This window comes from Olea europaea, unplaced genomic scaffold (assembly GCF_002742605.1).
Source record: "Olea europaea var. sylvestris unplaced genomic scaffold, O_europaea_v1 scaffold744, whole genome shotgun sequence".
Lineage (NCBI taxonomy): Eukaryota > Viridiplantae > Streptophyta > Magnoliopsida > Lamiales > Oleaceae > Olea > Olea europaea.
The window spans coordinates 192,203-257,824 of NW_019265846.1; the positions used below are offsets into that span (position 1 = coordinate 192,203).

At 31.6% G+C, this 65,622-nt stretch overlaps 5 protein-coding genes across 13 annotated transcripts; 3 read left to right on the plus strand and 2 right to left on the minus strand.

Moving 5' to 3' along the window:
- The first annotated feature begins 27,427 nt into the window (after window positions 1-27,427).
- LOC111391038 (serine/threonine-protein kinase AFC2-like) lies at window positions 27,428-31,477 on the plus strand. Of its 4 annotated transcripts, none has more exons than XM_023016174.1 (11): window positions 27,428-27,621; window positions 28,697-28,886; window positions 29,209-29,235; window positions 29,320-29,473; window positions 29,601-29,649; window positions 29,741-29,855; window positions 30,036-30,127; window positions 30,281-30,437; window positions 30,531-30,595; window positions 30,701-30,798; window positions 30,873-31,477. In XM_023016174.1, the coding sequence occupies exons 1-11, from the start codon at window positions 27,514-27,516 to the stop codon at window positions 31,123-31,125; spliced, it is 1,308 nt and encodes a 435-aa protein (XP_022871942.1). In that variant the 5' UTR covers window positions 27,428-27,513; the 3' UTR covers window positions 31,126-31,477. The 4 variants fall into 4 exon arrangements, with proteins under 4 accessions (XP_022871942.1, XP_022871945.1, XP_022871946.1 ...); XM_023016175.1 differs by lacking the exon at window positions 27,428-27,621 and adding an exon at window positions 28,484-28,531 and having other exon boundaries at window positions 28,628-28,886; window positions 30,873-31,387; XM_023016177.1 differs by lacking the exon at window positions 28,697-28,886 and having other exon boundaries at window positions 27,430-27,621; window positions 30,873-31,387.
- LOC111391036 (serine/threonine-protein kinase AFC2-like) lies at window positions 28,528-41,868 on the plus strand. Of its 6 annotated transcripts, none has more exons than XM_023016169.1 (11): window positions 28,528-28,627; window positions 38,841-39,286; window positions 39,609-39,635; window positions 39,720-39,873; window positions 39,992-40,040; window positions 40,132-40,246; window positions 40,427-40,518; window positions 40,672-40,828; window positions 40,922-40,986; window positions 41,092-41,189; window positions 41,264-41,778. In XM_023016169.1, the coding sequence occupies exons 4-11, from the start codon at window positions 39,767-39,769 to the stop codon at window positions 41,514-41,516; spliced, it is 936 nt and encodes a 311-aa protein (XP_022871937.1). In that variant the 5' UTR covers window positions 28,528-28,627; window positions 38,841-39,286; window positions 39,609-39,635; window positions 39,720-39,766; the 3' UTR covers window positions 41,517-41,778. The 6 variants fall into 6 exon arrangements, with proteins under 6 accessions (XP_022871937.1, XP_022871936.1, XP_022871940.1 ...); XM_023016168.1 differs by lacking the exon at window positions 28,528-28,627 and adding an exon at window positions 37,728-37,920 and having other exon boundaries at window positions 39,097-39,286; window positions 41,264-41,868; XM_023016171.1 differs by lacking the exon at window positions 28,528-28,627 and having other exon boundaries at window positions 37,927-38,926; window positions 39,028-39,286.
- LOC111391040 (serine/threonine receptor-like kinase NFP) lies at window positions 31,906-33,920 on the minus strand. Its single transcript, XM_023016180.1, has 2 exons — window positions 33,202-33,920; window positions 31,906-33,127 (listed from the first exon to the last, which is right to left on the minus strand). The coding sequence occupies exons 1-2, from the start codon at window positions 33,918-33,920 to the stop codon at window positions 31,906-31,908; spliced, it is 1,941 nt and encodes a 646-aa protein (XP_022871948.1).
- Window positions 41,869-42,296: 428 nt separating the features above from the next.
- Window positions 42,297-44,075, minus strand: LOC111391041 (lysM domain receptor-like kinase 4). Its single transcript, XM_023016181.1, has one exon. It carries the CDS (start codon window positions 44,073-44,075, stop codon window positions 42,297-42,299), a length of 1,779 nt encoding a protein of 592 aa, XP_022871949.1.
- A 13,316-nt stretch (window positions 44,076-57,391) lies between these two features.
- On the plus strand, window positions 57,392-59,662 carry LOC111391043 (putative late blight resistance protein homolog R1A-10). Its single transcript, XM_023016182.1, has one exon. The coding sequence runs from the start codon at window positions 57,392-57,394 to the stop codon at window positions 59,660-59,662; it is 2,271 nt and encodes a 756-aa protein (XP_022871950.1).
- Window positions 59,663-65,622: the final 5,960 nt, after the last annotated feature.

Below are 65,622 nucleotides of genomic sequence, written 5' to 3' on the forward strand. Positions count from 1 at the left end.
GCTCCTGTTCAAACAATTCCAAATAAATTCTTACTTTTTCAAGTGGAAACGTCAAAATGACTTTCAAAAGATCTTCCTCGGGGTTTCAAAGATCTTATTCTTTGAGATTTGAAGATAAACCTAGATCTTCTTATCAATCTGCAAGATTTTCAACATCTTCTCTTTCAGGTGTTGATTTTACTCCAAATATTCCAAAACCTCAATATTCTGAAAGGATACAGAAAAAGAAGAAGAATCAGAACAACCTACTTCTCCAACTTTTTCTGACATGTTTTCTACTCAAAATTAAAGACTTGATCATCAAACAAATGTTATTTCTTCTAGGATTGACAGAAGAAATGAATTCAAAACTGATCAAACTTCTATTTTTAAAGTTTTCGAAAAATATTTCGTCAAAATTTTTCAAAAGAAGAACGAAAATCTTATTGGGAAGAATTTGAAGAATTCCCTGAAAATTTAAATTTTTATGAATGAACTTATTTCAAAGTTTTCAATGAAAAACCTACTTTTTCAAAGATTTCTTCAAAATCAAAGAAAGAAAAATCTATTCAGGTTACTAATATTTCACGGAAGACTTGGAAAACTCCTTCTGGTGAGAATATTCAATCTTCTCATCCTCTTTTGTAAGATATTGTAGTTCCACATGGAAATACAGAAGTTCTTGCTTCTTCTTTCAAAAAGGTATCTGAAAAACGACTTGATGAATCTCAAGTTGTTGTTAAAGATATCAAAAATATTGAAACTCAAAATAACTACACTAATGTTGTTCTTCAATCTATTTGTTCTCAGCTTAATAGAATTGAAATAAATTCTGAACCTGAGACATCATCCTCTTCAAACGGTATTAAGCCTATTGAGCCAATTTTAATTAACAGGCATGAGGCTAAACCTAAAAATGGTCTTAAAACTGAGATTAATGTTCTAAAAGGACTTCCTACTCAGTTATCAAAAATATCATCATCTTCTACTTCAAATAACATCAATACTATTAACGATATTGAATTTCAATTTATTAATGATAAAGTTCCTCAAATCAATAAATTTCAAGGCAAAAAGGTTCAATTTTCAAAAGTTCCTCCTTATTATCCAAAAAATACTCCTCCAAATTTACTTTTCGAATAAAAGGCTAAAATGCCTACAACATTTTTTGGTTCAGGTATAACTATCTGGAATATAGATGGTTTGACCGAATATCAATTTTTTTTGAAATTCTTGAAAGTATGGGTGCTTGTTATAAAGCCTATATTTAAGAAGGAATTTCTCCAATTGAGACAACAAACAATATTATTCAAGGATTTTCTGGTCAAATTAATAATTGATGGTTCAATTATATTACTGAACAAGAAAAACTACAAATTGCTCAAACTCTAAAGCCTGATGGTTCAAATGATTGCTTTAATACAATAATTTATTTTATTATTAAACATTTCATTGGATCTCCAACAGACGTTTTAGAAAAAATCTCAAGTATTTTATTAACTTTAAATTGTTCAAGTTTACAAGATTTTCATTGGTATAAAGACATATTTTTATCACGTGTATTTTTACGAAAAGATTGTAATCAAACTTATTGGAAAGAAAGATTGTTATCTGGACTTCCTAAATTATTTTCTGAAAGAGTCAAAAATTCTATAAAAAAAGAACATTCAAAAAATATTCCTTATGATGTTCTTTCATACGGAGAATTGATTTGCTTCATTAACAGAGAAGGATTAGCTCTCTGTTATGAACTCAAGCTTAAATTCAAATTGCAAATAGAAAGATTAGATAGTCGCAGAGAATTTGGATAATTCTTTGAACAATATGGATTTGAGAAAAATTTTCCTCCTTAAAAAACGAAAAGAAAAGAATTTTCAAAAAGAAAAGTTTATTCAAAAGAAAAGTATTTTCAAAAATTTTCTTATTCAAAAAATTATTCCAAAAAGAAATTTCAAAGGAAAAGATTTTCAAGAAAAAGCAATGTTACTTGTTGGAAATGTAAAAAATCTGGGCATTATTCTAACAATTGTCTTCTCAAAGGCAAGATTAATAATCTTCAAATTGATGAAGATATTAAGTTTCAACTTCTCAATCTTATTGATTCAAATTTCAGTTGTGATAATGAGTCAAACTCAGAGTTGGAACATGTTTATCAACATCAAGAAGATTCAGATGCTGAATCTAGTACAAATTTTCAATCCTCTTCAGGTTAAAATAAAGAACTTTATGGTTGTAAAATTATAAATGTTCTTGCTAAAGAAGAAGAACTTATTAAAGAGATTGTTAATCAAATTGATGATCCACAGCTAAAAAATAAGTTTAATTCTCTTCTTTCTTCAAATTTAAAGGCTAAACCTTTCAATATGCAAAATGTTTTAAATCGTTTTGAAACTTCAAAATCCTCTAGTTCTGATTTAAAATCAGAAGTCAATTCCATGAACTCTCAAATTTCTATTCTTGAACGTCAAATGAAAGATGTTAGAATGGAAGTTTCTCTTCTCAAAATTCAAGATAAGAAGTTAAAGTCAAAGACTCCTTCTTATTCATCTCTTCCAGTTCTTCCAGTGAAAAATCAAATCCTCTCATTCCTTCAAATATTCAATCTGAAGAAGAAATTATTAATGTCATTAATCGTGCTAAACTTCAAAAATAGTATTGCAATATGACTATTGTAGTCAACAAAGAATTCAAATTTACTTCTAAAGTCCTTATTGATTCTGGAGCTGATCAAAATTGTAACCGAAAAGAATTGATACCTACAAAATATTTTGAAAAAACTACTGAGTGTCTTTATGGTGCTAGTGATAAGAAACTCAACATTCAATATAAACTTTCAAAAGCTCATGTTTTGTAATTCAAATATTTGTTTCAAAAAAAAATTTTTATCTTGTAAAAGACTTAGATCAAGAAGTAATTCTTAGTACTCTTTTTATTGTTCAAATTTATCCTTTTCAAATTATTTCAAAAGGTTTAACTACAAAAATATTTGATTAAGAAATTTGTTTCAAATTTACAAATCCTTCTTCTTATAAAGATGTTAATTCTTTAAAAGAAGCATCAGTTTCAAAAATTGTCAATAATATTAATTTCAAGAAAAATCATATTCGATTTCTCAAAGAAGAAATTAAATTTCAAAAAATTGAAGAACAATTGCAAAATCCTTCAATTCAAGAAAAAATTTCAAATCTTCAAAAACAAATGGAAAAAGAGATTTGTTCTATTATTCCAAATGGTTTTTGGGATTGTAAGAAACATGTGATATCTCTTCCATACAATTCTGATTTTCATGAATCAAATATTTCTACAAAATCTCATCCTATTCAAATGAACAAAGAATTATTAGATTTTGTATCAAGGAAATCAATGATTTACTTGACAAAGGTTTAATTCATCCGAGCAAATCTCCTTGGAGTTGCTCAACATTATATGTCAATAATTCGACTTAAATTGAACGTGGGGCTCCCCGTTTTGTTATCAATTACAAGCCTCTCAATAATGCTCTTCAATGGATCAGATATTCACTTCCTCAAAAGAAAGATCTTTTGAATAGATTATTCAAAACTGTTATCTTCTCAAAATTTAATATGAAGTCAGGTTTCTAGCAGATTCAAATTAAAGAAAAAGATAAGTACAAAACTGCATTCAATGTTCCTTTCGGTCAACACGAATGGAATGTTATGCTTTTTGGTCTCAAAAATGCTCCTTCTGAATTTCAAAAAATCATGAATGATATTTTCAATCCTTTTTTAAATTTTATCATTGTTTACATTGATGATGTTCTTATATTTCTGAAAGTATAGAACAACATTTCAAACATATCAATACCTTCATGCATGTTATCAAGAAAAATGGTTTAGCAGTTTTTGCTAAAAAGATTGTTTTATGTCAAACAAAGATAAGATTTTTAGGTCATAATATTCAAAATGGTTCAATTATTCCAATTCAGAGAAGTCTAGATTTTATTGAAAATTTTTCTGATGAAACCTTAGACAAATCTTCTCTTCAAAGATTCCTTGGTTGCATCAATTATGTTAGCGATTTTATCAAAGAGATAAGGTTGATTTGTGCTCCTCTTTTCAAAAGACTACAAAAGAGTCCAGACTCATGGTCTCATGAGTGCACATTAGTTGTCCAAAAAATCAAAAAAGCTGTCAAAAATATTCCATGCTTATCAATTCTTGACCCTACAGCTTCAATTATTATCGAAACTGATGTCTCTGATTTAAGCTTTGGAGGAGGTGTTAAAGAAGATTTCAAAAGAGTCAAGTCAAGAACAGTTGGCTAGGTTTCATAGTGATATATGGACTGGCCCTCAAAAGAATTATTCTACTATCAAAAAGGAAATTTTATCAATAGATGTATTTCAAAATGATTTAATCAATAAAGAATTTATTCTCAAAACTGATTGCAAAGTATCAAAAGATGTTTTATAAAAAGATGTGAAAAATCTTGTTTCAAAACAAATCTTTGCTAGATGGCAAGCTATTTTGTCTTGTTTTGATTTCAAATACTATATATACAGGGAAAATAAGACTACTTGGCAGACTTTCTCACGAGAGAATTTATTCAATCTTGAGAGAAAAGTGTGAGAGATGGAATTCTCAAAAGTGGAAGGAAAAAGGAAGAAAATTAATATTCATCTTCTTTCACTTGAAGACTATATTTCAAATTCACACGCATCTTCGTCCTCTCAAAATACTACCCTTGCTTCAAAATTAACCCTTCATCCATATGAAATCAATGTGTCGAACGCTACCAACTTCAAAAAAGCTGTTCAAACAGGAACTGGAAAATTGACAGAGATTAATCCCTCAAACAACTTCAAATATTTTACTAAAAATATTCATTATCCAATTCTTGAAATGGAAAGTTTATAACAAAAATATTCCTCACTTGAAGCTTGTCTTTCAGATATTTTTCCTCCTAACTTCCATTACTTATCAAATAATATAAAAAAAAATCGTGAGTTCTATGATGCTATTCTCACAAAAACAAAATCAGCCATTATTACTCACACACCAAAAGATTCCAAAGATCCAGATTTTTCAAAAATTTCAATTATTAAGGTTTGGTCTTATGAAAACTGGGGACAAAAACCTTGGGAAGAAAAACGCATGAATTTACCTAATGGTAAATTTGAACGTTTTTAACTATCTTGATTATAAGATCGCATGGTTCAATGTTTTCTATATTAGACCAGTGACTTATTCCTGGTTTATTTTGTTCCATCCATCTTGTAATCTTGTTTTTCCAAAATGGTTTCAAACATGGTTCATATACTTTGGTCTTGAAGAAAATATTTTACCCAGTCTAACTCACCAAGGATATGAATACTTCAAAAGTAAGGCAAAACCCTTTTTACAGCCTCAAGAAAATCTTTTGTTCCAATTTGCAAAAAACTTCAAAGTATCTTGGATTTTCTGCTGGGATTTCTTGCTTCTCCAAGCTGAACAAGAATTTGCTATCAAAAATATTGTTAGAATATTCAAGATCAAGTGGTGATCAAAATTCCATGAAACAAATTGCTACCCAAAAGCAGTAAATTCATGGATTCAAGAACAAAAAAAATTGGGTTTACCAAAATTTTTAAAAAAAATAACAAGAAAAGCAAGTTGATTTTCTAACAGAAAAATCTAGATTATTAGCTATGTCATCTCAATGCAAAACTCAAGAAGAATTAACAGCAGTTTCAGAGAAAATTGTTAACTTTGTTGAAGTTTCTTCAAAAAGAACTCAATCAGATGCTGACTCAAACTATTCTCAAAGTACCGACAATGGTGATGATTGCTATGGGATTGACATTGATGATCTCTTAGCCCGTAAAGAACAAAAATCACTACATGGACCCAATTATTTGGATGAATAATCGTCATACAGGGCCCAAAAATCAAAAGATATCATGTTCAAAATGTGCTTACTGCCTAATAAGTTATTTCTACCAGCTTTACCAACTCTCAAGAAATAAAGTTGGAATGACTAATTTAAAGGTGGTTTCAAAATTCAAAAGTTATGGTCTACTTTCTTTAAGAAGGAGACAATGGTTGTCAATCAAAGGAAAAGTAGGATGACTACTTTTCAAATTTTCCAAGTGGATGGTGCATTTTGTCAAAAGGTGCAATAATTCAATATTCCTTTTTCAAGACTGGAGCTCAAGATTTCAAGTATAAAAGCAGAGCAAGTGTTCAAAATCTCCTCAGAGTTTATTGAGTGCATCTCTCATAAGAGTTAATTCAGTATAGCTCTCTAGAGAGATGATTTAGCGAGAGATAAATCACTATCTTTATTTTTCAATCTTTACTTTCAATATTGTAATTCAAAGTTCATTTCAATATTTGTATTTCATTATAACAATAAAATTATCTTCATTTTCAAACATTTGTTCCATTTTCACATCTACTCTTCTATATCCCTGGGTCATTTTGGTATACGTATATGTGTGTGTGTATACACACACACACACACACACACACACACACATATATATATATATATAGACACACACACACACACACATATATATACACATAGTGAAAATTGAACAAATGTTTGAAAATGAAGATGATTTTATTGATTTATGAAAATTGAAATACAAATATTGAAATGAATTTTGAATTACACAATTGAAAGTAAAGTTTGAAAGTAAGATAGTAAAAGAATACAAAGATTTCTCAAACTATTTTGAGAATGATTTATCTCCCAATTAATTCACTCTCTTGAGAGAAATAAACTCTGAGGAGATTTTGAACACTTGATCTACTTTTATAATTGAAATCTTGAATTTCGGACTTGAAATTTTCTTCAATTTGGAGAATGAATCTTGAACAATTGCACCTTTTGAAACTTTTGCACCGTCCATTTTGCGAAAGTAAATCCACCAAAAGAAAAGTCTTCAACAAATCTTTTCTTTGTCACCCATTTAAAAAGTTTGCATCAATTTTAGTCATCTTTTGAAAATTCTTGATCCACCAAAATAATTTCCTAGCTTTATTTCTTAAGAGATGGTAAAGCTAGAAGAAATAATTTATTTGGTGGTAAACACATTTTGAACATAATGTCTTTTGATTTTTGGGCCCTGTAAGAATGTAATCCATCCAAATATTAGGTCAATGTAGTCATTTTTATTTTTCACGAGCTAAGAGATTACCAATGTCAATTTCATAGCAATCACCACCACCGTCTGTACTTTGAGAATAGTTTGAGTCGACATCTGGTTGAGTTCTTTTTGAAGAAACTTCAGCAAGATTGGCAATTTTCTCTAAAACTGCCGACAATTCTTCTGAAGTTTTACATTGAGATAGCATAACTAATAATTAGATTTTTCTATTAGAAAATCAGCTTGCTTTTCTTATTATTTCTTTGAGAATTTTGGTAAACCCAAATTTCTTTGTTCTTAAATCCATGAATAAACTGCTTTGGGGCAACAATTTGTTTCATAGAATTTTTAACCACCACTTTATTTTGAATGTTCGAATGATCTTTTTGACAGCATATTCTTGTTCAGCTTGGAGAAGCAAGAAATCCCTGCAAAAAATCTAAGATACTTTGAAAATTTTTGCAAATTGGAACAAAGTATTTTCTTGAGGCAGCAAAAAGGATTTTACCTCACTTTTGAAATATTCATATCCTTGGCGAGTGAGACTGGGTAAAATATTTTCCTCAATACCAAAGTATATGAATAATGTTTGAAACCATTTTGGAAAAATGAGATTACAAGATTGATAGAACAAAATAAATCAGGAATGAGTAACTGGTCTAATAAAGAAAACATTGAACCATGTAGTCTTGTAATCAAGATAATTGAATAGTTCAAATTTACCCTTAGGTAAATCCATACGTTTTTCTTCCCAAGATTTTTGTCCCCAGTTTTCGTAAGACCAAACCTTAAGAATTAAAATATTTTAAAAATCTGGATTTTCGGAGTCTTTTGGTGTGTGAGTAATAATGGCTGATTTTGTTTTTGTGAGAATAGCCTCATAGAACTCACGATTCTCTTTTATGTTATTTGGTAAATAATGGAAGTTAGGAGGAAAAATATCCAAAAGACAAGCTTCAAGAGAAGAATATTTTTGCCATGAACTTTCCATTTCAAGAATTGGATAATGAATATTTTTGGTAAAGTATCTAAAATTATTTGAGGGGTTAATATCTGGTAATTTTTCAGTACCTGTTTGAACTGCTTTTGTGAAGTTGGTAACTTTTGACTCATTGATTTCAAATGGATGAGGAGTTAATTTTGAAGCAAAGGTAATATTTTGAGAAGAGGAAGAGGCATGTGAATTTGAAATAGAGTCTTCAATTGAAAGAAGAGGAATATTAATTTTCTTCTTCTTTTTTCCTGTCACTTTTGAGAATTCCACTACTCACACTTTTCTGCTCAAGATTGAATAAATTCTCTCGTGAGAAAGTCTGCTAAGTAGTTTGATTTTCCCTGTATATATAGTATTTTGAAATCAAAACAAGACAAAATAGCTTACCATCTAGCAAAGATTTGCTTTGAAATAAGATTTTTCACATCTTTTTGTAAAATATTTTTTGACGCTTTGCAATTAGTTTTGAGAATAAATTTTTATTAATTAAATCATCTTGAAATTTTGAAATGCATAAAACAATTGATAAAATTTCCTTTTTGATAGTGGAATAATTTTTTTGATGGCCAATCCATACACCACTATGGAACATAACCAATTGTTCTTGACTTGGCTTTTTTAAAATCTGCTTTAACACTCCACCAAAATCTAAATCAGAGGCATCGGTTTTAACAATAATTGAAGCAGTAGGGTCAAGAATTGATAAGCATGGAATATTTTTGATAGCTTTTTTTATTTTTTGGACAGCTAAATTTGAAACAATTTTCTTGATAAAATATATTTGTAGTTAATCCTTTTGAAGTTGCTTGAAAATGATAAATTTGAACAATAAAAGGAGTACTAAGAATTACTTCTTAATCCAAATCTTTTACAAGATAAAAAAATATTTTTGAAACAAATATTTGAATTATAAACATGAGCTTTTAAAAGTTTATATTGAATACTGAGTTTCTTACCACTAGCACCATAAAGACGTTCAGTAGTTTTTTCAAAATATTTTGTAGGTATCAATCCTTGTCGGATACAATTTTGATAAGCTTCAGAAGCAATAAGGACTCTAGACTTAAATTTGAATTCTTTGTTGACTACGATAGTCATATTGCAGTACCATTTTTGAAGTTGAACACGATTAATAACATTAATCATTTCTTCTTCAGATTGAATATTTGAAGGAATGAGAGGATTAGATTCTTCACCAGAAGAACTATAAGATGATGAATAAGAAGGCGTCTTTGACTTTAACTTCTTATCTTGAGTTTCGAGAAGAGAAACTTCTATTTTAACATCTTTCATTTGACGTTCAAGAATAGAAATTTGAGATTTCATATAATTGACTTTTGATTTTAAATCAGAACTGGAAGATTTTGAAGTTTCAAAACGATTTAAAACATTTTTCATATTGAAAGGTTCAGATTTTGAATTTGAAGGAAGAAGGGAATTAAACTTATTTTTAAGTTGTGGATCATTAATTTGATCAACAATCTCTTTAATAAGTTCTTATTCTTTAGTAAGAACATTTATAGTTTTACAACCACAAAGTTCTTTGTTTTGACTTGAAGATGATTTTGAATTTGAACTAGATTCAGCATCTGAATCTTCTTGATGTTGATAAATATGTTCTAAATCTGAGTTAGACTCATTATCAGAACTAGAATTTGAATAAATAAGATTGAGAAGTTGAAGCTTAATATCTTCATCAATTTGAAGATTATTAATCTTGTATTTGAGATGACATTTACTAGAATAATGTCCAGATTTTTTACATTTCCAACAAGTAATGTTGCTTTTTCTTGAAAATATTTTCTTTTCAAATTTCTTTTTGGAATAATTTTTTGACTAAGAAGGTTTTTGAAAATTCATTTCTTTTGAATAAACTTTTTTTTTTGAAAAATTTTTTGATTTCCTTTTTGATGGAGGAATAATTTTCTCAAATCCATATTGTTCACAGAATGATCCAAGTTCTTTGTAACTATATAATATTTCTGTTTGCAATTTGGATTTAAGTTTGAGTTCATTACAGAGTGCTAATCCTTCTCTGTTAATGAAACATATTAATTCTCCATAAGAAAGATCATCATATGGAATACTATTTAAATATTCTTTTATGATGGAATTTTTGACTCTTTTAGAAAGTAGTTTTGGAAGTTCAGATAAAAATCTTTTTTTTTTCAATAAGCTTGATTACAATATTTTTGTAAAAATACACGTGTTAAAAACATGTCTTTATACCAGCGAAAATCTTGTAAACTTGAACGACTTAAAGTTAACAAAATATTTGAAACTTTTTCTAAAACATCTGTTGGAGAACTAATAAAATGTTTGACAATATTATAAATTAATATATTGAAACTATCACTTGAACCATCAGGTTTGAGAGCTTGAGCAATTTGATTTTTCTCTTGTTCAGAAATATAATTGAACCACCAATTATTTAATTGACCTGCAAGACCTTGAATATACTTGGGTTAGATATTCATATTCTCTTAACTCTTCGAGATAAGAGACTCCTCAAATTTGAAAATTCATCATTATCCATTCTAGAGTCAAATCTAGAAAGTGGTCCAACTTATTCAAATTGTTATCCAAATATTTCAATAAATCTCAATGATGGAGCTATTCTTAATGCTCTAAATCTTCATATTCAAACCAAAAATCTCAATTTCGATAATCATTCAAATGCTTTTGCTGTAATATACATGATGTATTACAAGTTTATGAATACTCAAATCAGTATTGATGCTTTACGTTCATCTTCTAAAGATGAAAGTCTTTTGGTTGAATGTAATCATTTTCATCCAAATACCACGATTCCCAAGAGAATTCCTTGGAATCTTCAAACTCATGGATTAGAATGAAATTTTGAAAATGTTCAAAATCCTATTCATGCTCCTGTTCAAACAGTTCCAAATCAAATTCTTACTTTTCCTGATGGAAACGTCAAGATGACTTTCAAAGGATCTTCCTCTAGGTATTAAAGATCTTACTCTTCCAGATCTGAAGATAAACCTAGAACTTCTTATAAATCAGCTAGATTTTCAACATCTTTTCTTTCAGGTGTTGATTTTACTCCAAATATTTCAAAACCTTAATATATTAAAAAAGAAGTAGAAAAAGAAAAAGAATCAGATCATCCCGAATCTCCAACATTTTCTGAAATGTTTTCTTAAAATGAAAGACTTGATCATCAAACAAATATTATTTTTTCAAGTATTGATAGAAGAAATAAATTCAAAACTGATCAAACTCCAAAGTCAAAACTTCTCGAAAGATATTTCGTCAAAATTTTTTGAAAGAAGAACGAGAATCTTATTGAGAAGAATTTTATGAATTCCCAAATGATTTAAGTTTTTATGAATGGGCTTATTTCAAAGTTTTCAATGAAAAACCTACTTTTTCAAAGGTTTCTTCAAAATCAAAGAAGAAAAATTCTATTCAAACTTCAAATATTCCACAGAAGACTTGGAAAACTCCTTTTGGTGAGAATATTCAGTCTTCTCATCCTCCTTTGCAAGAGATTGTAACTCCACCTGGAAGTACTGAAGTTCTTGTATCTCCTTTCAAAGGGACATCCGAAGAACGACCCGAGGAATCTCAAGTTGTTGTTAAAGATATCAAAAATATTCAAACTCAAAATAACTACACTAATGTAACTCTTCAATCTGTCTGTTCTCGGCTTAATAAAATTGAAATAAATTCTGAACCTGAGACATCATCCTCTTCAAAAGGTATTAAGCCAATAGAGCTAGTTTTAATTAACAGGCATGAGGCTAAACCTAAAAATGGTCTCAAAACTGAGATTAATGTTCTTAAAGAACTTGCTACTCAGTTATCAAAAATATCATCATCCTCTACTTCAAATAATATCAATACTATTGATGATATTGAATCTTAATTTATTGATGATAAAGTTTCTCAAATCAATAAACTTCAAGGCAAAAAAGTTCAATTTTAAAAAATTCCTCCTTATTATCCAAAAAATACTCCTCCAGATTTACTTTTTGAACAAAAGACCAAAATTCCTACAACATTCTTTGGTACGGGTATAACTATCTAGAATATAGATGGTTTAACCGAATATCAAAATTTCGAAATTCTTAAAAGAATGGGTGCTTGTTATAATGCCTATATTCAAGAAGGTACTTCTCCAGTTGAGGCAACAGGCAATATTGTTCAAGGTCTTGCTGGTCAATTAAATTATTGGTGATTCAATTATATTTTTGAACAAGAGAAAAATCAAATTGCTCAAACTCTCAAACCTGATGGTTCAAGTGATAGTTTCAATTTATTAATTTATAGTATTGTCAAACATTTTATTGGATCTCCAACAGATGTTTTAGAAAAAGTTTCAAATATTTTATTATCTTTAAGTTGTTTAAGTTTACGAGATTTTCGTTGGTATAAAGACATATTTTTAACACGTGTATTTTTACGAAAATATTGTAATCAAGCTTATTGGAAAGAAAGATTTTTATTTGGACTTCCAAAACTATTTTCTGAAAGAGTCAAAAATTCTATCAAAAAAGAATATTCAAACAGTATTCCATATGATGATCTTTCTTATGGAAAATTGATATGTTTCATTAATAGAGAAGGATTAGCACTCTGTAATGAACTCAAACTTAAATCCAAATTGCAAATAGAAAGATTAGATAGTCGCAAAGAACTTAGATCTTCTGTGAACAATATGGATTTGAGAAAATTATTCCTCCATCAAAAAGGAAATCAAAAAATTTTTTAAAACGAAAAGTTTATACAAAAGAAATGAATTTTCAAAAACCTTCTTATTCAAAAAATTATTCCAAAAAGAAATTTCAAAAGAAAAGATTTTCAAGAAAAAGCAATGTTACTTGTTGGAAATGTCAAAAATCTGCACATTATTCTAATAAATGTCCTCTCAAAGGCAATATTAATAATCTTTAAATTGATGAAGATATTGAGCTTCAACTTCTCAATCTTATTGATTCAAATTTTATTTCTAATAATGAGTCTAACTCAGAGTTAGAACATGTTTATCAACATCAAGAAGATTCAGATACTAAATCTAGTCCAAATTCTCAATCCTCTTCAAGTCAAATTAAAGAACTTTGTGGTTGTAAAACTATAAATGTTCTTAGTAAAGAAGAAGAACTTATTAAAGAGATTGTTGATCAAATTAATGACCCACAACTCAAAAATAAGTTTAATTCCCTTCTCCTTCAAATTCAAAATCTGAACCTTTCAATATGAAAAATGTTTTAAATCGTTTTGAAATTTCAAAATCTTCCAGTTCTGATTTAAAATCAGAAGTCAATTATATGAAATCTCAAATTTCTATTATTGAACATCAAATGAAAGATGTTAGAATAGAAGTTTCTCTTCTCAAAACTCAAGATAAGAAGTTAAAGTTAAAGACTCCTTGTTATTCATCCTCTTCTAGTTCTTCTGGTGAAGAATTTAATCCTCTAATTCCTTCAAATATTCAATCTGAATAAAATATAATTAATGTTATTAATCGTGTTCAACTTAAAAAATGGTACTACAATATGACTATTATAGTCAACAAAGAATTCAAATTTACTTCTAAAGTCCTTATTGATTCTGGAGCTGATCAAAATTGTAACCGAAAAGAATTGATACCTACAAAATATTTTGAAAAAACTACGAGCGTCTTTATGGTGCTAGTGGTAAGAAACTCAATATTCAATATAAACTTTCAAGAGCTCATATTTGTAATTCAAATATTTGTTTCAAAAGTATTTTTTATCTTGTAAAAGATTTGGATCAAGAAGTAATTCTTGATGCTCCTTTTATTGTTCAAATTTATCATTTTCAAACTACTTCAAAAGGATTAACTACAAATATATTTTATCAAGAAATTTGTTTCTTCGTATAGAGATGTTAATTCTTTAAAAGAAGTTTCAATTTCAAAAATTGCCAATAATATTAAAGAAAAATCATATTAGATTTCTCAAAGAAGAAATAAAATTTCAAAAAATTGAAGAACAATTACAAAATCCTTCAATTGAAGAGAAAATTTCAAATTTTCTAAAAACAAATGGAAAAAGAGATTTGTTCTACTATTCTAAATGTTATTTGGGATCGTAAGAAACATGTGGTATCTCTTCCATACAATTCTGATTTTCATGAATCAAATATTCCAATAACATCTCGTCCTATTCAAATGAACAAATAATTGTTAGACTTTTACATCAAGGAAATCAATTATTTACTTGACAAAGGTTTAATTCGTCCGAGCAAATCTCCTTGGAATTACTCAGCTTTCTCTGTCAATAATTCGGCTGAAATTAAACGAGGTGTTCCGCATCTTGTTATCAATTATAAGCCTCTCAATTCTATACTTCAATGGATTCGTTATCCACTTCCTCAAAAGAAAGATTTTTTGAATCCGTCAAACAACCTATCTTCTTGAACAGCCTATTTCGTAATAATAGGTGTGGTGGATAGGGCGAATCCCTTCCTTAAATAGATCGATGCTTGTTTGCTTCCTTAATGAATGCAATTCCCTCCAAAATAGACTATCCAAAGCTATTATCTTCTCAAAATTTGATATGAAGTCAGGTTTCTGGCAGATTCAAATTAAAGAATAAGATAAGTACAAAACTAGATTCAATGTTCCTTTCGGTCAATATGAATGGAATGTTATGCTTTTTGGTCTAAAAAATGCTCCTTCTGAATTTCAAAAAATATGAACGATATTTTCAATCCATTTTTAAATTTTATCATTGTTTACATTGATGATGTTCTTTTATTTTCTGACAATATTTCAAACACATATCCAGAAAAATGGTTTAACAGTTTCCGCTAAAAAGATTATTTTGTGTCAAACAAAGATAAGATTTTTAGGTCATAATAGTCAAAATGATTCAATTATTCCAATTCAGAGAAGTATAGATTTTACTGAAAATTTTCTGATGAAATTTTAGACAAATCGTCTCTTCAAATATTCCTTGGTTGTGTCAATTATGTCGGTGACTTTATCAAAGAGATAAGGTTGATTTGTATCCCTCTTTTCAAGAGATTACAAAAAAACTCAGACCTATGGAGTTACGAGTGCACATTAGTTGTCCAAAAAATCAAAAAAGCTGTCAAAAGTATTCCATACTTATCAATTCTTTATCCAAATGCTTCAATTATTGTTCTAAATTTGTCTTCAAAAGAATCTTTTAGTTTTCTTGAGTTTCAAATATTTCAAAATAAAATTTGTAATTACAATAAGATATTTTGTTTTATCTTTATCTCAAAATACTATTTATTAGAAGAAAATCAAACTATTTTGTACAACTTATCTTCTGAAAAGAATATTATGGAAAGAGAGAAGAATATAAGAAATTATTCTGATTCAGAATCTTCTTCAAAATCCTTTGAAAACAAAATCCCCTCAAGATACAGACCTTTCTCAATCAAAGAATCAAATTATTTGAATAAAGGTAAATTTTCTCAATCAGATTCCTATTTAGGAATTGAACCAAAATTCTATGAGTTTAAAACTCATACACAACTTTTCAAATTTCAAAAGAATAATCTTGATGATATTCTTACTACTTCTTTGATAGTAAGTAGTAAGGATATTATAAGATGTCTAAAAAATACTACTGAAATTTTTGATAGTAGTAACAAAATTTTCAGAAAAATTCTCAGAAAGATGAAAATTTTTTTCGAAAGAATTATCTTTTAAACATCTATTCTTATTGAAAAAGAATAGAAGAAATCTTATGAAAAGAGTTTTACAATTTCCTGAAGATATTTATCAAAATATTTTAAACAGAGACCCTACTTGTGCTCAGACATTCAAACAAATTATTTTTAGAATATTCGATAACTTTTATTTCAATGGTTTTGCAACCTGTGAAAATTGTCGCAAACTTCATTTTACCCTCAAATGTATTCAAATTATTAATGTCATTAATGAAGAAATTCGTCAAATGATTGAATGGGGATTTATTTCCTCAATATATGTTAATTCAAAAATTGATATTTCTCTTCTTAATAACTCTCTCAAAAGTGTTATTAATCATCTCTTTGAATTCAAAGTCAAAACTCTCAAAATTGAATTCTCAACCATTCTTTTTGAATGGATTGCCGAAGAAGTCAAATGCAATGATACTCTTTTTATTGAAGAGTATTTTCCAGCCAAACAAATTATAACTATCTGGAGTACTTTGTCAAGTAATCTTCCTATGCCAGATTCCAATATTTCTTCAAAATTTTATGGTCCTGATGAAAAAGAAATTATTATCAAAAATCATGTAAAAGAAATTCTTACAAAAATTAGATCAAAATATATTCTTGTTGCAAATAAAAAGCTTGGAACAAATATTGACAATTCAAGATTGCAATTAATATTTCATGATGAACATTATGTCATTTTTACCGATGAAGAAAAATTGGACTCAAATTCAAGTTCCTTTGGTCAAGAAAATATTTGATGATGAAATATCAATGTCTCAAGATTGCTTTGATGATATTTATCAACGAAATGAAGAATCTTTTCAAGGATCCAGTCTCAATTATGCTGATGAAGAATTATTTAATCTCGATAATATGCTTGAAATTTAGTCTACAACAAAATCAAAGCAAATTTCAAAAGGTGGTGAACAAATTTCAAAAGATAACTAAAGTTGACGCCAACTTTTTCAAGTGGGAGACAAAGAAAAGTGTGTTAAAGACTTTTCTTTTGGTTGATTAACTTTTACAAATGGACGGTGTAAAAGTTTCAAAAAGTGCAATTATTCAATATTCCTTCTCCAAATTGAAGAAAATTTCAAGTCATGTATACATACATATATATATGTGTGTGTGTGTGTGTATGTACCTATATACATATATACGTATATACATTAGCCTTTCCAAAAGACCCCAGTGAATTCTTAATTGGAATTTGAGGATCCTTTTGGAATAATGTATATACGTATAAATGTATATAAGTACATATATAGGTACGTATATACACACACACACACACACAAATATACTTTAAAAATATATTTTATACCAAGAAATAAAGAATTAATAATTTTTAACAAGCCATCTTCTAAGATAGATAGTACAGACAAAATTTTAGAATTTACTGAAAAGATTCAAATAATAGGAGAATACCCTATAAAACTAGGGGATGGCAGTGGGACGGGTTCGACGCCCCGCCCCGCACCCCGCCCCGTTTTAAACGGGGCGGGGCGGGGCGGGGGTCTGCCCCGTTTCTTGCCCCGTATAAATTTTTTTTAATAAAGTTAATGTCTAAAATAAACATTCGAAAGTCGAAACAAACACTGTCCAAAAAAAAAAGAACAATTGCAATTAAAATTACATTGTCATTGTACTAAAATTCATTTTTTGATTCAAAATTTGTCATTTTTCAGACTTCATGACTTCTTTCATCAACAGAGGTAGAGATCACACAAGATGGATCCTGAAAAACAAAAGAATATTGTAATCAATATCATTATAATAATTACGATTAAAATTTACATTATCTAATAAAGAAAATTACCTCTTCATCAACATCCTCATCATTCATCTTGGAGCAAGATCCAAAATATACAGACGGCGCAGAATTCACTATTAATAAAGTAAAATAATTAGTAATAAGAAAATAAATCTTTTAGAGGCTGGAGGCGGACTGGCGGAGAGCTACTCTGGATGGAGAAATGAGAAGAATGTTACGTTAGGTTAGGGTTGCAAAACTTGTAATTAGGATTTTTTTTTTTTTAAACTTGACGGGGCGGGTTCGGAGCGGGGGAAGACCGCCCCACCTCGCCCCGTGACCCGAGACGGGGCAGCACTCCCCGCCCCGCCTCATCAACCCATCGGGGCGGGTTTTTTTCTCCCCGTTCGAGGCGGGGACTCAGCGGGGCGGGGCGGGGCGGGGCGGGGAAAACTGCCATCCCTATATAAAACATTGGGATAAAAATAAAATAGAAGCTAAATTAGAAATAATAAATGAAAACATAAAAATTATAACAGCAGAAATAAAGCGTACGAATCAAGATATAGAAGATTTTGACATACAGATTAAAAATTATTAGATTTAAAAGTAATAAGATTGTCTAGCAGTCAACACAGATCAGCAGCATTTATTGTTAGAAATCATAGTGAAATAAAAAGAGGAAAAGTAAGAATGGTTATAAATTATAAAAGATTAAACGATAATAATGTAGAAGATGAATATAAGATACCAGATAAGGATATGCTAATAAATAAAATACAAAATAATAAGATATTTTCTAAATTTGATTGTAAATCTGGATTTTGACAAATAAAAATGGCAAAAGAATTTATTTCTTGGACAGCTTTTACTACTACATTAGGACACTTTGAATGATTAATTATGTCTTTTGGATTAAAAAATGCACCCTCTATTTTTCAAAAAAAGATGGATAGTATTTTTAATTCTCTTCCATTTATTTGTGTATATATAGATGATATTCTAGTACATAGTAAAAACTATAAAGAACATATGAAATATTTAGAGATAACCTTGAATAAATTTATAGAAAATGGTTTAATTATAAGTAAAAAGAATATGGAAATAAATAAACAAAAAATTGAATTTGTAGGAAAACTTTTAGGAGAGGGAAAGATTCACTTACAACTACATATGGTACAGACAATTTTACAATTTTCAGACAAAATTGAAGAAACCAAGAAATTACAAGTTTTTTTTAGGAATATTAAATTATTTTAGACATTTTATTAAAGATTTAGGAAGGAAAGTATGACCACTGTATAATAAATTATCTATTAAAGGACAAAAATATTTTAATCAATCAGATATAAAATTAGTTAAAAAGATAAAAGCGGAAGTTAAAAATTTACCACCATTAGAATTACCATTAGATAGTGAATATAAAATAATAAAAACAGATGGATGTGAATTAGGATGGGGAGGAATTTTATATTCCAAACCAAATAAATATAATGATAAAAAAGAAGAAAAAATTTGTAGATATGCTAGCGAAAAATATAAGATAAAGGGAAAATATTTAACTAGTTTAGATTATAAAATAATGGCCATCATACATAGTATAGAAAGCTTTAAATTATTTTTAAACACCGAATTTACAATTAGGACAGATTATGAAGCTATAATAAAATTTATTAAAAAGACAAATTTTGATAAGATAAGGCATAAAAGATGGTTAAAATTATATGAGATATTAAGTAGCTATAAAATTAATATAGAACATATTGGCGGAAAAAATAATATTTTAGCAGATAATTTAAGTAGGGAAGTTATTAATTTTTTAACTCATTATCTTCATGGTGCAGATAGATCAAAGGATACTGAACTTTGGGAATGTCACTCTGAGAGTGGCCCTTCAAGGATCTAATCTTCGATTTAGAGGAAATAATTTAAAAAGACTACCAGAAAGGGAGCGTTGTCTACTGGATAATCTCTGGATGGCACGTGACTCTAAATAAAAATTATACAACATTAATGCTCTAACTAACCATTTTAGACAGATTCATAATCAAGTAGAAAGCAAAAAATTTAGTTTCTTTGCAGTAATTAAAGGTAGAAAGCATGAAATATATAATTATTGGCCAGAAGTACTACAACAAGTAGAAATATTTCCCGATCCCCTTTTCAAAGGATTTTATACGCTTGAAGAAACTTTAAATTTTTGTAGAGAAATGATAAGATTTAATTTTCATATCTCCGAAAGAATTAGATAGACCATGCAAACCCCCTCTCAAGCTTCATCATCATCTTCATCAATACAACTTTGTGATAGTTGTGAAACTATGATCAAAGTTGTTAGAAATTTAAATCTTAGAAAGCATTCTTTAGAAGAAAGACTACAACTCCTTGAAGATCAAATTTCTCCATCCCAACAAACTATTAGTAAATATCAAAATGAGATTCTTAAATTGCATAATAGATTAGACAGACTTAGTTCTTCTAAAAATACACTTGAAAAACCAATTTCTAAAGACATCGCCTCTACAAGTAGAAAATATTCTGATAAAATAGAAAGACTTATTGAACTAATAGATTCTATAGTTGCAGGATAGAAATTCTTTTTATACGAATTAGAACAGAAAATTGGTGATTGCGCCAGTATTGTTCGAAGTTCTATAAAGAATTTCGTTGTACAGGAAAGGTTTTGCTCAAATTTTAAGTTACTATCATAATGAAAATAGATACTTCCTTAGACATGGTCTCAAATACGATGCAGCCCAAAATTTAGCCTTCCTTAAACACAATTATCCAACAATTTCCTTTGATTATACAATCTTTGAAGAAGAAGACCTCTTTTACCCAACTTTACAGTTTGGTATGATGGACACTATATTATACATATTAAATAGATCTTTCCTATTTTTTTCACCAAAACTTAAATAGATTTTTGATCAGTTAAAAGACCATCCTTTAATGGTTCAATTCATTTCCATACCCCCTCGGTAAATAATGGCATTGTAATTCCAGTTTATCATCGTATTTTAATTTATGAAGGAGCCAAAAGATTTAGACCCTCTTCAAGGATGAATATTAAAAAAAAATTAGACAAATTAATTATGAAAGAAGAATATCAGAAACCGCAACCATGATGGAAGTTCAAAATAATGATTTTAGATTAGTAGCACAATGGAATAATGGAAATATTTTCTGCCAAGAGCACCTTGCCATGAGAACTAAAGCAGAAAAAATTCTAGTACCAAATATTGAACAAAAAAATTTATATCTGATGGCGTTTCAAAGACTAATAGAGAATTTACAGAAATCCTATCGAAATAGAAGAGGAAGCCTATATATCTGATGGCAATGATAATGAGATGGATCCAGAACTAGAAGAAGCTATAGCAGAAATGATGGACATATAAAGACGAGATATAAAGATGGAGAAATAATTAGAAAAATAAGGAAGTCAAAATGAAGAGGCGTAAAGATGAAGCTTTAAACATATTTCAAAGATTCTCTGCAAAGTTGACTCTCATATTTCAAGAAAAGTCAAGTATGAAGACAAAAGTTATCAGAAGCATCTTTTCAAATAATTCATTCTTTAATTACTCACATGGAGAATTACACATTATTTATTTTTCTTTGATTTTTGATCGCGCAAATGTAAAGTTTGTACATTATTCTTCAATTATTGATAGCACACTTACAGTACCAACAGAATCGATGTGATGTACCAGCATTTATAAATACACACATCTTTCACGAAAGAAAACACACCGAAAAAACACATTATCACTTGTACTCAAAAATATCTCCACCATCTTTGTAAATTCAAAGACATCCTTATAAATTCAAAGACTCCGTAATTAAAGTAAGTTCTTTTCATATCTTCTCTTGTTTATAATTTTCGTTTACTTTAATTAATTTTCGGGCAAGGCCTAAAAGGGAAAACACCGAGTAAGCAATTAGTTTATTCACAAATAATATTTTATTTCTATTTCAGGAATATAATTTTAATGCTCTTAGCCTCTTTATTTTGGATTCCATGGTTAAAAGATAAAGTAATCCTCTGAGTTAAGTTCGCTAATTTGTGTCCCAATAGTGAGAGTTTGTTTAAACTTTTTTAAACATGATGAAAATCTTTTTGACTACAGTCTTATGCCTTCTTTAAAAGGTCAAGAAAAAAGCTAAGAGAAAGTTAAAAAAAAAAGTATGAAGAAATTAATTTGCTGAATGGTACAGTACTCAAAGGTCATTACAAACATACCGTTTTAAAGTTTTAATATTTTATGCCTTTAAATTACATTGCCTTGCTTACTTGTTCATTGGAAAGTTCTAACGAATATATTAATACTTGTTTAGAAAATAGAGAGATGGGAAGATTACTCGTTGTAGGAAGTCATATTTTATCTGCTCTTGATATAAATAGAGGTGACCCCTCTTTACAGATCAAGAAGTAAATCACTCAGCTCTCTATCTCTCAGTGTAAGAGTTTCTTGATAGAAGATTCTAAAGATTGTAAGAAAGACAACAACGAGCAAAGATTATAAGAGAAAATAATAAAAGAAATTCCAATAGAACTATTTAGACATTTTTTTTAGCAATAGACCTTTAGTAGAAAAGACAATAGAAATATACTTACATACTCTTGGTCGTAGTAATTTAAAGTGTAGACTTTTTATAATGAATTAATTAAGTGTAGAAAATTTTACCAAATTAGTAGACTTTCTCTAGGAAATATTTATTGGTAGGAAGAAATTTTTATTTTAAAACATGTAAAAATTTTTAGAGAAAGGCCTTACTAACAAGTCCTCTTTATATTTATTAGAAAGAGAAAATTTTAAAAAACAAGTCATTTTCATATTAATTAAAGAAATTTTTTTTAAACTTTTGGTAGGAAGGTAGGAAGATTTACGCAGGAAGGTAGGAAGATTTACATATGTGTATATATATGTGTGCGTGTGTGTGTATATATATATGTGTGTGTGTACACACACACACACACACACACACACACACACACATATATATATATATATATATATATATATATATATATATATACATATATATATATGTTTTATTATGTATATACACATATGAACATATGGTTTATCACTATAGGCACTGTTCAATAGGAGAACCTGATTTGATTCCTGGATGTCTGCTAAATAGATGTTGGTTAGCTCGCGTTGAGGCTGGAGTAGGCTGTGTTAGGGTGATTTTGTTTGTAGGTTTTGTAAGAATCAGTCTATCTTATTTAACTATTTTTATTGTGATAAATTATTATAATTTCATTTATTTTATTATGTCTTCTATTTCAAATTGGTTTCGAAGATCTAGTAGTAGTCTAGTAGATCTGAAAATAATTCAAATACTCCAAATATTTTTCAAAATGAAGAAGAATTAGATCAAGCATCAGCATCTGCATCAAACGATTTTAATCAACATGAACTTCAAATAGAACAAAGACTTCAAAATTGGACTATTCCAAAGATGAGAAAAACTCTATCTATGAAATAGGAAAATTTGATTCTTCTCAAAATTATGTAATCAAAACTTTTGAACAAACAATACCAAACAAAAGTCAAAATACATTTATCAAATAGCTTTGAAAGTCCAGAAATAAATTTTTCTTTCCAATAGGATTGTTGACAGTCTTCTTGTAACATAATACAAGACAAGAACATATATTTATACCATAGAAAATCTTGAAGTTTTGGACATCTTAAATTCATTAAGATTTTATTTTGAATTTGTAATAAATTCGTAGGGGTTCCAAGGAAATGTTTGATAATAGTACAAGCTAAAACATTGTAACCATCATTAATATCTTGAGTTCTGATAATGTTTCCATTATCATCTCTTTTGTCAGCATTGAGTATTGAATCTCTTTCATTTTGAGATAGCTAATTAATCCACCATTGATCAAGTTGTCCAGTAAAACTAATAATGATATTATGGACAACATTATTTGAATTGATTCCTTTGTCTATGTATGTTTTATAACACATAGTCATGGCTTCAATAAGATTAATAATTTGATATTCAATAAAACCATTGAAATTCCACTCGACACTAGTTGCACCATCATAAATCTTTTGAGTTTTTGCTTTTTCTTCAAAATGCAAATCGGGATAAGTAGATTTTGGATAATATGTTGGAAGAGTTGAAGAATGTTTGAGTTTATTAATCGAGCTAAAATTTTCATCAATAAATTGATTTTCAGTTTCAGAATTATATTGGTATTATTCTGGACGGATAACTTTTTTATTTGAATAGAAAGTTCTTTGAGAACATCAGCTTAGGTTTTCAATTGTGAAGTTTCTGCCCTTTCAAATTAAAGTACTAAATTATTTGGATGAAAAATAGTAGCTTTTGAATTTGAAGATTTTTTATCATCACTATCTTTTAACTCTTTCTTAGAATTATTGGAGGTGACTTCTGATTCACAACTTATTTCAATTCTGTTGAGTCAAGAACACAAAGATTGAAGAGCAATATTTGTATAATTATTTTGATCTTGAATATTTTTAATATCTTTTTCAACAACCTAAGATTCATCAAGTCATTTTTTATATATTTTTTTGAGAGAGGAAGCAAGAATTTCAGTATTACCATGTAAAATAGTAATTTCTTGCAAAGGAGGATGAAAAGATTGAGTAGTATCTCCATTTGGAGTTCTCCAAGTCCTTTTTGAAATGGTAGTTGTATGTATTTTTTATTTAATATGTTTTTAATCAAAAAACTTTGAAATAACTACACTCATAAAAACATAAATCTTCTGGGAATTCATAGAATTCTTTCCAATAAGATTTTCTTTCTTCTTTTGAAAAACTTTTGTGAAACAATTTTTTGAAAGTTTTTAACAATTGGATTTTGATCGGTTTTGAACTAATTTTTCTGTCAATTCTTAAAGAAATAACATTACATTGATATTCAAAAGTTTCTAAAGGAGGTACCATATCAGATAAAGTTGGAGATTCTGATTGTTCAGAATCTTCATATTTTTCTTTAAATTGAGGTTTTGGAATAATTGGATTGAAATCAACACAAAAAAGAGAAGATGTTGAATTTTTAGCAGATTGAAAAGAAATTCTATGTCTATCTTCAAATTAAGAAGAGTAAGATCTTTGAAACCTAGAAGAAAATCAAGAAAGGTAAGAATATGATTAGGAATTGTTTGAACAGGAGCAGGAATAGGATTTTGAACGTTTTCACAACTCCTTTTAAGTCCTCGAGATTGAAGATTTCAAGAAATTCAATTGGGAATTATTGTATTCGAATGAAAAGGATTGCATTCAACCAAAAGATTATGAATGATATTTTCAATCCCTTTTCAAATTGAAAAACATGAAATATTTTTGAGAGCCTTTCAGACTTTTTGAACAGCTATTGTACACTCATGACTCCATGGGTCTGAGTTCTTTTGTAGTCTTATAAGGAAGAGAAACAACATGTTTTTTCCCATCCCAAAAGGCGTTTGGAATAATTGAACAAATTTCTTTTTCAATGCGTTTTTGAAAAATTGAATTTTTTTCAATAATTAAAGAATTTAATAATTGTTCTTCAATTCTTTTAAATTTGATTTTTCTCAAACTCTTTAAAGAATTTATATACTTATAAGAAGGAGGGTTTGTAAATTTCAAAAAAATTTTTTTATCGAAAATATCTGTAGTCAACCCTTTTGAATCAATTTGAAAATGGTAAAATTGAACTATGAAAGGAGTGTCAAGAATAAATTCTTAATCTAAATCTTTCACAAGATAAAAAATATTTTTGAAGGAAATATTTGAATTGCAAACATGAGCTTTTGCAAATTTATAATTAAAATAATGTGGCTCAAATAAGAGCTTTATTTAATTAATAAAAAATTATGAGTACCCTGATATAAAAAATGAACCCTATGAAAAGGAGAATACATAAAGTTAAATTTTGATTAATATATCATTAATGCCATCTTTAATATAATATAATATTATTTCATATGTACATGTAAATATATTGTATTATTGATATATGTGAGCTTCATTTAAAATCAAAGTTAATCTACTTATATAATTGTATGTTTAATTAATATAAAGGACAATATAACTATTTAAATACAAAGAACAATATGTTGAAAAGAAAAGAAAAAATGCTCAAAAAAAATAAAATTAGGAGGGAAAGAGTCGAAGATGAGAGAAATTATCCATTAATCTTAAAAACCTTACTAATTATTCTCAATAATTAGGAGTCATTTACCTTTCCCATATTTGTATCCATCCCACTAAATACAAGTTTCTTATCTTAATTTCACATTTTTCACTAAAAGTAAATTTTTAAGTATTAAAAAAAAAAAAAACTAATACTACGAGCTTGTTTGAGCCACATTATAATAAGAATGAGAATGAGAAATAGAGCCGTTATGGGCCCACACCAGAGATAAAAATTCAAAAATGGTGGTTTGATGTGATGGATAACGATCATATTTTTCATTTTAATTAGATAAAAATGTGCTCAAACAGGGGCTACATGTTCTAAAAATAATTAATATAGCATGTTCGTTATTTATTAGATATAAATATATAAAGAAAAGAAACAGATTTTTATCTCAATACATTTAAAAGGTAAATTTTTATTCCTCAATTTGTATTAATCTCATTCAAAAGAAAAAGAAAAACTTTTGTTTTAAGATTTTTCAGATATATATTTGTTTTGAATGTAGTTTTGGTTTTTAATTTAAAATAAATTCTATAGATTAATACGATGAACATGATTAGTATGTAATTTTATTTTATTTTTAAATGTGTTTAGATAAGATACTTTTTTATTTTTACTTTTTAATGTATAAATATTTATGTTGCTGACAAAATGAGTAATTTTTATTTTGAAAATCATTTATGTACATTTAGTTTACTTATAAGTAGACATTTTAAATTTAATCAAATGTACATCTCTTGATTCAACTTTTCTTCGTGTTTTTTTGCACTATAAAGTTGGTAGATGTCACTATAATGGTTAAAACTAGTGCCCAACTGAATGTCTGGCTTAAACAAATAGGTACACAAAGCTCCCGTTTGGCCCCCATTTTTGGTAATGAAAATGGGGGGAATAGTGTTTTGTTGAAAAAATGAGTGATTGAAAAAGAAGGAAAAATTTTCGATTTATGCGTAATATTATTTTAAAGAAGATTGTGTGATTGAAAATAGGAGAGAGAAAAATAGAATGTAATTTAGTGGGGATCAAACAGGGGCAAAATATTATATTTTAATTCATTTAACATTTTCATATATTCATAAGACTTTTATTCTCTAGCAATTTTAATTTGGAAAAAGTTGATTGTACAGCATTTTTTTTACAGTTTTTTCACAAAGATGGGGTCCGTGATTATTTTAATTACGGATCCCACCTATTGCATGTGTGTGCGCTGTAGACCATGCTGTGAAAATTAATATACTCATAGCATACTTCTTTTAATTTTTCTTGATATTATCAATTACTTTACTTTAAAGTATTACTCACATAATTTATTCCGTACATAAGACGCGCAACACTTACGTTTACTATTAATAATGGTAGAAAAGGGACTATCAAGCTCCCAAGAGCATAGTCCAATGGTATAAAGGACAGAAGTGAGATTATTCCACGCCTTTCTGACAGTCGCAGTTTGGGGGTTCGATTCCTAAGACATGGAATTGGATTCCTTGAAGACACAGTGTACATGCAACTCTTATTCTCTAACCTGTTGAGGCACATTCAGCGATTTACCTTCCTCACAAAATTCTAGGAATGTGACGATAGAAACCTCAAGATTGGGGTTCAACCTTTTTTCATAAAGGGACTATCAATATTCTCGAATATGCTGAGAATATCAAAAATCAAGGGTTTTTATAAATTAAAAAAGAAAAAAAAAAGCCACGTGTACGATCAGATTACCCTCAGCCAACTCATCACCAGATTTGGGGTAGCGTCGTGCTAACGCATTATCTTATCAAATTCCAGAGTCTCTCTCTCGAAGGAGCCAAACCTTTCTCTTTCTAGATAATTTCATATCACAAGATTTTTATGTATTCTGAAATGGAAATGGAACGTGTGATGGAGTTGACGATGGATCGGCGACCGAGGAAGAGGCCGCGTTTGGGTTGGGACGTTTTACCTCTGGAATCTCCTAAGGTATTTTCAGATATAATGTTGTATTGTTCAGATTTTTTCTGTTTTCTTTTGGTTTTCTGTAGATCTGGTGAAAAACTAGAACTTTAATCGATCAGGTATGAAAGAATAGTTATTTTTGTGTATTTAATTGCGTATTTTGTAGGATATAATTGATTGTTTGGAATCTGGTTATCTTTTTTAAGGTTCTCACTTGATCTGATTTTGAAATTTTAATCAACATCTGACTGTGAATCTGTAATCAATATATTTAACTTACGTATAAAATAACGAGTTTGGAAATTTCTTGGATAAATAAATCATTTTTATATTTCTGATTTTCAGTTTATGCAAAAGATATATGTTAATGCTTCCTTATGTTATGAAAAATCAGGAATTTTTGGTAGAAATCTTCTAATTTGGGTACTCATTGATCTTCTTGTAAAAGAAATTTAAATCAGAAATAATTCTTGGTTTCTTGATAGTGAAAGTGTAGGGTTATATTAATATTTGTGTTTATGTATTAGTATTCCTCGGGTGATATCAAGATTAATGTTGACAATATTAAACAGATAAGCATTGTTCTATTATATTTCTCCTTTTTCATCATATGATTGTTATTTGGCAATTATGATGAATTTAATCTAAATTGCTAAATTAATTGATTGAAATTATTGTAGAATTGGTTACATGAGTTCTGAAGTTTTAAACGTATGACTGTACATTTTAGTGTGTTTTTGTTTTTTTGTTTTTGTTTTTTTTTTTCTGAAAGTAACCCCTGGATTTCTTTACCATGATAATAATAGATGATGATTCTAGATATATCTTTGTTTTTGAGTGTGAGATGATGATTGATGAGATGAACTTGACAATATGGCTATAATTTGATGCTTGATGATGAAAGGGATTTGTTTGTTTCGTTATGGAAGGTGGTGTGATGGAAGGTGGTGTGGTGTCCTGGAGGTAAATAAATCGTGACATTTTTACATTGAGGAAATGTGAATGAAATTTGTTTGTTTCGTTATGGAAGGTGGTGTCCTGGAGGTAAATAAATTTTGAAATTTTTATATTGAGGAAATGTGAATGAATGCCTGTGTAGGCTCAGCTAGGACTATTTTGTGGACAAGAGCTTTGTAATGTGACAAGCAATGCACCTTCAAGCGCAATATCAGATCTTCCTAGTTCTCTCTTTGTTAAGGACCTGGCACAAAATGGTTCTCCTCAGTGGCGAGAAGATGACAAGGATGGGCATTATAAGTTTGAGCTTGGAGAAAACTTAACTTCTCGCTGTAACTACCTTTTACTATCATCAAACCAATTTTTCATATTTATATTCTTTTTCTTGTGGACCATATGGGTGGATTTCCCCCCCTTAATGTCTCTCTTCTTCTTCTTCTTTTTTCTTATTTTTTTATGAACTTTTTTCTGTTTCCTTGTACATATCTAAATGTGCAGCGTCTGTGGTTAATTATATAAAATTTCAAAATAATTATTTTTCTTTTGATGAAAATACACAATGATTTTTGGCGTTCCTTTTGGATCTTGAATCATCCAATTTACCCCATGGATTTCCTATTATCTAATTATAGTACTGTTTTTGTATATTTGCAGATAAAATTCACAGCAAGCTGGGTGAAGGTATTATTCTTATTTCAACAAATTTTCTAGGTACCATGCGGTGCTGTTATTTCTACTGGTTGCTGAACTTTTTCTTTTTGGCAGGGACCTTTGGCCAGGTTCTAGAGTGCTGGGATAAGGAAAAAAAAGAAATGGTTGCTATTAAAGTTGTTCGTGGAATTAGAAAATATCGTGATGCAGCAATGATTGAGGTAGAGGTGCTCCAACAACTTGGAAGGCATGACATAGGCGGCAATCGGTGAGTCCTTTTTTTTTTTTTCCCCTTTTTTTTTTTTTTTTTTTTTTTTTTTTTTTTTTTTACATATAGCTGGTCTTCCTGGCTTTTCTAAATTGTTGCAGTAGTTGAATGTGTTTATTCCTTGCAGTTGTGTACAATTACGGAACTGGTTTGACTATCGTAACCATATCTGTATTGTAAGTGCGATTGATTTGGTGGATTAATTTCCCCAACTTAACAAATATTTTGAGACTTAAGATTGTGAATGAACTCCGATGGTTTTAACAGGTCTTTGAGAAGCTTGGGCCAAGCTTATACGATTTTCTACGCAAAAACAATTATCGCTCATTTCCCATTGATCTAGTTCGTGAGATTGGCAGACAACTATTGGAATGTGTAGCATGTGTGTAAATAGTCTCTTCATCCATCGTACATGTTTAAGATAAAAAAATTCTTTATAATGTAGATCTGTGAAAATGATAGGATTGCCTTGAGTTGGATGACTTCTACTTATAATATAACATATTCTATATATACCTTATTTTCTCATTGTGTTGTAATGTTGAATGTTTGCAATATGCAGTTATGCATGATTTGCACCTCATCCATACTGACTTGAAGCCTGAGAATATTCTTCTAGTCTCATCGGAATACATAAAAGTTCCTGACTACAAGGTAGTCAGTTGTGTGACAATTATGTACTTGAAAATTTTGCTGAATCAAATAGAAACTTGGGTTTCCTTTTTAGAGTTAAGGCTTTTTCAGATATTGCCTCTCTGTCTGGTAATATATGTTGTGGTAATTCTCACAGTAATTTACTGTTTTCAGGGTTCGTCAAGGTCCCCAAAGAGTGCTTCCTACTACAAGAGAATTCCGAAGTGTAGTGCTATTAAGGTAATTGATTTTGGTAGCACAGCTTATGACAAGCAGCATCAGACGTACACTGTATCTACAAGACATTATCGAGCTCCAGAAGTTATTCTAGGTAAAAATATTTATGAATACACACGTTGGAATTAGTCCAAGGCTTTATTTATTTTTTATTATTTAACTTTTTTAAGTTGGTTTTGCTCCACAGGACTTGGGTGGAGTTATCCCTGTGATGTGTGGAGTGTTGGCTGTATCTTAGTGGAGCTTTGCTCGGTAAGCTAGATATATGCTGTCCCCTTAAATTTTGGGATATATAATAGGTTTTGTTATCTTATCTTCATTATTATAGTAAGTGACTTGGCTTGAATGCTATGCCAGGGTGAAGCATTGTTCCAAACGCACGAGAATTTGGAACACCTTGCTATGATGGAGAGGGTCCTTGGACCTCTACCCCAGCACATGTTGAAAAGAGCGGAGTAAGTGATATTACTCTTCTATTTAATTATATTGTTAAAAGATGGTTAGTAGCTAAATCTTTATTATTTCCCAGTCGACATGCAGAGAAATATACTAGAAGAGGTAGGTTAGACTGGCCGGAAGGAGCGCCATCTAGAGATAGTATCAAAGCTGTTTTGAAATTGCCTCGCCTTCAAAACCTTGTTATGCAGCATGTAGATCATTCCGCAGGAGATCTTATTCATCTATTACAAGGACTTCTTAGGTATGATCCTTCAGAAAGGTTTTCAGCTTGTGAGGCTCTTAGGCATCCTTTCTTCACCAAGGATCATCTAAGGAGATTCTGAGAAAACTGGCCTAATGCAGCTTCTGGCTGAGGATGAGGCGCATATGGTTTCTTGCAGTGTGCAGTGATTTATTTGGTCCCAGACTTGAGTGAAGTGGTGCATGGTGTTTGCCTTAATTTTATCCAGTAGAGAAACTAATGTAAAAGTAGATTCCTTCTACAAGAAATGTATATCTGACAATGCTTCGTTGATTGCCTCTGGCGTGTACATGTTCTGACCAGCTAATCGAAATGCTAACACGTCTTAGATTTATAATTTTTAAGCTCCAAATGAGTAGGATGTGGTTTGACAACTGAAATTGTACTGTTCTTGACATAATATCTTAATTTTCAAGATGTTTATATTTTTGTTTCAGAAATTTTCGTTAATGTCCATCGTTGATTGATTGATTACAACTGTAGGTTTCTTGTTTGATTGTCCGCGAACTGGATGCTCATTTGATTGCTAGAGCAACCTGGGGCGTTCGCAGCAGAGAATTAAAAAGGCTGCCAAAACAGATGGGTTTTAGTGGGGTTCAAGTGACTCTCAAAGCATGTTTGGCGAAGTTTATAATTTAAGCTGGTTTATAAACTGATTGTTCACTTATTATCTACACTTAAAGTAGGTCTCACATCTTATAAGAATTATCATCTAACATTGCAACACATTTGGACAATTTGGTACCAGAATAATTTGCCAAAATTACATATTAACGCCAATGTTTGATTCTATGTAAAAGAGCTTTTCCTGGTCGAGTACAGCTTACTTTAGAGCATAACTAAACATGGTAGACCTGTTCCCTCATAAAATGATGGAGAGAACTTTAAGCACGTCATTCATTGAAGGTCTTTCCAATGGATCTTCCTGCAAGCAAGCCTTGGCCAAGCATGCCAAGAATACAGCACCTTCCAATGAGTAATACTTTTCCATTACAGGATCCATAAATGTCTTCAGTTTCTCCAGGCTTTTCGACGATTCTTGAAGCTCTTTACCAGCTAAAATCTCGAGAAAATCCTTAAATGACATCCCATTTGTTGTGACCTGTTTACCCGATAGTACTTCGAGCAAAATCATGCCAAATGCATACACATCGACAGTCGTGTCATTCTTGCTAGTTCCTCTCATTTCTTCAATGCAACTCCTGGATCTTGCTCGTCTGAACCCTGAAATCTTAGCCCTCCAATTTTCTGTAATCAAGATACTTTTGCTGCTTATGTTGTGATGAACATAATTAGGCCTTGTGCAGTAATGCATGTAGTGTATCCCCACGGCGATGTCAAAAGCAATCTGTATCCTCCTATCCCATGTTAGCAGTTTAGCCATCGTGAGATTCGATAAACAGTCCCTCAAGCTGCCGTTGTTGACGAACTCGTACACGAGATATTGGCTCGACTCAATGCAGCAGCCCTCTAACTTTACCACATTTATGTGATTGATCTTTGTCAATATGGAAATTACATGATTTCCTTCTGCTGCTGAATCGATTTTCTCGATTGCCACATCAATATCACCGATTCTTCCCTTGTAAACTGCAGAACCTATTGCTAAAGATTCATCGAAATCTTCAGTTGCAACTCTTAGCTCTTCCATTCTGTAACATGTCAATGTAAGTTTGAATTTCGACATATCATGGAGAAATTCGGGAGATAAATCTGATGATTTTGATGTTTGACTAGATGAAGTGTCAAATCTACGACGATCAAACTTCTTCCGAGCAAGTATTAGAATCCCGCTAACAATGAATATTAGAACTGCTCCAAATATAACCACCCCAAGGATTGCTTTCAGATTCTTCAATTTTGCCCTTGGAATGTTATTATTCAATGGAACTTCTGGTCGAGGACTAGGATTTGGATCCGGTGGTGAAGACATGACATCATAGTTGAGAATTGGGACATCTTTTGTGGGAATGAGGAGTGTTGTCAGAGGAAATACAGTATCGAAATGTCCGAGTCTATTGGCATCCGAGATCATTTCTTGAGGAACTCCGAATTTATGCGCTATTTTATCTATACTGTCATTCCTGATAATAGGATATGTCACAAGAAAATTTGTTCCATTTCTTGCATCAGAAGTATCAACACAAGCACATTTTACTGGCACACGTAAACATCATAGTTGAGAATTGGGACATCTTTTGTGGGAATGAGGAGTGTTGTCAGAGGAAATACAGTATCGAAATGTCCGAGTCTATTGGCATCCGAGATCATTTCTTGAGGAACTCCGAATTTATGCGCTATTTTATCTATACTGTCATTCCTGATAATAGGATATGTCACAAGAAAATTTGTTCCATTTCTTGCATCAGAAGTATCAACACAAGCACATTTTACTGGCACACGTAATAGATAGAAATTCTGCTTATCCCCTCGAGATTCTTGGTTTTCTTCTATTAGACTTTGTGCTTTTACCAATCCTTCGTAAACTTCACAGGCAATTGCTGACAGAGATTCACCGATAGAGGCATTGTATAAAAAGAAAGCCTCGGAGAAGCGGTCTGGACAAGAACAGTTAACGGGCACGATGATTTCTTGACCGTGCTGGATATTGTTCGGATCAGTTTGGGACATTTTGTTGTACGAACTGAGATGGGATGTGTTTGTATTGAACAAAGAAGATATGGAAGAAAGTGTTTGATAATGTTTTTGCGCGCGGTAGACTATAAAGGATTCACACGAAGATTTATGAGCATTGCAGAGGTAGTTTGAACCAGGATACTGCATTTCTGAATTGCATTCCGAGTTGTCGTAATGTTGCTGAGAAAATGTAGGCCTAATCAGAAAAATCAAAATCCAAAAGCGTAAGAACTTAGGCATTTTGGTGAAGAATATTGATGCAATCAGCACATTTGTTAGCATTTGAGGCCAAGATGAGTCGATGAATCAACCGATTTTTACAGTGCCTTGAATCTTTTTTGTGCATGAGATTTGGTATGTAAAAGGAAAACTGAGTCAATGATATTTCTGAAATGGGAAGTTGGCTAAGTAAACAAATTTAAATTGCCGTCTGGCCGGTTTGTGGTTTTGTATGGATATTAACAAGTAAAAGATCAGTATCATAGATTACAGCTAATTGACAATGTAGTATCTGGGGTGGATTTTATCTAGGAAGAAAGGCATAATTTTTCTCCCTTTTACCTTTTCTTTGTTTGTATATATTATGAGGATTTGTGTGTTTTTTCTTGTAAATTCAAAGTCAGTTATTGTTATTTTTCACTTGATAAAGTGAAATAATAGGTTATTTTATCACGTCAACGGTGAAAAACCTTTTTTCTGCCCGCTTAAGGCAAGAGATCAGGACTAAGTGAAATAAAATGAAGTTTACATAATAATGATACATTCATGTCAATTGTCGTCGCTGCAGCACACTTCAACGCCCAACTCATGCCTAGGGTCTGGCAAAGTCGAGCCAAAGATTTCTTCAGCGATTAAATCGGTTGTGATCAACAATGCATGCTAACATAGCTAGTAATTGTACTTTCACGACCATTCTTATTTTTACTTTACTACAATCATATCATCTCCCTAGAAGCATTAGTAGTTGATACATGATTTGAGCAACATTTGGTACAATATAGGTGTATACATAAGATTGAGCAAGGCAACAAAGGAAAATATTATATATTAATTTAATTAACTGTATTAATTCATAATGCAAAGGAAAAAAAATAAAAATAAAAAAAGGGCTATAAGTAGGAGTGTCAAATTGAATTGACAAGAACCAATAAGTTGGTAAATAACATTTTTCACTAAGCCTGACTGTCTTGTCTAGATTGTTAATAAACATAGTTTGGACCTGCTCAGTTCAATATTTCTACCTACAAATCATACTAATGAGAACAAATCACAGCTACAATTAAAGATATTGAATTAAACATAACATAATTTATTTACTACTGCTAATCTGGAAGGATCCTACATATATAAAAGAGTGAATGAATGGGGTGGACAAGTGTCAAAAATATAAATCATCTTGTACTGATTTCCCTCTTTTGTTTTCATTTTTTTTTTACACACAAAATTAGTAAAATCAGGATATTTTAGCACAACCATGCCTTTACCTTTTCTCAATTCACGTCAACCTGACAAAGAAACACCCTTTCTCCATTTTCCTACATGATCGACCATGCCTCTTTAACAAATTTGTCATTCCAAACAAGAAGACCTCTTAAAGAAAGCATCAACGAAACCGTTGAAAGCTTGAAGGAGAAGAATTTCTTTGTAGGCGCGTCTGTAAGTTAAGTGTCCAGTATTATGGTTCTCTTAAAATTTACACATAATAGATAAATGTTGTTTATCAATCACTAAGTGTGTGCTGTGTGTGATTTATCTTCATCTGATTTTGACTTAACCATCATTTTTCTTAAATTTTCATTTGATTATCGCGTTTCGTTTTAGGTTTGCATAAATGAGCATGGTATTAGTTTTGTTCAAATATAGCTTCGAGATGATGGTAAATTCTAGCTCCTGGAATAATTTTGTAAGAACTATGCCATTGAAATTAATTTCTCTTACTTAGAAATTATTCAACGAACGGCAAGAAATACTTGTAAATTTTACACTTGCTTTCGTATTAAAGGGATACAGAAGGCCAATCCTGGAGATTGAATACTGATTATTGGACGAGATTAAGAGAAAGGAGTAGATTGTGTTGGTTTTGGATGGACTCAAAGAAGGAGATGCGTTTAGGGTAAAATTTGTCTCTGGAATAATTAGTCCAATACCCAAGTCTGTGCTCTTCTCCCACTTCATTTTAAATTTTAAAATATCCTTTTTCTTGCATATTTCATAGAAAACATGTCTTCTTAGATCTAGAAATAGTGGAAAATTTGTAAATTTTGTGCATGTTTTATCAGGTAGATTGGATGGACAATGTTAAGAAAGAAAAAAGTATCGTATAGTCTTGTTTATGTGTGATGACCTTTTGTAGGATTTAGAGCAGCACGCTTCTCTATGCTGCGTAGAGAGTTCAGCACGAAGCACGAACGATTTTTGAGAACTTTTTTTTCTTTTTTTCCAATTTTAAAATGGATTAATTGTAGTTTTCATTTACCAATTTTGAAATGGATTAATTTGTTATAGTCTCGCGCTGTGCGAAGAGTACATAAAATTCATCAAAATGCAATCACTGAAAATGGAGATCTCTCTCCATCCAGGATGGAGAAAATGGAGAGTTTCTACATCTATTCTCCATCCTGGATAGAGAGATTCTCTCCATCCTGCCAATGTTGGAGCTTGCACGGAGAAAGTTTTCGTGCAAAACAAAGACATTAGCTCCGTGAGAAATTATCTTCATCTAGTATGGAGAAAATGGAGAATTTCTTCAACCTCGATGGAGAGGGTCCATCCAAGATAGAGAGTTTCTCCATCTTGGATGGAAATTTATGGAGAACACCTCCATCCCGGCCAAACCTCTATCCAGGATGGAGGTTTTCGAGTACCTCCATCATGGTAGGAGATTTTTTCTCCATTCAGGATGGGGGTTTCCTAAACCTCTATCCTGGATGGAGGTTTTGGTCCTGGATGCTCCATTCTGGATGGAGAGGATTCTCTCTATCCAGGATGAAGAAAATGGCTACATCTTGGATCCCACGGAGAAAACTTTCTTTGGGATGGAGGGAAATTGGAGATTTTTTGTTTTTCGTTTTTTTTCCCCCTCATTTTTTTCCTTTTTTTAATTTGTTTTATTCATATCCTAAATAATTTTTTTTCGATTTAAAATTCTTTTCAATTCTTTTCTCTTCATGATAAACTTAATTTTTTTCAATTTTAATTAAATAATATTTATATATTCTTTATTTAATTTTCTTAATCTTGTTTTGTTTTTATTATATATTTTTTGAAATTTGTTTTAATTTTTTTATATTATAAATAATTTTTTCAATTTAAATTTTTTTTAATTCTTTTCGTTTTATGATAAAACTTAACTTTTTCAGTTTTAATTAAAAAATAATATTTATTTTTAAATTTAATTATTTCAATTTAATTAAAAAACTTTATAATAATATTTTTTCCCCCTATTTTTGCCTACAATTCTTTTTTTATTTGTTGATTCATTTAATTTCTTTTCTTTATTAGTATTGGATTGGATTAAGTGAAGTGGTGTGTGAAAATGGAAAAATATTGCAGTGGAGTTATGGTTGCAGTTAGGGATGGCAATTTGAACCGTCAAAATTTAAAAACCGCGGTTAACCGAATCGAATGGGACGAAAAAAATCGAACCGATGGTGCAATGGGGCGGGTATGGTTTTGATTTTAATAAACCGGTTCATGATGGTGCGGGTATGATATTTACGCCGTCGAACCGAAACTGAACCGATTACCCGCTAAAAAAAAAAAAAAAAAAAAATGAAGACACAGTGTACATGCAACTCTTATTCTCTAACCTGTTGAGGCACATTCAGCGATTTACCTTCCTCACAAAATTCTAGGAATGTGACGATAGAAACCTCAAGATTGGGGTTCAACCTTTTTTCATAAAGGGACTATCAATATTCTCGAATATGCTGAGAATATCAAAAATCAAGGGTTTTTATAAATTAAAAAAGAAAAAAAAAAGCCACGTGTACGATCAGATTACCCTCAGCCAACTCATCACCAGATTTGGGGTAGCGTCGTGCTAACGCATTATCTTATCAAATTCCAGAGTCTCTCTCTCGAAGGAGCCAAACCTTTCTCTTTCTAGATAATTTCATATCACAAGATTTTTATGTATTCTGAAATGGAAATGGAACGTGTGATGGAGTTGACGATGGATCGGCGACCGAGGAAGAGGCCGCGTTTGGGTTGGGACGTTTTACCTCTGGAATCTCCTAAGGTATTTTCAGATATAATGTTGTATTGTTCAGATTTTTTCTGTTTTCTTTTGGTTTTCTGTAGATCTGGTGAAAAACTAGAACTTTAATCGATCAGGTATGAAAGAATAGTTATTTTTGTGTATTTAATTGCGTATTTTGTAGGATATAATTGATTGTTTGGAATCTGGTTATCTTTTTTAAGGTTCTCACTTGATCTGATTTTGAAATTTTAATCAACATCTGACTGTGAATCTGTAATCAATATATTTAACTTACGTATAAAATAACGAGTTTGGAAATTTCTTGGATAAATAAATCATTTTTATATTTCTGATTTTCAGTTTATGCAAAAGATATATGTTAATGCTTCCTTATGTTATGAAAAATCAGGAATTTTTGGTAGAAATCTTCTAATTTGGGTACTCATTGATCTTCTTGTAAAAGAAATTTAAATCAGAAATAATTCTTGGTTTCTTGATAGTGAAAGTGTAGGGTTATATTAATATTTGTGTTTATGTATTAGTATTCCTCGGGTGATATCAAGATTAATGTTGACAATATTAAACAGATAAGCATTGTTCTATTATATTTCTCCTTTTTCATCATATGATTGTTATTTGGCAATTATGATGAATTTAATCTAAATTGCTAAATTAATTGATTGAAATTATTGTAGAATTGGTTACATGAGTTCTGAAGTTTTAAACGTATGACTGTACATTTTAGTGTGTTTTTGTTTTTTTGTTTTTGTTTTTTTTTTTCTGAAAGTAACCCCTGGATTTCTTTACCATGATAATAATAGATGATGATTCTAGATATATCTTTGTTTTTGAGTGTGAGATGATGATTGATGAATAGTACTTGACAATATGGCTATAATTTGATGCTTGATGATGAAAGGGATTTGTTTGTTTCGTTATGGAAGGTGGTGTGATGGAAGGTGGTGTGGTGTCCTGGAGGTAAATAAATCGTGACATTTTTACATTGAGGAAATGTGAATGAAATTTGTTTGTTTCGTTATGGAAGGTGGTGTGATGGAAGGTGGTGTGGTGTCCTGGAGGTAAATAAATCGTGACATTTTTACATTGAGGAAATGTGAATGAAATTTGTTTGTTTCGTTATGGAAGGTGGTGTCCTGGAGGTAAATAAATTTTGAAATTTTTATATTGAGGAAATGTGAATGAATGCCTGTGTAGGCTCAGCTAGGACTATTTTGTGGACAAGAGCTTTGTAATGTGACAAGCAATGCACCTTCAAGCGCAATATCAGATCTTCCTAGTTCTCTCTTTGTTAAGGACCTGGCACAAAATGGTTCTCCTCAGTGGCGAGAAGATGACAAGGATGGGCATTATAAGTTTGAGCTTGGAGAAAACTTAACTTCTCGCTGTAACTACCTTTTACTATCATCAAACCAATTTTTCATATTTATATTCTTTTTCTTGTGGACCATATGGGTGGATTTCCCCCCCTTAATGTCTCTCTTCTTCTTCTTCTTTTTTCTTATTTTTTTATGAACTTTTTTCTGTTTCCTTGTACATATCTAAATGTGCAGCGTCTGTGGTTAATTATATAAAATTTCAAAATAATTATTTTTCTTTTGATGAAAATACACAATGATTTTTGGCGTTCCTTTTGGATCTTGAATCATCCAATTTACCCCATGGATTTCCTATTATCTAATTATAGTACTGTTTTTGTATATTTGCAGATAAAATTCACAGCAAGCTGGGTGAAGGTATTATTCTTATTTCAACAAATTTTCTAGGTACCATGCGGTGCTGTTATTTCTACTGGTTGCTGAACTTTTTCTTTTTGGCAGGGACCTTTGGCCAGGTTCTAGAGTGCTGGGATAAGGAAAAAAAAGAAATGGTTGCTATTAAAGTTGTTCGTGGAATTAGAAAATATCGTGATGCAGCAATGATTGAGGTAGAGGTGCTCCAACAACTTGGAAGGCATGACATAGGCGGCAATCGGTGAGTCCTTTTTTTTTTTTCCCCTTTTTTTTTTTTTTTTTTTTTTTTTTTTACATATAGCTGGTCTTCCTGGCTTTTCTAAATTGTTGCAGTAGTTGAATGTGTTTATTCCTTGCAGTTGTGTACAATTACGGAACTGGTTTGACTATCGTAACCATATCTGTATTGTAAGTGCGATTGATTTGGTGGATTAATTTCCCCAACTTAACAAATATTTTGAGACTTAAGATTGTGAATGAACTCCGATGGTTTTAACAGGTCTTTGAGAAGCTTGGGCCAAGCTTATACGATTTTCTACGCAAAAACAATTATCGCTCATTTCCCATTGATCTAGTTCGTGAGATTGGCAGACAACTATTGGAATGTGTAGCATGTGTGTAAATAGTCTCTTCATCCATCGTACATGTTTAAGATAAAAAAATTCTTTATAATGTAGATCTGTGAAAATGATAGGATTGCCTTGAGTTGGATGACTTCTACTTATAATATAACATATTCTATATATACCTTATTTTCTCATTGTGTTGTAATGTTGAATGTTTGCAATATGCAGTTATGCATGATTTGCACCTCATCCATACTGACTTGAAGCCTGAGAATATTCTTCTAGTCTCATCGGAATACATAAAAGTTCCTGACTACAAGGTAGTCAGTTGTGTGACAATTATGTACTTGAAAATTTTGCTGAATCAAATAGAAACTTGGGTTTCCTTTTTAGAGTTAAGGCTTTTTCAGATATTGCCTCTCTGTCTGGTAATATATGTTGTGGTAATTCTCACAGTAATTTACTGTTTTCAGGGTTCGTCAAGGTCCCCAAAGAGTGCTTCCTACTACAAGAGAATTCCGAAGTGTAGTGCTATTAAGGTAATTGATTTTGGTAGCACAGCTTATGACAAGCAGCATCAGACGTACACTGTATCTACAAGACATTATCGAGCTCCAGAAGTTATTCTAGGTAAAAATATTTATGAATACACACGTTGGAATTAGTCCAAGGCTTTATTTATTTTTTATTATTTAACTTTTTTAAGTTGGTTTTGCTCCACAGGACTTGGGTGGAGTTATCCCTGTGATGTGTGGAGTGTTGGCTGTATCTTAGTGGAGCTTTGCTCGGTAAGCTAGATATATGCTGTCCCCTTAAATTTTGGGATATATAATAGGTTTTGTTATCTTATCTTCATTATTATAGTAAGTGACTTGGCTTGAATGCTATGCCAGGGTGAAGCATTGTTCCAAACGCACGAGAATTTGGAACACCTTGCTATGATGGAGAGGGTCCTTGGACCTCTACCCCAGCACATGTTGAAAAGAGCGGAGTAAGTGATATTACTCTTCTATTTAATTATATTGTTAAAAGATGGTTAGTAGCTAAATCTTTATTATTTCCCAGTCGACATGCAGAGAAATATACTAGAAGAGGTAGGTTAGACTGGCCGGAAGGAGCGCCATCTAGAGATAGTATCAAAGCTGTTTTGAAATTGCCTCGCCTTCAAAACCTTGTTATGCAGCATGTAGATCATTCCGCAGGAGATCTTATTCATCTATTACAAGGACTTCTTAGGTATGATCCTTCAGAAAGGTTTTCAGCTTGTGAGGCTCTTAGGCATCCTTTCTTCACCAAGGATCATCTAAGGAGATTCTGAGAAAACTGGCCTAATGCAGCTTCTGGCTGAGGATGAGGCGCATATGGTTTCTTGCAGTGTGCAGTGATTTATTTGGTCCCAGACTTGAGTGAAGTGGTGCATGGTGTTTGCCTTAATTTTATCCAGTAGAGAAACTAATGTAAAAGTAGATTCCTTCTACAAGAAATGTATATCTGACAATGCTTCGTTGATTGCCTCTGGCGTGTACATGTTCTGACCAGCTAATCGAAATGCTAACACGTCTTAGATTTATAATTTTTAAGCTCCAAATGAGTAGGATGTGGTTTGACAACTGAAATTGTACTGTTCTTGACATAATATCTTAATTTTCAAGATGTTTATATTTTTGTTTCAGAAATTTTCGTTAATGTCCATCGTTGATTGATTGATTACAACTGTAGGTTTCTTGTTTGATTGTCCGCGAACTGGATGCTCATTTGATTGCTAGAGCAACCTGGGGCGTTCGCAGCAGAGAATTAAAAAGGCTGCCAAAACAGATGGGTTTTAGTGGGGTTCAAGTGACTCTCAAAGCATGTTTGGCGAAGTTTATAATTTAAGCTGGTTTATAAACTGATTGTTCACTTATTATCTACACTTAAAGTAGGTCTCACATCTTATAAGAATTATCATCTAACACTGCAACACATTTGGACAATTTGGTACCAGAATAATTTGCCAAAATTACATATTAACGCCAATGTTTGATTCTATGTAAAAGAGCTTTTCCTGGTCGAGTACAGCTTACTTTAGAGCATAACTAAACATGGTAGACCTGTTCCCTCATAAAATGATGGAGAGAACTTTAAGCACGTCATTCATTGAAGGTCTTTCCAATGGATCTTCCTGCAAGCAAGCCTTGGCCAAGCATGCCAAGAATACAGCACCTTCCAATGAGTAATACTTTTCCATTACAGGATCCATAAATGTCTTCAGTTTCTCCAGGCTTTTCGACGATTCTTGAAGCTCTTTACCAGCTAAAATCTCGAGAAAATCCTTAAATGACATCCCATTTGTTGTGACCTGTTTACCCGATAGTACTTCGAGCAAAATCATGCCAAATGCATACACATCGACAGTCGTGTCATTCTTGCTAGTTCCTCTCATTTCTTCAATGCAACTCCTGGATCTTGCTCGTCTGAACCCTGAAATCTTAGCCCTCCAATTTTCTGTAATCAAGATACTTTTGCTGCTTATGTTGTGATGAACATAATTAGGCCTTGTGCAGTAATGCATGTAGTGTATCCCCACGGCGATGTCAAAAGCAATCTGTATCCTCCTATCCCATGTTAGCAGTTTAGCCATCGTGAGATTCGATAAACAGTCCCTCAAGCTGCCGTTGTTGACGAACTCGTACACGAGATATTGGCTCGACTCAATGCAGCAGCCCTCTAACTTTACCACATTTATGTGATTGATCTTTGTCAATATGGAAATTACATGATTTCCTTCTGCTGCTGAATCGATTTTCTCGATTGCCACATCAATATCACCGATTCTTCCCTTGTAAACTGCAGAACCTATTGCTAAAGATTCATCGAAATCTTCAGTTGCAACTCTTAGCTCTTCCATTCTGTAACATGTCAATGTAAGTTTGAATTTCGACATATCATGGAGAAATTCGGGAGATAAATCTGATGATTTTGATGTTTGACTAGATGAAGTGTCAAATCTACGACGATCAAACTTCTTCCGAGCAAGTATTAGAATCCCGCTAACAATGAATATTAGAACTGCTCCAAATATAACCACCCCAAGGATTGCTTTCAGATTCTTCAATTTTGCCCTTGGAATGTTATTATTCAATGGAACTTCTGGTCGAGGACTAGGATTTGGATCCGGTGGTGAAGACATGACATCATAGTTGAGAATTGGGACATCTTTTGTGGGAATGAGGAGTGTTGTCAGAGGAAATACAGTATCGAAATGTCCGAGTCTATTGGCATCCGAGATCATTTCTTGAGGAACTCCGAATTTATGCGCTATTTTATCTATACTGTCATTCCTGATAATAGGATATGTCACAAGAAAATTTGTTCCATTTCTTGCATCAGAAGTATCAACACAAGCACATTTTACTGGCACACGTAATAGATAGAAATTCTGCTTATCCCCTCGAGATTCTTGGTTTTCTTCTATTAGACTTTGTGCTTTTACCAATCCTTCGTAAACTTCACAGGCAATTGCTGACAGAGATTCACCGATAGAGGCATTGTATAAAAAGAAAGCCTCGGAGAAGCGGTCTGGACAAGAACAGTTAACGGGCACGATGATTTCTTGACCGTGCTGGATATTGTTCGGATCAGTTTGGGACATTTTGTTGTACGAACTGAGATGGGATGTGTTTGTATTGAACAAAGAAGATATGGAAGAAAGTGTTTGATAATGTTTTTGCGCGCGGTAGACTATAAAGGATTCACACGAAGATTTATGAGCATTGCAGAGGTAGTTTGAACCAGGATACTGCATTTCTGAATTGCATTCCGAGTTGTCGTAATGTTGCTGAGAAAATGTAGGCCTAATCAGAAAAATCAAAATCCAAAAGCGTAAGAACTTAGGCATTTTGGTGAAGAATATTGATGCAATCAGCACATTTGTTAGCATTTGAGGCCAAGATGAGTCGATGAATCAACCGATTTTTACAGTGCCTTGAATCTTTTTTGTGCATGAGATTTGGTATGTAAAAGGAAAACTGAGTCAATGATATTTCTGAAATGGGAAGTTGGCTAAGTAAACAAATTTAAATTGCCGTCTGGCCGGTTTGTGGTTTTGTATGGATATTAACAAGTAAAAGATCAGTATCATAGATTACAGCTAATTGACAATGTAGTATCTGGGGTGGATTTTATCTAGGAAGAAAGGCATAATTTTTCTCCCTTTTACCTTTTCTTTGTTTGTATATATTATGAGGATTTGTGTGTTTTTTCTTGTAAATTCAAAGTCAGTTATTGTTATTTTTCACTTGATAAAGTGAAATAATAGGTTATTTTATCACGTCAACGGTGAAAAACCTTTTTTCTGCCCGCTTAAGGCAAGAGATCAGGACTAAGTGAAATAAAATGAAGTTTACATAATAATGATACATTCATGTCAATTGTCGTCGCTGCAGCACACTTCAACGCCCAACTCATGCCTAGGGTCTGGCAAAGTCGAGCCAAAGATTTCTTCAGCGATTAAATCGGTTGTGATCAACAATGCATGCTAACATAGCTAGTAATTGTACTTTCACGACCATTCTTATTTTTACTTTACTACAATCATATCATCTCCCTAGAAGCATTAGTAGTTGATACATGATTTGAGCAACATTTGGTACAATATAGGTGTATACATAAGATTGAGCAAGGCAACAAAGGAAAATATTATATATTAATTTAATTAACTGTATTAATTCATAATGCAAAGGAAAAAAAATAAAAATAAAAAAAGGGCTATAAGTAGGAGTGTCAAATTGAATTGACAAGAACCAATAAGTTGGTAAATAACATTTTTCACTAAGCCTGACTGTCTTGTCTAGATTGTTAATAAACATAGTTTGGACCTGCTCAGTTCAATATTTCTACCTACAAATCATACTAATGAGAACAAATCACAGCTACAATTAAAGATATTGAATTAAACATAACATAATTTATTTACTACTGCTAATCTGGAAGGATCCTACATATATAAAAGAGTGAATGAATGGGGTGGACAAGTGTCAAAAATATAAATCATCTTGTACTGATTTCCCTCTTTTGTTTTCATTTTTTTTTTACACACAAAATTAGTAAAATCAGGATATTTTAGCACAACCATGCCTTTACCTTTTCTCAATTCACGTCAACCTGACAAAGAAACACCCTTTCTCCATTTTCCTACATGATCGACCATGCCTCTTTAACAAATTTGTCATTCCAAACAAGAAGACCTCTTAAAGAAAGCATCAACGAAACCGTTGAAAGCTTGAAGGAGAAGAATTTCTTTGTAGGCGCGTCTGTAAGTTAAGTGTCCAGTATTATGGTTCTCTTAAAATTTACACATAATAGATAAATGTTGTTTATCAATCACTAAGTGTGTGCTGTGTGTGATTTATCTTCATCTGATTTTGACTTAACCATCATTTTTCTTAAATTTTCATTTGATTATCGCGTTTCGTTTTAGGTTTGCATAAATGAGCATGGTATTAGTTTTGTTCAAATATAGCTTCGAGATGATGGTAAATTCTAGCTCCTGGAATAATTTTGTAAGAACTATGCCATTGAAATTAATTTCTCTTACTTAGAAATTATTCAACGAACGGCAAGAAATACTTGTAAATTTTACACTTGCTTTCGTATTAAAGGGATACAGAAGGCCAATCCTGGAGATTGAATACTGATTATTGGACGAGATTAAGAGAAAGGAGTAGATTGTGTTGGTTTTGGATGGACTCAAAGAAGGAGATGCGTTTAGGGTAAAATTTGTCTCTGGAATAATTAGTCCAATACCCAAGTCTGTGCTCTTCTCCCACTTCATTTTAAATTTTAAAATATCCTTTTTCTTGCATATTTCATAGAAAACATGTCTTCTTAGATCTAGAAATAGTGGAAAATTTGTAAATTTTGTGCATGTTTTATCAGGTAGATTGGATGGACAATGTTAAGAAAGAAAAAAGTATCGTATAGTCTTGTTTATGTGTGATGACCTTTTGTAGGATTTAGAGCAGCACGCTTCTCTATGCTGCGTAGAGAGTTCAGCACGAAGCACGAACGATTTTTGAGAACTTTTTTTTCTTTTTTTCCAATTTTAAAATGGATTAATTGTAGTTTTCATTTACCAATTTTGAAATGGATTAATTTGTTATAGTCTCGCGCTGTGCGAAGAGTACATAAAATTCATCAAAATGCAATCACTGAAAATGGAGATCTCTCTCCATCCAGGATGGAGAAAATGGAGAGTTTCTACATCTATTCTCCATCCTGGATAGAGAGATTCTCTCCATCCTGCCAATGTTGGAGCTTGCACGGAGAAAGTTTTCGTGCAAAACAAAGACATTAGCTCCGTGAGAAATTATCTTCATCTAGTATGGAGAAAATGGAGAATTTCTTCAACCTCGATGGAGAGGGTCCATCCAAGATAGAGAGTTTCTCCATCTTGGATGGAAATTTATGGAGAACACCTCCATCCCGGCCAAACCTCTATCCAGGATGGAGGTTTTCGAGTACCTCCATCATGGTAGGAGATTTTTTCTCCATTCAGGATGGGGGTTTCCTAAACCTCTATCCTGGATGGAGGTTTTGGTCCTGGATGCTCCATTCTGGATGGAGAGGATTCTCTCTATCCAGGATGAAGAAAATGGCTACATCTTGGATCCCACGGAGAAAACTTTCTTTGGGATGGAGGGAAATTGGAGATTTTTTGTTTTTCGTTTTTTTTCCCCCTCATTTTTTTCCTTTTTTTAATTTGTTTTATTCATATCCTAAATAATTTTTTTTCGATTTAAAATTCTTTTCAATTCTTTTCTCTTCATGATAAACTTAATTTTTTTCAATTTTAATTAAATAATATTTATATATTCTTTATTTAATTTTCTTAATCTTGTTTTGTTTTTATTATATATTTTTTGAAATTTGTTTTAATTTTTTTATATTATAAATAATTTTTTCAATTTAAATTTTTTTTAATTCTTTTCGTTTTATGATAAAACTTAACTTTTTCAGTTTTAATTAAAAAATAATATTTATTTTTAAATTTAATTATTTCAATTTAATTAAAAAACTTTATAATAATATTTTTTCCCCCTATTTTTGCCTACAATTCTTTTTTTATTTGTTGATTCATTTAATTTCTTTTCTTTATTAGTATTGGATTGGATTAAGTGAAGTGGTGTGTGAAAATGGAAAAATATTGCAGTGGAGTTATGGTTGCAGTTAGGGATGGCAATTTGAACCGTCAAAATTTAAAAACCGCGGTTAACCGAATCGAATGGGACGAAAAAAATCGAACCGATGGTGCAATGGGGCGGGTATGGTTTTGATTTTAATAAACCGGTTCATGATGGTGCGGGTATGATATTTACGCCGTCGAACCGAAACTGAACCGATTACCCGCTAAAAAAAAAAAAAAAAAAAAAGACACACACAATTGAATTGATTTGATTATTGGGTTTTACACTACTTTTCTATTTAACCCAAAATAAAATCCCCCCATTACATCTACTTGACTCATCCGGCCAGCCCACTTACCATTAGCCCATAATAATAGCATTAGTATGATACTATATAAATGCAAACCCTATTCTCCACAAACCATAAACTCACGCACGGCTCATTTTATTATTAATTTTTTTCTATTGTATGCAGAAAATTCTACTTCTTCATCATACTCTAGAGCTTGTGCAACGTTTAGCGAAAAGGAAGTTGATGAAGATGTACATTTTTTTTAATATTAGTTAAGACCATTCTGAATAGGTAGTATTGTTGTATTCTCTCCTTACATTTCTTATTTACTATATACGAATTAACTTTGAGTGCTGATCTATACTAGTAAGATTTGTAAGGAAGAATGAATCAAGTAACTTCAATGCACAACAATTAAGAATGAAGGAAAAGTTTAATATTGTTATATTTATAATATTGTTTGTTAAATTTGTATTTTGCAATTGAAAATTGGGATAATGTTTGTATTTTCATTTGAAATATTGTTTGATAATGTTTGCATTTTCGTTTGGAATATTGTGTTTTTGTTTTCATTGACTTTTTTCATAAATTATTTTTTATCAATTTGATGGATGAACCTATAAAAAATAATTTATTTTCGTGGTTAATAACCGAACCGAACTGTGCCGAATCGAGATACGAACCGAACCGAACCGATTTACGTAGTTATGGTGCGGTTATGGTATGGTCAAAAAATTGGTGGTGCGGTTATGGTTTTGGCCGAACCGACCCATAACCGAACCGTTGCCAACCCTAATTGAAGTGAAGTGACTCGTGAAAATGGAGAAATGATTGAAAGCAATATGACATCGTTTTTGCTCCCATGATGAAAGAAGAATTTTGAAATTCTTTTTAATTCTTTTATCTTTATGATAAAACTTAATTTTTTCAATTTTAATTAAATAATATTTATATATTCTTTATTTTTTTTTCATAACTTTCTTTTGTTTAATTTGTTTTGTTTTTATTATATTTTTCGAAAATTGTTTTAAAATTTTTTTCTTCATATTATAAATAATTTTTTTCATTTAAAATTCTTTTTAATTAAACTTTGAAATGTTTAAAGAGGTTTTCTCCTTTTATGGTTATGTCCATGTCTACTTTATTTTCTAATGTTTTAATTACGTTTTGCAATCTTATAGTCAAGCTCCAATGACAACAAAATCAGGTGTTTGGAAGAAGGTTGATACATGAATTTGCATTTAACATTTTATGTGTCATCATGAAAAATCATTTTTAATGCAATAATGTAGATATTGTTATGTTGTATATCTTGGTGATATTTAATTATTATAATAATAATATGGATTAGAGGCAAAGTTTGAGTGGGCTAAATCATATTTTAGGTTGAGCTAATATATATAGAGAAATATATTCCGTATAAAAAAAATTTCACAAACTTTTGTACAGAAAAATGCCTAGTACAAATATACGCAAATTCTCAAATGTTCATATGAAAAGTAAAAAATATACAAAGAAAATTGACGAAAAATAAACCAATTTCAACGAATTTATGAATACCTTACAAATTTATAAATGAATTTTTCTAAAATTTAAATGCACTTATTTCAAACAATAACAAATTTGCACGTTCACTCACTAGTAATGTGAAAAATGCCAAAGCGCGCTTGCAATAAGGACAAAAAACTAGGCAATTCTACAGTTGATGTTCAAGGTTATTTGATCATGCCCAAAAGTACTTATAAGACATGCCATTACAATACGAGAAGGTTTAGGCCCTATTGGTGGCCTTAGAATTTAAAAAACATAGTTTTTAATAATGTTTTTTGGAAAATGTGTGGTTAAAAAGTAAGAAAAAGTTTCGAGTTTACGTGTAAAATATTTTATATTATAAATATGTGGTTGAAAATGAGTATAAGAAATAAATAAATTAAAGGAAATAAAGGAAACCAAACAAGAACTTAGTTCCCGTTTGTTTTTCATTTTTGGAAGAATAAGAATGAAAAATATAGTCATTACGGGCCCCAAACAAGAAATAGAAATTCAAATTTGGTGGCTTGTTGTTATGGATAACGATCATATTTTTCATTTTAATGAAGAAATAATGAGAATCAAATAGGGGCTAAGTATTACTAGATTGTCATACTAAATTGAATAAATTTTTTCTCGGACCTGATTTAGTTCCATTTGCAAATTGCACGTAAGAATAAAAAAAAATCATTTTATTTAATTATTAATTTCTACATCACAATTCAAGAGCTTTCTTGAGCCAGCCAATTGGATGTTCATGTGGATCGTTTAAATTAACAAAACGTCAAGTCGACTTTATACATATATAGTCACTCTATGACGGGGGAAAATTACAAGAAAATTCTTAGAACAGATGAAAAGCAGTCGATAGAGCAACTCCACAAAACGTGGTTGGTGGAAATTGATCTATAAGCGCCTTTTATGGTAAATTTATTTTTCAGTGAATCACTAGAAACTATATCTTTGAATACTTGATTAATGACAAAAATGAATAACAGCATATATTTAGAGTAAACTGTGTACTTTAATAACTTTATTAGAAAATATCTTTTATTTTAATTAGACCAAACCTATGGCACAAGTTTCCACAAGAGGGTAAAAATAAAACCATTTTGACGGACGCAAACATTTAAAGTTAGTGGGTGCACAATCAAACTTATTAAAAAGTTACTAAAAATTATGTATTTTACAAGAACACATACAGATGATCACTATCACAGATTCACAAATCTAATATGTATGATAAATAACAATTCTCAAAAAATTCCAAATAATCTCACATATATGGTGAATAACAATATGTAAAGAATTCTCAAATTAAGTATCACAAATAACAAAATAATCTCTCAACGATCATCGTTGTAACTCTATTCTAATAAAAAAAATCTAAGTATCGATACTGCCCAATTCTGATTTTTGTCTAAAAGTAAAAAAAAAATAAAAAAAAATGATAAAATAAAACCTGAAAGTTGGTGGGTCAAGTGACCCACCAGGACCATGAATAGGTTCGCCAATGGACTACATACGTATGTTAAATTTGTTTATATGATATATTAAATTACATGCACCATATGGATCCTTATTACTTAGCGAAGGCCGAAAAAGATTGAAATGCATAAAATTTAAAGCATAAGCCTAGTTGATAATCTATTGTGTCATGTTCTTAATGTCACAATAAATAAATTACTAATTCAATTAGCAACCACAATTGATGACATAATGCTCTGTATATTCCTAAAAATTTGACCCACCATGACCATGAATAGGTCCGCCGATGGGCTACATACATATGTTAAATTTGTTTATAGGATATGTTAAATTACATGCACCATATGGATATTTATTACTCAGCGAAGGCCGAAAAAGATTGAAATGCATAAAATTTAAAGCATATGCCTAGTTGATAATCTATTTTGTCATGTTCTAAATGTCACATTAATTAAACTACTAATTCAATTAGCAACCGTAATTGATGACATAATGCTCTGTATATTCCTAAAAACTTGACCCACCAGGACCATGAATAGGACCGCCAATGGGCTACATACATATATTAAATTTGTTTATAGGATATATTAAATTACATGCACCATATGGATATTTATTACTTAGCGCAGGCCGAGAAAGATTGAAATGCATAAAATTTAAAACATATGCCTAGTTGATAAGCTATTGTGTCATGTTCTTAATGTCACATTAAATAAACTACTAATTCAATTAGCAACCGTAATTGATGACATAATGCTCTGTATATTCCTAAAAACTTGACCCACGAGGACCATGAATAGGTCCTCCAATGTGTTAAATTTGTTTATAGGATATATTAAATTACATGCATCATATAGATATTTATTACTTAGCGAAGGCCGAGAAAGATTGAAATGCATAAAATTTAAAACATATGCCTAGTTGATAATCTATTGTGTCATGTTCTTAATGTCACATTAAATAAACTACTAATTCAATTAGCAACCGTAATTGATGACATAATGCTCTGTATATTCCTAAAAAGTACACTTCGAAGAGAAAATATAGAATAGTACAGGACCCAACATGTAAAAATTGCGATCATTATAAAGCATTAATTACTTCGATTATCTATTTGACCAACTCGATTCTTCATTGGATGAGGTCGAATTGATGCAAGTCTTATTCATGTATATTAATTATTCTTATTATCTCGCTGTTGTCCTATTCAATTTTAATGTACACAAATTTGATAAAGGAAAAATTTCATAAGTAAAAAATTAATTGTTGCACATTTCAAAAACAACAAAACAAGTTTCAAATTTCAAAAAATAGATTTTTATTAAAAATTATTTATAAATTAATTAATTAATTAATTATTTTAGTAATTACATATATGTAAGTCACAGATTTATATAATTTGATCATAAATTAACGATTTAATTCGTCGCTTATTATTTTTTGATCACAAATCAAAAATTTTATATCACAAATTATTTTACGGTCACAATTCAAACATTTTATAGGTCACAGTTTGTTTAGCGGTCACAAATCGAAAAATTTATAAGCCATAATTTATTTATTGGTCACAAATCATAAATATTACAAGTCACAATTTATTATATAGTCACAAATTATCAAATTGTCGTTCACAAATTAACAATTTTTTAGGTCACGCATTGTTTTTCGGTCACAATTTATCTTTTCATTGGTCATATATTATTTATTTGGTCATATATTAACCAATTTAATGGTCACAGTTAACCAAATAATTTGTGACCACCACCAACACTTATGAGTTACAGTTACAATTTTCAGATCACGTATCCCATTGTGAGTCACAATTACAATTTTCAGGTCACGTATCCAATTGTAGGTTACAAATCAACCAAATCGCCATGACCACCACAACAATCACCACGATCAATTGTGACTCCCAAATTGCGAGTTACAATTGGGAGTTACAATCACAATTTTCAGATCACGAATATAATTATTTGTCACAAAATCAACCAAAACGCCACAACCACCACAACAACCGCAATCCACCCCAACTACCACCGTCACCACAAAATCGTTCAGATCACCAACATCAGCCCATCGCCGTCGCACATACACCACCGCTGATGCACACACACCTCCACATCCATGCGCAAAAACTTTCACATATCCATCGCCGCCATAAAATTGCGATTTGCATATCCACCGCCATACCCACACACACCATAAATCGCGATATGCATATCCACCGCTGCCACAAATTGTGTAGATCTGCGTATTGCCACATCAACCGTCGTCGTGATCTACTGTATATGCCAGATTTTGCCTCAGATGTACTGCATCTGTCGTCGCTGTAGCTACGACGGTGAGAGAGGAAAGAGAGAATCGAGTTGGGGAAAATGAGAGAGAGAGAGAGAGAGAGAGAGAGATGTGAGATTAGATTGTGAAATGGGTTTGAAATTGTTTTATTTAATTAATTTTTAAATATATTAATTAATTAAAAAATTCTAATTTGTGAAATACTAAACATGTCATCTTATTTATGAAATGAGAGATTTTAATCTATTAGAATCTGAAATTTCCACTTTGATAAATTAAACTCTAGTTTCGTAGCTTTCCTACTGTGACAAGACGAAGCCGGTTCAAGTCCAATGGAGGCGTAGGCTTGCAATGAACTTTTGGGCCAAACCCAAATACTCAATCAATTTATTTGTTTATTTATTTATTTTTTTGGGGGAACAATACATTACCACTATACCATAAAAGTCACATTTCAAAATTAACAAACTCTCTAAAAACTTTCATAAATTAGGTGATAAATCAAATTATTAAATATATAATTATAATATAATATACATTGATTTTCTCTCTATATCAATTGATATACTGACATTATATCCTCACCCCACGAACCCCAATCCATCCCACCCTACCTCACCTCATCCATCGTACCCCATCCCATTGTGGGAATATCCAGAAATTCAAATCTCTCTACACTCCCCACTCCCACTGTAGAAAACTCCAAATATTAAAAATATTTTCAATTTTAATATCTTGTCTCACATACCAAGTCACAAGTAATCAATATAGAATCTTTGTAATTTTATATATATCATAGTGAAAGAGCATTTCATAATAATCATGTAGTTGAACAAATAATTCACACAATCGCATGTATATTAATTTGTTGATGTCTAAAAATATTTAAGCTCTTCCACCCCCACCTTTTTTATTTTATTTTTTTATTTAGGTATCCAAAGTTCGCCCGACTTGAGACATTTCTTCAAATTAGTAACCATTTAATCCAACTCCCTAACCAATGGACAAATAGAATACATCAGCACCTCAACTATTGCTCATTCTTTTCTATTTTTCCATTTCAGTCTACCAATGAAAGAAAATCCATCAATTGTTTTATTTTCCATTTATTTCTCCTTCCACGATATCTTTTATTGAGGCCAATGCATACCGAATTGCCATCCCTTTCTAATTGAAATTAATTACTGTTATTGGAAGATGAAACAAGAAACTTCCCTATTCTTTTAGGTACACTTCAATTACAATTGGCCAAATCCATTACACAAAACTCTTTTAATTGCTCATTCTCAGTATCATTTCCACTTTCCTCCAGAATTTTTGTAGAAGGCACAATATTCCCTCTGTCTATCTCACTTTCAAAATGGATTGGGATGCAAAGGGTAAAACAGGTATAAATGCTTGTTAGACCACATTTTTATCAAATAATGTATTTTGAAATAGTAGATTAATAGAGAATGTGTAATTTAAAAATGAGGAAAAATTTTAAATTTTCGTAAAATCTTATTTTATTAAAAAATGTATGGTTGAAAAGAATATTGAAAAAAATAAGATGTCTTAAAATGATCGTCAAGTCCACTGCCTAACCTTTTTCATTTTCAGTTTCTTTTACTTTTCCTTTTTTGTTCTTGACATTTTTGACCAAAGAAATCAATAATTGACCTTAGGAATTGTTAACAAACTTATCCCTTCAAAAAATTTTGTCCTCGAAATTCAATCTGTTAAGCTCTATAATGAATTCTAAACAGTCACGCAAGGCTAACCAAGAGCAACTGAACTAATCCATTCTTTGATTTGATTAAGGCCAACACATCACTAATTCAACTTATTCCATTTACTAAATCTAAGTATATCGTTCCACAAAGAAAATTAAAAAAGTTCATGCTCAAAATAAAATCCAAGATATCATTTGTGACAATTTACAAAACTTTACAGAATAATAGTGCTTTCAACTTTTCTATCGAGGACAATACTTTTCTGCAATGATTTGTACAAATTTAGAACTAAATGAACTTCTTCACCACCTTGGTTCGAACTTTTTAATCATCGAACTTACAGCCAAGTTTTAAGTTCCAATTTTGTTTCGGTAACATGATTTTGTTGACTTGTTCGCACAAGTTAGGGACATATTGTACACTTAGACTTTGCTACATGTATATCAAGTTTTATACAATGAATTACATAATGTCATATGTTACTTTATCATTTGTCAGTTTAAAATACTGTCAACTTTTTCATCCAATTTTTTTTACAACATCATCTTATGTATTCCCTTATACACAATTTTTATCTACAAGTTGCATAATCCTCGTACACTTTACACCTTTTATTCTCTCCCTTTCTTTTACAAAGAGCTTTGTTTTGTTGGGTTGCCAACTAAAAGGTTCACAATGAATTACATAATGTCATATATTACTTTATTTGTCAATTTAAAATACTGTCAATTTTTTCATCCAATTTTTTTGACCACGTCATCTTATGTATTCCCTTATACACAATTTTTATCTACAAGTTGCATAATCCTCGTACACTTTACACATTTTATTCTCTCCCTTTCTTTTACAAAGAGCTTTGTTTTGTTGGGTTGCCTACTAGTAGGTTCTGTTTGGCTTCAATTTAATAAACTATTTTATTATTATTATTATTTTTTTTCCAAGCTTATCATCTACCAATCAATAAGCATGTCAGTTAATGCTATTTTTAGAATAAGTGGATTTTGAGTATTTTTATTTTCAAATATGTTTAGATTAATTTTTTTTAGTTATAATAAGAATGTTAATTACCTTCATACTAAAACATGTGAAGCTTTTCTTAATTAAGTGATTTAATTTTTTTAATTATGTATTGTTTGACCTCCATTTTCTAAAATTTTCATTATTCGAATTAAACTTTAATCACACATTTTTTTAATAAAATAATTTTAAATGTGTACCATAACTTTTTATTATTTCTTAATTATGTATTCTTAAAAAAAAAACCCACTTTCCACAAAATTTATTATTTAAAAAAAAATTAATAGGAATCAAAATTTAGATTTTAATCTAATAAAAATTAACAATTAATTTTATTCACATAGTGAGATCCATAACCTTTTAACTATATATTTTATCAAAATTTGAATTTAATCCTTACTAAACAGAGGCTAATCTTAAGTTCAGTATAAACTAGAATATGCAAACAGAAACATGCTGCACATACGGGGGACTTGTACTGCCAGGCAACACAAAGGAGTGGGGCCCGCTGCTATTTTTTTTTTTTTTTTTTTCCCCCCCGCCCCCATGTGAGGTCTGTAAAATCCCTTGAAAGAGCTGTCCTGTACATCCAACTTTATTCATGCTCTGTGGGCCCTTCACCCCTTTAATTATTCGATTACTTTTCACCTTCATATGAGAAGTTAATTGAGCAGCGGCGGACACAACTTAGACCATTTTCTTGCAATTTTCTGCAATTTTAAAAAATGGCTTATGCTGCTCTTCTTTCTCTTAGCCACACTCTAGAGCACTCTCTGAATTTTTATTCTCGATATCTGATGCATGATGAGATACAACAAATGTCATTCCTCCTCGAAATGGTTGGTTTCTCACTAGATCTTCTTGAAAATTCTTCACAAAAATGCAGCGAAACGATAGAGAGTTTAGAAGATAGAATCAGAGATAGGGCATACGAGGCAGAAAATACAATTGAATCCACCGTTATGAATCGAGTTCTTGAAGGGTCTGCAGGTTACAGGGAGATGAATTTCCTAACCATATGCCATACATTAGAAAAAGCGATTGAAGATATTGATTCTATAAAGACAAGAATGGACAAGATGGAGGACGAGAGTGGCGTACAAGATCTGCGGTTAACGTTTTCATCGCTTGCTCTTTCAACAAATCCTGCTGCCAGTGGCATTCGCAAGAGCGATATGATGGGTCTTGATGATCACATGATGGAGATTAAGGGACGACTAACCAGGCTATCATCAAATCTCGAAACTGTTTCCCTTGTTGGGATGGGCGGAATAGGCAAATCTACTCTTGCTACAAAACTTTATGAGGATGAATATATTGTATACCATTTTTATATTCGTGCTTGGGTTACAGTAGCTCAAGATTATAATCTGCGAGCAATCCTTATAAACCTTCTAGATTCCATGAAAAATCTCATGGGCCAAATGCGTGAAGCTAGCGTCCCAAAATTATCAGAATTTCTGTACAAGAGTCTAAAGGGTAGCAGGTATCTTATTGTGTTGGATGACGTGTGGGATACAAAATTTCTGGATGATTTGAAACGATTACTTCCAAACGACAAGAACGGAAGTCGAGTCTTGCTGACTACTAGGTTAGAAAAGGTGGCTAATTATGAAAACTCTTGTTCTCCTCATCATATGCGTTTTCTAAACTGGCATGAAATCGATATCTGATGCATGATGAGATACAACAAATGTCATTCCTCCTCGAAATGGTTGGTTTCTCACTAGATCTTCTTGAAAATTCTTCACAAAAATGCAGCGAAACGATAGAGAGTTTAGAAGATAGAATCAGAGATAGGGCATACGAGGCAGAAAATACAATTGAATCCACCGTTATGAATCGAGTTCTTGAAGGGTCTGCAGGTTACAGGGAGATGAATTTCCTAACCATATGCCATACATTAGAAAAAGCGATTGAAGATATTGATTCTATAAAGACAAGAATGGACAAGATGGAGGACGAGAGTGGCGTACAAGATCTGCGGTTAACGTTTTCATCGCTTGCTCTTTCAACAAATCCTGCTGCCAGTGGCATTCGCAAGAGCGATATGATGGGTCTTGATGATCACATGATGGAGATTAAGGGACGACTAACCAGGCTATCATCAAATCTCGAAACTGTTTCCCTTGTTGGGATGGGCGGAATAGGCAAATCTACTCTTGCTACAAAACTTTATGAGGATGAATATATTGTATACCATTTTTATATTCGTGCTTGGGTTACAGTAGCTCAAGATTATAATCTGCGAGCAATCCTTATAAACCTTCTAGATTCCATGAAAAATCTCATGGGCCAAATGCGTGAAGCTAGCGTCCCAAAATTATCAGAATTTCTGTACAAGAGTCTAAAGGGTAGCAGGTATCTTATTGTGTTGGATGACGTGTGGGATACAAAAGTTCTGGATGATTTGAAACGATTACTTCCAAACGACAAGAACGGAAGTCGAGTCTTGCTGACTACTAGGTTAGAAAAGGTGGCTAATTATGAAAACTCTTGTTCTCCTCATCATATGCGTTTTCTAAACTGGCATGAAAGTAGGGATTTATTTTGTTGGAAAGTGTTTGGCAAAGATTTTTGCCCTCCTGAATTGGAGAATATTGGGAAAATGATTGTCGAAAATTGTCGAGGACTTCCACTAGCAATTGTTGTGATTGGTGGTCTGCTCTCGAAGGCCATACAAACACCATATTACTGGTCAAATGTTGCAAAAAATCTTAGTTCAGTAATGATTTCAAATGATAAACAGATCTCAAAGATACTATCTTTGAGTTACAAGAATTTGCCTCATCATTTGAGAGGGTGTTTCCTCTATATGGCTTTTTTACCAGAACATCATAATATTCGTGTCACCAAACTTTTCAAGTTATGGTTTGCGGAGGGATTACTAAAATCAGTGAAATCTAAAAGTATGGAAGATGTAGCTGAGGAGTATTTGTTGGATCTTGTTGACAGAAATCTTGTTTTGGTTCATCAGCAGAGTTCCAGAGGCAAAATTAAATCATGCAAGATCCATGATCTGTTGCGAGACCTTTGCATGAGAGAAGCTGAAAGGGGAAAGTTGAAGGAAGTCACGAATAGGTATTTTTCTAACTTTAGGCAACGTAGAGTGTTGGGAGTGGGTCATCGTAATATCTTGAAGTTTTCGGGTGCAATGTTAGAACAAGTTAACTTGCGGTACATTGATTGCTACTGCCAAGAAGTAACTTTTCTTAAATCACTACACAAACTTCCAAATCTACAGACCATAATTTCTACCAATAGAAGTTCTACATCTGTAGAACTTTGTATATGGAATATGCCACAGTTAAGGCATGTCCAGATGGAGCATGTGTTTCTGCCTGATCCTCCTAGTGCAGGAGCTGAAGAAAATTCTTTTATTGTCTTGGAAAAGCTGCAAACTCTCTACATGGTATACGATTTGAAGTGGACACTGGAGATCCTTAAAAGAATTCCCAATCTCAAGAAATTGGGAATCAGTTATGAACAGTGGCAGTGGAATCGGGGATACTACTGTCTCAATAATCTCGTCGGTCTACATAAACTTGAATCATTGAAATGCAAGTTTTCTCGTCTGTCGCAGTCTTCCCTCAAGAATATTATTTTCCCTACATCGCTTCAAAAGTTGGCTATAATTGGTGGCAAGTTTCCTTGGAAAGATATGGCAATTGTTGGTTCGCTGCCCAATCTTCAAGTGCTCAAACTGAAAGATAACGCCTTTCATGGCCCAGCGTGGGAACCAAATGAAGGGGAATTTCTTCAACTTAAATTTCTGCTACTAGAAGACATCTATCTGGTGCATTGGAGAGCTGAAGTTTTCTCGTCTGTCGCAGTCTTCCCTCAAGAATATTATTTTCCCTACATCGCTTCAAAAGTTGGCTATAATTGGTGGCAAGTTTCCTTGGAAAGATATGGCAATTGTTGGTTCGCTGCCCAATCTTCAAGTGCTCAAACTGAAAGATAACGCCTTTCATGGCCCAGCGTGGGAACCAAATGAAGGGGAATTTCTTCAACTTAAATTTCTGCTACTAGAAGACATCTATCTGGTGCATTGGAGAGCTCCATTTCCCAAGGCTTCAACACCTAGTAATTAAGTTTTGCATTTTTTTGAATGAGATCCCCAGTAGTATTGGAGAAATTCCAACTCTTCTATCAATCAAGGTTGTTACATGTAGCGATTCAATTGTAACTTCAGCAAAACAAATACAGGAGGAACAACATAGCTTGGGAAATGATGGGCTTCAAGTTCAAGTTCTATTCAACTCAAATGATTTATATAAAATGCAATATTTACATACAGGTCAACTTATCCCATATTCAATTTTACTTTGTTTAAATTTTGGCTATGTCAATGATCAATACTCAGTATCTGAACCAGCCATCTATATTTACATGTTTCATACGTTCTTCTAGCTATGCTTCTCTCTCATTTTCTTCTTTGATCTATTAGATAACATTCTTGTCCTCTCTTACCGTCCCGAACCAATTCTATGCGAGATTTTCAGGTTAGCATATCCTTTTTCACTTCTCTATACCAAAATACATATGGAGTAGTAATGTTAATAATCCGTCTTCTGTCCTTTCTTTTTACAGGCAACAAGAAACTGCCAGAGAAGTCGATCAAACTGACCTCTAGAATTGTGGTGATGGAAATTAAATTTATTGCTTACAAGTCATGGTCTCGGACGAACAGCAGAAGCCATGGAGGCTCTCAAAGCAGCTTGAATGGTGCTGCATTTTATCGAAATATTAAGAATATGTATTGAATTGTAATTGAGTAAGGCAACAAGTTTGACGGATGCTAGCACTACGTTGTTAAAGCTTATAGATAGAGCTTTCATTCTCTTGTATTGTTTTGATTTCTATTTTTATTAAATGTAAAACCGAACTTCGAATACAAGATTGATGACGCCTTTGGTGTGTTTAGTAAAGTAGATTTGATAATATTTGAAAGGGTTATAGGAGAACATTAATTAAAATATTTCATTCAATCTACTGTTGACTCATGTTCAATATATATTGTGTAGAAAAAATGCTATTCGTGCATGACGGAACAATTTTAGTCTGTTTGATTTTAATTATTTTATAAGTCATTTTCTATCAAAATTTATTTTCGACTACACATTCTCATAATAAAATATTTTGCAAGTAAATCCAATTTTTATTTTTTTACCTTTTAACCACACCTTATCCAGAAATTCATTATTACAAAACTCATTTTGATGAAATAATGGACACCAAACAAGGTTTTAAGGGTGGAAGATGATCTATCCTTAATTTGGAACCAAAATGAAAATAGGATGGAAATACGGTCATTTTCTCTCTCATTCTTCATCCTTTTTTATCAAGATACAAACCAAATAATTTACTTTTACTGTATATAAATTAATTTTGTTGAGAAAATTTCTTGAGGATCCAAGTGTTTGAGAAAATAAAAAGTATATGTTGGAATAAGTAAGTTACCGGAATTGCTCTAATACCACTTGTTGATCCCGAGGGTGTTTCAGGAATTGAAATTAATGACACAAAATGAAATTTGTATGATCATAATGAAGAAAATAAGTTTAAAGTAAAGAAATCGAAGAGAGATTAGCAGAGGGAATCGATGTTTTATTAAAGACAAGATGTGAAGAGAATGCAAGAATTTAGCAATAAAACTTCACCTAAACTAAATGAAGAACCACATCTTTAAAGGAACATACCAAACCTTGAAAATATCATAAAAATGGAAATAATATAAAAAATAATTTAGAATAAAAGAAATAATATTTTTTCAATAAAATCACGTGAAAATAAGGAAATAATATTTTCCAATAAAATCATGTAAAAATAAGGAAATAATATTTTCAAAAAAATTCACCCTAATTTGGGGTACAAAATCTAACAATCTCCACCTTAACCCAAATCTCGATGCAACGAACAAAGCCCTAAATATTTCTCCACCTGGAAAAATATGTTCGACTGCATCGAAATAATCAAACTCTTCAAAGAGTAACCAAACCTCTCCACCTCAGGAAAAATATCATCCTCTGCCCCACGTCCACGAGCGAAACCCGAACCTCACTCCCAGGTTCCCAAAATTTCAACTAAGAATTAAAATTATTCAAATAGGATCGAAGCGTACCCCTTAGTAGAAACTACACACAATACTTTATCAAAAGGTCCATTGCTAGAACTGTCACCTTCAAAGATCCCATTTAGCAGTGCATCTAGGATTCTGATGCTGACATGATAAAAAGATTTTTGTGATAAATAATCTCGATATGAACTATAAGGAAGAAGACATCTATTGTTAATTCTGCAAGTATTATGCTAACTATTGCTTGAGTACATGTAATACCTTATCTTCCCCCAGGGCATATCTCCCAGTGGCAAAGGGGAGGGCTGATAGGGCTCAGCGCGACAGTGTGCAGAGTTCGATTCCCCGCAAGGTGGAATTGGTTTTGTTGCAAGCGGGAGTTACCATATGGGTTAACAGCCTTGACCTATCCATATGCTCTCCACCCTGGCTCCTGGGAGGCACATCCTGTGATTTACCTCCTCCACGATGACCCAGGGCAGGGTCCGTGGGGGCCCTTAAGGTTGGGGTTCAACCTTTTTTCAACACCTAAAGTTGGAGTCAAATATGTCATGCTAGAAAAAAGAAAACTAAAAGCAAACAAAAATTGGAAAATGGAAGGCGGTTGTTGATTGTGTATAAATTAATCAAATCCATTTCATCCTAATCCCATTTATATACAGTTCCATTTACAGACCAAAACACACCACTCACAGAGAAAGAAAATGAGGCAGGAACGAAAGAGAAATGAGGAACGAAAGAGTGAAAGTTGGAAAATGTGGACTAAAAAAATTAGTGCTTTCTACTATTAAACTTGAATTCTTCAATTTAAAGGTAAGTAAAAGTTACTTATTGAATAGTTTTGTTTAATTTTAAAGTGGTTAAATTATTAGTTTAAATTCAATTTTTTTGAAAGGGAACTATTGAATTAAGTCTAATAATCTATGAAATTAAGTTAATGGGGAGAAAAAATTGCACAAGTATAAAAAGATTAGGATTTAATATTTCCTATTTAATTATTGAAATTATTTAAGATGGTTAATTGTTAATCTAAAATTTATATGATATTTTAGGTAACAATACGGAGATCGGGACAACCTATCAACCGAGTTGATTTTGTATACATAGTACTGTGAGTGGAAAAATTTAAATATTTTCAAGTATTGCTAAATCACGTATACTATTATATTATGTGAATTACTTGTTCAATTACATTATTGTTATTTAAAGCTTCTTTCACTATGATATATGTAGTGTAGTACATTTGTAAATTGGATTGTGTGACATATGTGATATTGAGATTGACCAGATCCTTGGCCATGTTTTATATGACACTAAGGGGTCCTGATTGGGATGAAAAGGTCTTGATCATGCACATATAGTTCATTAAGGGGTCTTAACTGTGTTCTATAATTGATTACGAGAGGTCTTTTGAGGCCCGCTTTCAATGATGGGCTTGAGGCTTGAGTTAGGAGCACTGAGCTCGAGGGATAGTCTACGCGCATATGACCAGATTACAAAGTTCAATCAGAGGGTACCATTTTGGTAGGATTTAGTACATTTGATGTGATGAGATTATAGTATGGTTATCTGCTGATATTTATATAATGACTTTGAGATGATATTTTATAGCGTTATGAGAATGTCTCACTTCTTGACTATAATTATATGATGTTATCTTGTGAATTATTAATGATATGAACTCAATTTTCGATAAAAAATGTATAAATGAAACGATATAATTTTTTTTAAAAAAAACTTCTCCACTCACTGAGCTATCAACACATATATTTTTCACGATTTTTCTTATTGGGTAGTTGTTGAGCTTTGGGCATTTAGGAAGTTGAGCCTTTGATTTGGAGTTAGAGCCACCCGACAGAGTTTGCTAGTATGATTCATTTTATAGATCATGTAGTTTGTATTTTGGGACACATGTTCATGTTTAAATGTGATTGTGCATTACTTGTAGAGATAGTTATGGAGTTCACTATGTATTTTGCATTCATATGTACATTTCATGTTATTTTCATAGTAAAAGTTGGGATTTCGGCTTATCTCTATTGTGTTGTATTATTTTTGGGATTTGTACATAGTAAATTACAGTTCGGTTAGTCCTATTTATTGGAGAGATAATGTCGAAATTTCATTAAAAATAATTTATAAAAAGGTGTATATTGTAGTAGCATTGATAGCGGGTTTGACTTTGGGTTGGTATCTATCATCGACACACGTCACGTTTAGGGTCTACAAGCATTAGTCAGAGTGGGGCATGTCAGTTTGGTATCAGAGCATGCTATAGAGTCCATAGGCTTACATTGTGCATACATTTTGATGTTTAGTATATCATGCATAATTGTAGGTGAGTCATGTCTCATGGTACTAGAATTCGAAGGCTCTAAGATATGTTGCTCCAGTCTCACATTGCTCCTGATAGAAATGAACTTAGAAAGTTCGAGAAAGTCGATGAATCGGTCCACTAGTCGCCTAAACATCGGGGAAAGGGAAATGTGACTGGAAATGATCCAATGGCTGTTGAAAGAATTCCTACTGCGATTGCTTTTGCTATGCATAGTGCAGATAGAGATTTCAGTATTGAGAGGACTACAAAATTAGAGGCTAAAGTTTTTATAGGCACAGTTAATATTGCAGTTGCTCCGACATGGATGATCAAGATAGAAATGGTAATTGATGCTATGGGTTGCCCAGATGATCGAAAGTCGCGTCTTGCCACTTTCTTATTAGAGAAAGGTGTATTTGATTGGTGACAGTCAGTGCAGGGTACATATCGAAACTCTTCTATTATCACTTGGACAAATTTTTGAAGTGTCTTTTATGATGCCTATTACCCACATTCATATAATGATGCAAAGTTGGAGAAATTTTTGAAGTTATTACAAGGGCAGATGACTGTTGCAAAATATCGGGTGAAATTCATTCAACTTTCAAAATATACTCAAGTTCTGGCTAACAATGAAATTGATAAATGTAAACAGTTTGAAAATGGGTTAAGAGAAGAGATCAGGTTAGCAGTGACAGCTGCAGGTTGGAACGAATTTGACAAATTGTTTGAATCAACTTTGATAGTAGAGAAAAGTATTTCTGATAGACCAGTTGGTAGAAAATAGACAAAGGTCAAGACAAGCGGTAATCAGACATTGCCTATTACTTCTAGCCATAGACTATCACAAAGGAACAATGGAGAATTTCGACCTAGTGTGTCGAGTTTTGGTTAATTCAAGCCAAGATCACGAGAAAGTCGGGGTTCCAGATTTAAGTCATAGCAAATCCTTGTACTCAAAGCTCTTTTTAGTGATCATTTGTCCTGAGACAAGGTAATAGCTCCTATAGTGTTAGATTTCCTTATTGTCAGTTATGTGGAAGACCTCATCTTGGCGCGTGTTTAAAGTTCAAAGGGAGGGTGTTTGCTACCATTGTGGCCAAGGCCAAGATATAAGAAATTGCCCAGTTTTATTACAGGAAAGTGGTATGTCACGGAGAATAGTTCTCCCTCAAAGTGGTGTTAATACAAGACATAATCATATTTCGAGAGATGCTTCGTCTAACAAAGCAGGTACAAACAATACGATCTAATTCAATATTGCAAGTAGTAGCAGTACTTAACCAAAAGGCCAGGCCGAACGATCGAAGACCAAGGGTAAAGTTTTTTCTATGACTCAGTAGGCAGTAGAGGAGTCATTAGATGTTATTATGGGTATGTTGTCTATTTTTAATAGATATTCTTGTATTTTGATTGATCCTGGATCTACAAATTCTTTTATTTCATTTGTATTTGCTGTATATGCGAACCAAAAGACAGTTTGGTAGTGGGTATGCTAATAACCAATAGATGAATCACTATTAGCAAA

What these genes read in the sequence shown, in the direction of transcription:
- LOC111391038 (XM_023016174.1), top strand. Translation starts at nt 27,514, where the DNA reads ATGTATTCTGAAATGGAAATGGAACGTGTGATGGAGTTGACGATGGAT. An exon ending in AGAAAACTTAACTTCTCGCT is followed by an intron (nt 28,887 to 29,208) that starts GTAACTACCTTT and finishes GTATATTTGCAG; the next exon opens with ATAAAATTCACAGCAAGCTG. An exon ending in AGCTCCAGAAGTTATTCTAG is followed by an intron (nt 30,438 to 30,530) that starts GTAAAAATATTT and finishes TTTGCTCCACAG; the next exon opens with GACTTGGGTGGAGTTATCCC.
- LOC111391040 (XM_023016180.1), bottom strand. Translation starts at nt 33,920, where the DNA reads ATGCCTAAGTTCTTACGCTTTTGGATTTTGATTTTTCTGATTAGGCCT. An exon ending in TATGATGTTTACGTGTGCCA is followed by an intron (nt 33,128 to 33,201) that starts GTAAAATGTGCT and finishes TCCTATTATCAG; the next exon opens with GAATGACAGTATAGATAAAA.
- LOC111391036 (XM_023016168.1), top strand. Translation starts at nt 37,813, where the DNA reads ATGTATTCTGAAATGGAAATGGAACGTGTGATGGAGTTGACGATGGAT. An exon ending in AGCTCCAGAAGTTATTCTAG is followed by an intron (nt 40,829 to 40,921) that starts GTAAAAATATTT and finishes TTTGCTCCACAG; the next exon opens with GACTTGGGTGGAGTTATCCC. An exon ending in TCTTAGTGGAGCTTTGCTCG is followed by an intron (nt 40,987 to 41,091) that starts GTAAGCTAGATA and finishes ATGCTATGCCAG; the next exon opens with GGTGAAGCATTGTTCCAAAC.
- LOC111391041 (XM_023016181.1), bottom strand. Translation starts at nt 44,075, where the DNA reads ATGCCTAAGTTCTTACGCTTTTGGATTTTGATTTTTCTGATTAGGCCT.
- LOC111391043 (XM_023016182.1), top strand. Translation starts at nt 57,392, where the DNA reads ATGTCATTCCTCCTCGAAATGGTTGGTTTCTCACTAGATCTTCTTGAA.